The following is a 72,089-nucleotide window of genomic DNA, read 5'->3' on the forward strand; positions in this document are numbered from 1 at the left end:
CTATGTTACTTGCATTTTACTGAAAAAGAAAAAAAAAAGCTTTTAATGTATGCAAGCATGAAAAAACACCCACTAGAACATCTTCATATTGATTTCTACAATTATTTGTCATCTTGTTTTTCTTCAGTATTCCATGAATAATTCATAGTAATATTTCTGACATATAGAGATTTTTTATGACTGAAACAAATCAAAGCTTATATTTAAAAATCGTTTATTTCATATCAATATACAAGTTACTTTTAGTAATGCTCTGGCCCTTTGTATGGTTGCTCCTCTATCTGACTCCACCGCTGCCTCGCTCACTTTTCTTTGCTGCCAACCAACAATTGCAGCTAAAGGACAGATTTTGCAAGGGATCTACAATGGGATATTCAGCTTGCTCTCCTTTCACTGGGTAAAGTTTTTGTTTATCTTACTACAGCTAGAGGATAAATGATCGTAACAAGTAGCCTAGAGAAGACGTGGCAACCCCCTCCCTGGCGGTGCCCATGTCCAGGTCTTGGAGCAACCTGGACTGGTTGGAGGGGTCCCTGCCCATGGCAGGGGGGTTGGAACTAGATGGTTTTAACAACCCTTCCAACCAAAACCAGTCTATGATTCTATGATAAAGGCATATATTCTCATTTTCCTCATCAAAATTTATAGAATTTCATGGCTAACATTTCCATAAAAACTTCAAAAATCCACGAAGCTCTGCTACAGCAGTATTGTTCTTTTAAATTCAGTAAAGATCGCTACATCCTACACACACCAAAAGAAAAAAAGTATAGCATCCGTAAAATAAAGGTAAATCTACTTCCAGATAAACATGCGTAGTTATGGACATAAATTAATGATATACTCATAGCATTAGGTACGGAAGATACTCATGGAGGTTCCCTCTCTATTCACGAAGGCTTGAAACGTCTAGAGAGTCACCCAATCAGCAGCAGAGCCACTAACCCTGTGGGGTATCTGTTACTCGGACTGAGCACCTGCCCTGAATTATCCTCCAAACCTGCTTTGTTTCAAGAGGCCTTTGTAATAGCAGAACAATTAGCCTCAGTGTTTTCATACTGCAACACCGTCAGCCCAAGAGAGGGAGATACGCAATGCAAATGATGACCCGAGGACTCAGGAATTTAATAAGCAAAAACACCACATGCAAACTCTGGTGGGTAGAGATTCCTCTAATATGTATGAGTGTTGGTTTTAGAGCAAGATGGAGTGATCTCGTCGGAGTAATTTGTTGCATAAGCGTGAAACAACCCTCTTTTCACCTGCTGGATTCTGACAGCCCATCTCTGGGCTGGCATGTGACGCTCTGACCCCAAAGCTATTATGCGGGTACTCAGAAATAGTCTGGAAGAAAGGCAATGGTCTAGTTTTGGGCTGGAGTCAAGGCATTCAGGCTGCATGATATAAACATCTGCTTTGAATGATTAAAAGCATTTGTGGCATCTAACAAGCTCTTTGTCTGGTTCACGTAGCTACTCATTGATGTTATTGTGGTTAATAGCACAATAACATAGCTAATAATAGCTAATGTCAGAGTAGCAACTGCTACTGGACTGGGACTGGGCTTTGTGAAAAATATTAAAAGCCAGAATTGGTCTCAAAGAATTTCACTGGAAATAAAATTCTGAATTTTATTTAGCTGCAGCTGAAGGGTCATGAATCACCGTGAATCACCACCACACACTGTTATGTTTTAAGGAGGGCAACACAAACTAAAAGCAAAAGAGCAATTTGTGTGCATTTATCAGCCTATAACCTAGAGAAGCTGATACTCTGCCTCGTCGTTGCCCCAGTTGCAGGGCAATAACCACTGGCAGACAGGTGTGGCAGCCCATCATGCTGCTAATCTCTTCGATCAGCCCAGCATGAATGGGTAGAGCTCGTGAATCAGAGTCCAAAGGGTGAATGTAAGAGCATTATCTCGCTGCTACCTAGAGAAACAGAGGTAGCATTTCTCCTGCAAGCGGGAGCATTTCGTCGGTGTTGGTCCTTGTCTTCCAGAGCATGGCATCCTCCTTAGCTAGGAAATACAAGGAGCAGAATAAATTTGGTATTGCTAGGGCAGGAAGGAGCTTTGCACTTGGCAGGCAAAATGACTCTCACACTCTTCCCGTTAAAGGCCAGAAACCCAGTGCTGCAAGCTCACCAAGGGCTCAGTTAAAAAGGCAGCCTTCAGCCTGGGGTCTCCCAAGCGCCACCTGGTTTTGACACCCCAGCTTCCCCGCAGCAGTGAAGCTGCAATGCCCCGCTGGCAAATTAAATCTTGCAGTCCCCGGGGCCATTGAATTCCCTCACCTCACGCAGGCTGCTTAGTGGGGAGCAGCTTGTCCTAATTTATGTGCTCTGACACAGCATCAGAGGCCGTATGCGTCCAGTTCCCATCAGAGCTTCCTGGAGTGATTGCGTCCAAGTGCCAGCCCTTTGCAAAATGGACGAGATCTGCGTTTGCCATCATCCCACTCATTTCAGCAAAATCATGTGAATTTGGTCAAGTGTGGCAAAACACTGCATAGTTTCCGCTGGCTTGCATCACCCCAGCTCTCGAGACTTTACTGAAAATGCTCACTGGGAAACAGACTGGCTGCTGTAAAATTTCTCATCGATCTCTTCTCTAGTTCTGGTTAGATGTGCTTTCTGAAGGGCTTCCAGCTAAAAATTTTTGCTTTTTTATCATTATTGCTTTCCTTCAGCTTGAAATTAAAACTGACAATAAAGGTTTGCTTCTAGAAACAGATGAATGCATAATGCTTGAATGGGTAAAGAGAGAGAGAGGCTTTTTCCTCATAATCAACTTACCAAAATTCATTTTGCAGTGAAATTATTCTTCCTCTGATTCTGCCTTCCCTTCTTTCATTAAACTCACACTGAAATAACACTCTTAATCCCCAAGAAGCATCAATATTTTTGCTGCAAAGTGTTGCACAACTTGCGGTATGGACTAATGCCATGCATTAGCCATGAAGCAAGGTTTGACGTAGCTAAAGAACATCAAGTACAATACCACATTTTATCAAAACCAAACAGCAGAACAATGCACACAAGGCTCTTGCAAATATACCAGACCCATCAGATTTCAATCTGATAAAGTCAATACAGAGAAGAAATATAGGGTACAGTCTGTCTACATTAGCACAGAAACAGGCTCAGCAGTTCCACTCTCCCTCCGCACCATGCTCTAAATCCAGCAGAACTGGGGACCAGCCTCTAGGGCTGAAATATCAGGAGTTTGGAGTTCACAAAACTGGAGTTTTTCACCAGAGCACATGGCCCAAGGGACTTGCCCAACTTCTTCCCCAGGCAGAAGGATCACGCAGTGTCTTGGATTCTTGGGAGTGCCTCTTGGAGACCTTCAGCAGGTGACTGACCTCTGTCCCCAGCTCTGCCTGCGGCCAAAAGGGAGGCACTCGCACAAATAATCAGTTGGCTGGCAGAGGCTTAATGTCCGCTGCACAGCTTGCCGTGGTTTAATGTGCCCCTTCGTATGAGGAAAAAGTATGTTAAAGAAGAACATGGGGTGCACGGTAGGGAAAAGCTCAAGAACAGTTGTAGAAGGTCAGGCTGAGCTCTGGCCATCAGTGTTGAAGTGAGGTGGCTCAGCAGGCAGAGCCAGCCTTCATTTTCGTGCTGCGTGGGTCTGCACCGGGAGCACAGAGGACACCGGGGTGCATCCCACGGGCAGCGCAGTACAGACAGACCCCAGCTGCTTTCACCCAAAGCATGCAGGTATCACCCACAAAACCAGACAGGGCTGCTACACAAAAATCAAAATTTATTCTAACACACTCTGACAGACAAAGCACATTACAGATGCAAGTTAGGAATTATCACTACGTGATTCAGTTTAGAAATTCACGACTAGTCCTCTAGAAGCATGACCAAAAACGTGCACCCACTCACTCACAAAAAGGGGGAATCTTCTCCCTCGGGGGGACCCAGCAAGTCACCCATGGAGGGGCAAGGGCTCTTATATATTCAGAAGTCTCGCTCCTGAGAAGTTTCCTTGGACCATCCTGATCCGAGGGGAAGGGGGTCCCCATCTGCAGACCCATTGCTCCAAGGAGGACTTTACCTCTCCTGGGGGGCCCAGTTATATCTGAGTTGAGTCTGCCTGAGGTCAAGTTCTAATTAGTTGCTGCACGAGCAGCAGCTGAGGCTAATTGCTCAGGGGTTTGTCCCATTTCCCAGGCAGGTTTGGCTGTTGGTCACACACTCCCAGCTCAAATGCCACCAGGTTAAACGAAAGCTACCCTGGGTTCAACTGCATACCAGTCCAAACACCAGAAACAGCACAACTCTTAGAGCAGCGATCCACCTAATGATCTAAGAGGTGAACCCTGCTAATTAAGGAGCTGCAACAACCCTGGGCAGAAGTGTAGAACCAGCTGGGATGTACTCGTGCTGTGCTGGGCACCGGGCACAGGTGGTTTGGCAGAGGTGCTCTGTCAGTTTTGTGACCAGTCTGCTCCCAGCACCCAGCCCGGCTGCTCACGATGAGCCAGGGGACCCTGCCCTGAGCTGCACCCAAGCTGGACCTGCTGGCTCTGACATGGGGAGCCTCAGAGCACTATCTCATTTTTCTTAAGAACACATCTTTTACCAGCATCATCAGATTCCTTGGTCACTTTTTTTGCTCATTTTTTAGGGGAGATGTATGCATGTCACAGAGGGGTCTGACTGTGCTGCGTAACCCAGCACAGTCCAGGCTGGGCTTTGTTTCCCTTCAGCAGAAAGCCCAGGGTTTGGGTGTTTAAAAAAAAAGTAATCTAGCACTTGAGGCTATGGTGTAGTGGTTAGGTATGCTGGGATGAAGGTTGGACTAGATGATCTTCAGAGGTCCCTTCCAACCCCTAACGTTCTGTGATTCTGTGACATTCCCTGGAGCCCCACCTTTGTGGTTTGCTTTCTGGTTCTTGCCTCCACTGCAGGGTCTAGAAGAAAGAGAAATGGAAGGAAAAGCATTGACTTTCAAGGCTGGAGCCCAGATAACATAGCTCATCAACGAAGTGTTTGACAAAAAAGGATAAATCCTTAATTGGCATGTTAGGCACATGGCGATTGGAAAAGCTGAGCAAAGAGCAAAGCACTAAAGTAAAGATAAAAGAGTAAGTGTGCACTGTTGAAACTCATGCTGTGACTGGTTTACAGTGGAGTCAAGGTTTTGCTTAGTTTGGTAAATATCCTAATTTAGACACCAGTCCAAACCTCCTTTAATGAGACTCTTTTCAAAAAGAGCCTTCCAGTGCTCCTGACTTTGGGTAGTTTGTTTATCCTGCTGGAGTGTTTTTTCCCACTGTGTTATCTCTTCCAGTCACGACTGAAGCCAGATAACACAAAAGGTGAGTACAAATATTTATGAAAAGAAGAGTTTCTAAACCTTTATTTCATTTGTTACGGGTGAAGATTAGTCTTCCTGAACTGGTTTAATCTGTGCAGTAACGAAAATTATTTATGTTCTCAGATCTCACTGTAAAGGGGCCAGTAATGGACATTTTGTTACTTCATTACAGATGAAATGCACAAAGACCAAAGGTTGCACTGATTTCTGGTTGAGCTGTCTGGCGTATGTTACGGCTTGGATTTACATTAAACTATTGTGACTTAGAGTAAATTAAATAGAGACCATAAATGGAATATGTTTAAAAGACCATTACATAACTGAATAAATGGGCTGAAAATGTTGTCTGCATGCCTCTCCCACACACATTAGCTGAGGATGATGGCTTCATGTGAGATTGAATCTAATCTGTTGCCGCTATATGTATTGCCAAGATACAGCAAATATTACAAATCGCATATAATTATTTTTTTAAGAACGACAAAGCAAAACAAATGCAATCAGATAAACGGACTCCTTTTGCAACTTCACCATCTCCTCATTAAGCTTGCTCTAGCATCACCACATGTAACATAAAGATACAAGAAAATGACAGATATAAAGAAAATTACCTTTTTATATGCAGAAACTAGAAGGCTTTGTTACCAGGGGAAAAAGATTTACCTCCCAGGTTCTTGGTTTAGCATCCACATTCCAAGGTAACCATTGGGTTACCAGCCACCAAAATAGAAGCCAAACTTTTCATAGCTTACATGGAGGGAAACACAAGGTCTGAACACGAGGGACCAAGAAGGCAAAGCCAAAGCTACAGCCTCTGCACAAAGCTGGGTCCCGTCACTGCCAAGAACATGCGTGACTGCAGCCTGTAAACCCAGAGAAACTAAACCAAGAGAATCAAAGTCACCTCAGAAAGAAAAAAAACCTCCATCTGCTTTTGGCCACTTGATTCAAAAGCAAAGGTAGCATTGCTGAAAAAGCACCAGGGGCGGGAGACAAGTTTGTGTGACCTACAGGGACTCTGCAGCAAGAGCAGTAATACCAGCCTCCACCCAGCCTCCACCAGGCACTCATTCACTGCTGGAATTTTATTCAAAAGCATCTGACGGTGATTCTGCTCTGGCAGGGTCTTGGACTAGATGATCTCTCCAGGTCCCTTTGAACTCCAAACATTCTGTGATTCTGTGTTATTCCTGGGCAGCTCCCCAGTGGTCTGAGCTTGCTTTACCAAGTCTTTCCTCCTGGCGTTTAAAAATAATGGTTTGCTGATACTTTCTTGTGAAAACCTCTCAAAAGCTTGGTCACCTGTGTTTATTGATAAAATTCTTCCACTCTCAGTTTGAACTACCTCATAAATGTCACCCCTTTGCTAGTTCTTTTGTTTAGACCATATTTTTCAGTATGATGAACAGTATCAGATTAACAGAAAGAAGTCACAGGAACATCCTCACCCCAGTGTTGCCTGCATAGCCTGGGACATCCCCTGTGCAAAAATGCAAACATGCAGATCTGCCCTTGGTGAAATACATCGTTCTCTGCCAGATAAGGTTCAATGCGTGATGCATTTTGTGGTGATGGCCATGAGCTGCTCAGATTCCAACTAAAAGCCTAATTTCAGAGTGTTTTCTTTAAGTTCAAGTACCAAAGCGTACCACCTGCCAATTCCATGCACCCTTTCTTATCAGTTCCTGGGAAGGATTTAAGGTTTCTCAGTGTGCTGTGATGACTGATTCTCCACGTGCCTCTGTAACTTCATTTTACAAGAGCAAAGTAAATCTGTTACCAGCTCATAATTAAATAAATACTACTTTGAAGCACTTCATATGAATGCAAATAGTTGTTTGTGACCATTTCTCCCATAACCAACTTGAAATGCCTCTTAATTATAATTTTTCACGACGTATTCATTTCACTGACAATTCAACTGAAATCCACGCTTAAAACGTTTCATCACATCTTAAATTTTGGGTGACTTCCCTGTAAAAGGGAAAGCTCTCATCGGGAGAAGTTTCCAGTTTCTGTGCAACACAGAATTTACAAAGCTCTCAAAACACAGATCAACTATTTGGTGTGACAAGAGGCAATCCTATCAGCTCACCGTCAACAAATTGCAAAAGATCAAAATGTGTTTTTATTACAGATTGAAAACCCTGGGTGTGTTGGATAGCTGAGCAATGAGTAATTGGGATTCAGAGTCTTTCATCTGCAGCAGTCAACTCCAATTCACAGCCCGTGTTAGGAGTGACTAAAACTTCTTGCCAAATGGTGCCGGTGCAGTGCCAGCATCCCTGGTGCTCAAAGGTGGTGCCTGACAGACCTCCATCTCCAGCACGATCTTTCCAGCCCTCCTCCTGTCTCCTGTGGCTGAGGAGCTGTAAGGCAGGAGGTGATTTTAAAATGATAATGAATTCTACAGAAAATCACAAGCAAAATGTCACTGTAGCAGTTTCTAGAAGTAGAACATTTCACGCCCAAGTATCATGACTGCTTCTGGTCTGGAGCACGGGCAGACAGGGGTATTCATGAACTATGTTTTGGGGTTTTTTTTTCCAGAATGTCAGATGGCAAGTAACAGAGTCTTAAAGCTGTAAAGATCATCATTATAAGCAGATATTTCTGCCACCTTTCCCACATTGCTGAAATCAGTAGTCTACTTGTGAAGTGAAACTGCAGTGACGTGAGCAGTTCTGCTTTTATATATCTTTTAAATACTCTTCATTTACCATTCAGGGTTTCTGTAACATTTTTGGCAAGAGTAAGGATATGCAAATGGTTTTCCCACTCTATTCCATTCATTAATATCTACCTCTGCAGGCTTGTGTATCTAAATCCACATCCATAGCATAGCTTGTCGTCAAGATGCCAACTGTTCTTCCACACACATTTAATTTCCCTGAGTGAAGTGCTGATTCAAGTGGACGTAATAAAGAAATAAATCATTTAGACATGGAAATGAAGCTGTTGCATGTGAGAGATCTTCTCCAGTCATCTCATTACTGCATACTAATGGTGCAGTTTAATCTCTACATCTTTTGTTTGGTCTGATTAGGCATATCCTGGTTCCTATTAACCATCAGGAAGAGAGCAACTTATCCTTAGAAGACAGCAGCATGAGACTTAGTCTTTGCTTCCCGACACATCCAAATCCCACATCAATTCATGTGTCTGAGGATGACAGTACCAGGTGCCAAGTCATTTTAGGTACTCAAAACCCTTTTTGCCATGGTCTAGCAACTTCAGTAAGATGTTTCCATCTTGTTAATTCTTAGGCCATTCTCCCTCTTTTTACTTTGCCCCAAAATTCTTCAAACCTAAATGCAAACACAAAAAGCTTTCATTGACTACAGACAATCCTCAGATGATTAGTCTTAGCAGGCTGCAGCTAGCCTTTTATTATGACCTTCCTAAATACCAAGCATTACTCAGCTTAGAAGATTGATGTTAATGAATTTTCTTTGTATCAGCTGTATTCTGGATGGCTAAGACTCCTTTTCTTGTTGCTTTCCTGATAATGATATGGAAGTTCAGTGGTGGGTAAGAATTCCCATCTTCTTTTCTCTTTAGTTGCTGAATACTGAAACAAGGGAACGAGAGCAGATAGTGCAAGAGTGTTGCAAAAGAGATGATCGACACGTGGCATTTAAAACAAAATAAAATAAAATAGCATTAACTCATTTAACTCGTCCTGTTTCTCTTGAAACTTCTTCTTCCACATATCTGCCTTCCACTGGGACTCTTTTGTCTCCTACCGGTCAACAGGAAGAATTGGATTGGCTAATTAATTTTCCATGAAAAAACCCAGCTTGTCAGGCTGATTAACTGGATGGATGGGCTTTTCTGTCAACCAGATAGAAATGTCTATGGTACTTCGTTTGTTTTTTTTTTTAAATTTTACTATTATTATTTTGCTAAAATCTTGTAGTATTCATTTACCACAGTCTGTTTTGCACAGACAGGTAAGTGTTAATCAGATTATCCTTTTTTTAAACAAACAAGTAAAAACAATAAAACCTTATTTTTTAACACTTTCAGCAAAACCAATAGCATTTCACTAGAAATTAGTGTCTCCACTAGGCAGTTTAGTGCTTCGTGACAGCTAAATGAAAGGAAAGAACAATCCCAGTGCAGGGCAGCTGCCTGTACCTGGCAGCTGCATTTGCATTCAGGATCTCTCTGTGTGTATGACTTTGAGGAAGTTGCTTTAGCTCAAGCCTAAATAGGTACACAAGCATGTCGAAAATGTCAAATTGGTGTTGACTTCCTTTTCTGTGTTTAAATGGCATGGAAGAAGAGGTTGATTGTACTTCTATTTCCGACACCAGTACTCTGAGGACAAAGTGGAAAAGTGGTTTACACCAGGATGGGCTATACAGGTGTTATAGGTGCACAGGAAAAGTTTTCTCATATCTTTTCATACGTAGAGGGACAGTTATTTGCTGCACGTGATACTGCAGAATAGAAGTACAGACCAATCTGGATTAACACTCCCCACAATCTAATGAGAACAACAACCTCTCTTAACTTCTTTTAAAGCTTGAACTTACTTTATCTCTCACCTGCAGGGAAACAGTACACAGTACACAATTACCTAACAGGTTAGATAGGTGAGGCTCGAACATAACTCAGAGTAGGTCATTGTGATTTGTTCTCCTCTTTGCCCTCTGTGGCCAGTCTGACTTTTGCACATATTCTAATTTAAATATTATGTCCACGTGCTACTCTTCTATCCCAGAAATGCCTATAATTTCTTGCAGAATCTGGAAACATGTGACCAAATATAACACTGAAATCTTAGCAAAAGGCAACTTCATGAACTGCCAAGACAGGCAGATTGGCCAGAAGATTTTGAAAAAAATATTTTTCCACAGAAACATTCTTGTTTCATCAAAGCCTACATGACTCATGAAGACGTATTGCAGAATCATAAAAAGTCAGGCTGGAGGAGATCTAAGATCATGCCAGTCCATCTCTCACCCAAAGTAAAGATCAGCTGCACTTATGTAATTCCCCAAAGATGTTGTCTGACCTGTTCTTATAAATGTCTATTGTTGGGATTCTTATCCATACTATCACAAGTCTCTTGCATACATCTCACCTGAATTTCTTTAGCTGCAATTTAGGCTTGTTATTTCTCATTTTGTCTCGCTGGACATGGGGAAAGATTTATCTCCTTTCTGGCAACTTTTTACATCTTCGAAGACTGTTACTATCTTCCTGTAAAGTAACCCTTTTTTTCAAATCTTTCCTCTTAAAACATGTCTGCTATATCTCTAGCCTTTCTGGCTGCACTACCAAACTCCTGAGTTCATTTTATTGGGTTTTTTCTATGTTTTTTTTAAGTACAATGTCCAAAACTGGACATGATATCGCAGCTAAAGCTAGTCTCGCTGCTGCTGAGTAGGCTGAAAGGGCAGTGTTGTTATCTCACAGTTGTCACACCTATTTATATGTCCTCATCTATCTTTTCACAATAGCATGGCACTGCCAACTCATGTTTAACCTCTGACACGCTGCAACTTCACATTCCTCTTTTCTACAAAACAACCACCCAGCAAGTCGTTTGCCATCTTGTATTTGTACAACTGTTGCGTATTTGTGCAACTGTTGCGAATTTGTGCAACATACTGAGCTGTTGATCTTGCTTTTGTCTGTCTCGAATGGCCCTTTACTTACTTCAGATCGCTTTTGTAATGTGTCATCACTGTTTTGAATTTTCATCCTTTCTTTCAAAGGGCTTACTGCATCTCCCAGCTGGCATGACCTCAGAAAACTGACTCTATTTTTCTGAGCAAAGTCATTAATAAAAATATCGAATAGTACTTGGTCCGTGGCAGATCATAGCGGAGCCACATTAAATCCAACTTAGTTTTACAGTGAATCATTAATAAGCACTCTCAGAGCACAATTTTACAACCAGTTTGAAAGCAATTTAGAGTAATTTCATCAAGACCATGCTTCCATACCTTATTTATAAAAATATCCTATGGAGCAGTATCAAGTTGAGAGCCTAGCACATTGAACCTAGAACATTCTCTCTAAATACTAAAGAAATGTCAGGAAAAAAGAATGAAGCTATTGTCTTAAGACAACTGGAGAGAAAAAAATCAGATATTGCTGATGAGAAAATGAGAGGACGCATACTGGAGTGATTAACGAGTTTGGATATGTGCAGAACAGATGCCTGACCTGGGCATCACATCTGAAGCCAGACATGTAGTCACCGCTCAGCATTAGGTGGGAGATGCTTTACCCTGCTTTGCTCCTTTGGACAGACATGTAAACCCAGGGAATAATCTAGGGCAAATAAATTAATTGCCTGTAACCAAGCCTTTGCAGTGTTGTGATGATCCACTCCACTTGTGGTTTCTTTGTTGTTTTTTCAAGCAAATTCTCTGAATGGGTTGAGGAATGAAGATGTGGAGCTGTGTGCATTAACCACACTTTTTTTTAAAAAAAATTTTGTTATTTTAACTACCATATCAAGTGAAGATATATAGCCAGATCATAGAAGTTTGAGATGGAAAAAAACATAATAGTCACACTTGTCCTATCCCTCTGCTGGTACCAGCTTATTTTCCATCTTAGTTCTCCATGGGACAGGCAATTGCTCACTGCCTCTGAAATCGTTATCTGCAGCTTATTTTCCATCTTAGTTCTTCATGGGACAGGCAATTGCTCACTGCCTCTGAAAATCAGGCCTGGCTGGTGCTCAGTGATGGGTCCTCAACCACTTCCCTTAGGAGACATGAGGTAATTGTTCTCAGATATTAATACGCAAATGCAGCATCCAGAGTTCAAAAGGACTAGATGCATCACACTGCAATTTCAGTCATTACAGTTATAATGGTTTCTAATTCTGACCGTGCACTGCAGCGTGCTGAGCACAACACACCTCTGCAGCCCAAGCACCTACAGCCACACAACCAGCCCTTCTGTCTGAACAGTCAAGAAGTTATTCACAAAACTCGTCTTCAAGACTTCTCCTTTTCTTAATTATATTTCACCACTTAAAGCATATCTCTTAAGCTTGGTTATATACACTCTCATCCCTCTGAAAAGAACCCTAACCCAAACACCCGAATCCATTGAGCAGCAGTTCCGATCCCCTTTCTTCCCTTACTCCCGAGAAGCGTGAGCCATATATCCCCTCCCCGGTAGCACGGATGGCAGTTGCAGAGATTCCTGTGACTCATGTGACCTCCTTACCATTCTGTTAGGACACTCACTGGTGGGAGGTATCTTTCCCAAACTAACACCCTGTGCTACTACCTCCTCAACAAACTGTTGATTGCAGACGAGGCTTGCAATCATTCTGGACTCCCACACCTTGTGTTGAGTGGAGGGGCAGGGGAGATGTTCCCCAGTTTTACTCCCCAGTCTCTAGTTCCCTGGAGACCCGTGCTTTGCTTTTTGCTTCTGTGTGCACAAAAGCACTCTCAAGGCCAGAGAAACATCATGGCAAAAGCAAAACACAAAATTCTTTCTTTACCATACAAGATTTAAGTAAAGGTGTTGCTATGGGGCCACGAGGATGCTCAGAGGGCTGGAGAACCTCTCCTATGAAGACAGACAGAGAGTTCGGGCTGTTCAGTCTGCAGAAGAGAGGGCTCCGAGGAGACCTCATCGTGGCTTCCAGTATCTCAAGGGGGCTACAAGAAAGCTGGGGAGGGGCTTGCGAGGATGTCGAGCAGTGACAGGACTAGAGGGAATGGATTGAAGCTGGAGATGGGTCGATTCAGGTTGGACGTGAGGAAGTAGTTCTTCCCCATGAGGGTGGGGAGACCCTGGCACAGGTTGCCCAGAGAGGGGGTGGCAGCCCCATCCCTGGGAGTTTTTCAGGCCAGGCTGGATGGGGCTCTGGGCAGCCTGATCTAGTGGGGGATGTCCCTGCCCATGGCAGGGGGCTTGGAACTGGATGATCTTTAAGGTCCCTTCCAACCCTGACAATTCTATGATTTGACGATTCTATATTTATCAAAGCATAATACACCTTCTAGGTCATCCCTTGTCCCCTCTAAGAAGTGAGAAACCTTGAGGTTTCCCAAGGTGTTTTTTGCCCATCTGACTGGAAATGACTCCTAAAAGAGCAGGAAGCCATCTCCCTCTCCTGCTCCTCTGACTGGAAGTTTTGACCGTCCCCCTTGAGTTGTGACTGACGATCCTGTGACCTCAGGATGTGCAGATCCAACCTGAAGACTTACTCTTTTTCATTTCAGACTGATTTTGGGATCTATCAGTGAGTGGGGCCAGCCTGTGTAGCAGTGCTGGTGCCAACACCAGGCAACAAGCAACTAGACAGGGAGCTGGAGCCGCCCTTTCAGCAGGGATCTCAAGCCAGCTGAAACAGGCTGTGACTAAATGAATCTGCGGCCAAGCTCACCGGGTTTCACATGGTGGCTGAGCTGTGACAGACACTTCTGATAAGGTCCTGCTTCCTGCCTTGCCTTCATCCAAGCTGAAGAAAGGCTTGCTGGTGTTCATCTTTTCTGGGGCAGGGGAGCTGCTCAAAGTTTCTTTGCTCCTAGGACCTGTCACTTGTAACCTTGACCAAAATGTCGATTTTGTAGTATTTCTCCCAGTGTTGATGGCTGTTACAGGATGACTTTTCCTTGAAACATGAAGAGGCTTTAAAAATGCTGATGGCCCTTGGGCGTAGCTGCATGGCGTTATTATCTCGGGAGGCCACTTATTAAAGGTGACAGCAAAGCTTATTAGCTGGCTTTGTTCTTAACCTGCGTATAAACAAATGGGTTATCTATGCACAGTGAATTAAATTCTTTTTATGCACCAGAAAAAAAAAGGTTTAAACTAGGGCACATAACTTTTCTTTGCATGTGTACTGAAAAATTATATCTGATAGAAACAAGATAAAGGGCAGGTCTCATTACAGCTGTTCACAGAGCCCAAACTTCATGGCAACTGAACACGCTTGGGATGAGATGGTCCTTGCTCTGATCCTGCGACACCGACATTGGGTCTTTGTTTCCTGCCCCCTAAATTTGATAGCTCCTCACCAGGACAAGCACACAACTCATCATGTGAATTACTTTCCTTCATCGAAGTAGCAAGCTCAGATTTTGGGGAGCCGAAGGGTGATTGCCAGCCTCAAAACTTAATGCAGTCCTCTAATCCTTCACATACTCAGCACTGCCAATCCTGATCTCTGTTTTTACACCAAAACCAAAGCTCGGCTCTATCCGACATACTGCCAGGGCTCTGTGGCTGCTGACAGTGGCAGGAAAGAGGTGGTCTGACACAGTCAGGTGCTTTGCTCCCTCACCAGCACCTGCCTGACCAGAGCTCTGCAGAAGTGCATCAGCACTAGGCAGCCTCCCACTCGTGGAGACCAGCATGGCTGGGCAGGGGTCACAGCAGCAAGCAGGAACCAAGCTGTGCCAGGGATAAGTCTGGGGAGGTGCGACGGTAAAGCGTGTCCCTCTTCCAGTGGCAGCAAGATAACAGACTGGATTAGCTTTATTATTTAACTCTAAATTTCCTTGAAAGTAAGGATAACTTTAATTACCCCCTCACCCCCAAACTTACTGGAAAAGCAAAGAGTGTTTGTTGGCTGTATGTGGTTGCATGACAGCTGCTGAATATGTCATGCATCCCCACGCAGAATACCCTTCTCCTTTAGATGCCTTCTGGCATGTCAATGATTTCAGCCGGAACATGCTGAAATGTTCCACTCATGAAGTATAAAATACTGAAAAATATTGGTTTGGCATGAATAACTGGTGAATCATCACCATTTGTAATTGTTTGGGGGTATGGAGGTAGTCTTGGCTTATTTGTATCCTGGTTTCACATGAGAACATTGATATGAAACAGCAGTAATTGAATCTGATAAGCTCTGGTGAGCCTTCCCCCAGGAGAGGAAGTACGATTTAGACGTAGATATAAGAGTACAGAAGAAACTCTAGAAGGATGCATGGAGACTTGCAGGTTGCCTCACATTGCAACTCATAGATTTTATAGACTCCTAAAATGAGTGATCATCATCTCGGGCAAAGCTAATTACCTGACACTTTATGATTGCATCTGCTGTGCGAAGGATGAAATTCAAGGCGTTTCCCCCTCCCCCCTCCCCCTTTTTTTTTTTTGTTAATTAATTGTCTGGCTATTTAATCTTTCTTTGAAAATACAGGGATCTTAGACAGCATAAGACTGCAATCTGTGAGCCTTTGGTGGCAAATGTTGTTTCTTCTCCTGTCAGTGTTCAGGCTCAGTGTGGAGCAGAAGTGCCGCAGTTCACAGGAAACGGGGCAACCTCAGACCTGTTTTGTGATCGTCCATTCTCTGCAGTGACTCAGTAGGAGCCGCTGGTAGCAGATTTGAGTCGCACTTTTGTATTCCCCTGACGTGGCAACTGCACAGCCTGTAACTGTGTAAGTCAGAGCCAAAGGGCCAGTTTGCTCTTGAAAGACCAGGGACCTGAGGGACAAAGTCTTTGCAATCTCCACCAGGGAAAGCGCAGTTTCCATGGGTACAGCCAGCTCCTTTAGAACTGCCCCACTTGAGAAAAGGGGGTGGGAGAAAAGATTGAAGACAGGAGCTGACAAAGAGTGAGCGCAACAGTCAAGACTTGAAGGAGAAGGTGCCATCTGCTCTCCCAAAGCACTGGGTGATCTTCAGCAGGGGGCTGTGTCTCAGCATCCTCATGACAGCATCACCTCCGGGAGCCTCAGCAGTCCTCTCAATCTCCTGATCTTTCTGCAGTGCTGACATTTTGGGGTTTTCTCCAGGAATATTAAAAATCTGAACACTCTGGGTCTGAAGAAGGAAGATTTCAGAGAATCTTTAAGCTATGACGGTCTCTTCACCGCTCTTAAAGGAGAGGGCAGAGGCCTCTCTGCAAAATTCAGAAGATATGTCACGGGTACTGAAATAATTCTTTAAAAAGACATTCACTCCTCACTGAAACACCCACAGCCTGAAATGAGGAAACCCTAGCATGTGTCATGTACTTATAGAGAAATCTGGGATCAGTCAAAAAGCATCTGCCAATGGAATTAAAGTGATTTACACATGAGTGGTATTTGCAATAAGTCGTCCCCCTGCTAATCTCATTTTGTGATCTGATTAGCTTAATAAATCACTTGAATTAAACGACTGGAAGAAGAATCTATCTCAGCATCTACGGTAGCACAGAACTGCAGACTCAGATACAAATGAAAAATCAAGTACAAGATATACATAAAATGTATACCACCAGTGGACAAATATTTATGAAGCATTCCTACTTCCCCAGGGCAAAGAATTATTGCATATGCAGCAGATTCACTGCTGGTGCAATGACTGTAATGCGAAAGGCAGAAAGAAAATGATAAAAGGAAAGTTACTACATAACCTTTCCTCAAAATTTTAAAATTCAATGGCAAAAAAAATCTCCTGATTTATTTTGTGTTGTTTATTCTCCTGGTATGTTGGAAATCTGTTTGGTTTTCAGACACAAAATTTGCCAAAGAGAGATTTTGAACATGCAAATACTTCTGTAAGACGTATGTTGGTGTTAATCTTATACATTAGATAGTTTCTTAAATTAAAACATAAATACTAGATCATTTTTCAAATTTCTCAAAGAAATAGTCAGCCCTTTCAACCAGATTTAGTTTTTCAAGTTAACAGTCTTGTCTCAAGAAAAATAATACTACATGGTACAGTAACTGATTGGGGCAGATGCATCAGAAACTCATTTGAAGAAAAAGAAACATGTGCAATCTTAAAAATAATTTTATTTTTCCTTTCCATTTTATGGATGTCACTTATTTAGCCTAAACTTATCCCCAATCTCACACAAAGCACCTTGTTCTCAGGAACAGTATAAAATCTGAATAAGGAAGTAAAACTGGGTAGAAGCAAAGGAGAATATCACACCATGCTAAAGAAGGACTGGGGAAACTCTTTAGCAGAAATTGTTCTTCGGTAATTTTACTTTCATGATTAAATATTTTTTTCTAGTCTCACAAGATTATGCAGTGCATATAGGCATATTGCTTTAATTTCTTGTTCTCCTCACAGTTACAATTTGAATTGTAAACAGTAACTTACATTTAATTTTTGCAAGCAACTTCTGATGATAAGACTATAAATAGAGAGTCAGATGTCATAATTCTTTTCTGTGTTTCCATACAGAAATGTTCGGTGCAGTAAGACCTGGCCACTTACTCCTTCTCCTATGAGTTGGTTTGTTGGTTTTTTTTTTTTTTTAATTTTCTTTCCTTATTACTTTCTCTAACATTTTCATGTGCTGAAACAGAGTCAGGTGACTGAAGGAGCTAAACATTTGGGGAAAGGCAGCAAGAGTCTGAGGAAATTCTCGGCTGGTGCAAAGCTGAGGTCTTAGACAGTGTTGTGCAAAGTTCAGCAACAAGGGAGCAAGGGAGGAAATGCTGAAAATCCAGATAGATGATCTATCTTTCCAATAATTATCCTGCTTACAGGTTTTGGAAGTATTGGTAATTTAATCGGTTATCTTTCTGCAGCACCAGATTTCACTCACCCAAAGCAATTCTCACTCATCCTTGATGCAGACATGCCCACAAATTCATAATGGGTTTAGATGTAGCTTGGTAAGCTGTTTACAAAACTCTTACTTAGTCTCAATTTGCATAGGATTTGCAAACTCGGAATTTTATTTCACAGGGGAATTTTATTTCATAGAATTCAGACAAAAGCTGAAGTTTTGCTTGATTTTAAATCACAACCAAAGAAGAGTTTTGGGCTTTTTAAGTGTGCATTTATTTGCATGGTTCCAAACAATGTTCTCATTTGTCTTTGTCTCAAATATTTGCCTTAGCTTGCTTGAAACAAAAGGGCCAATCATTTACTGGAAAACCAGCTGTGTGCTCACTTAAAATTCAGTCTGAACTTGCTTGAAATCCGGTTCTAATTCCTTTTGAAACCTGGCTTGGGATTCCCAAACTACCAAACTATGACAAACCTTTTGGGGCACTGGCCTTGTTTTACATACTAAACATGGGGGTTGCACCTGTGTTTAAACATTCAGACATATTCTTCTACTTGCGTGGACATAATGTTTGAGTCCCTGGACATTCTGGGTTCAAATATAGGCTGATTCAATCCAGACTGACCACATTTAGAGCCACGGTCCTCAAACACATGATTTCAAACGCAGGGGAATCGCTCGCTTGCCTAAAGTTAAGCATGTGTGCAGATCATAGAGAGTGCTGACGTGATTCATCCCACTGCAATGAAGCTCCCAGTTTGAGATTGAAGCCCAGCTCCAGACACGCTGGCATAGCGACAAGCGCAGGTGGTGGCAGCAGCCGTGCTGCTCCACACCATTTGTAAGGGCATCTCAATTTTTTTCATCAAGACGCAGGCCAGATCAGGAGAGATGTTCTCTCTGTTCATTGAGTGCTTTTGCAGCCGCCGCCTAGATGGAAAAATAATACAAAGGGCAGGATTTCGTAGGTTTAGTTGCTTTGATTTAGCAAAGGAAATGCTCAGCATGAGTAATAGCATCCTTAATCATCCTAGCCCTTGCACACACTTCAAAACACCTTCCAGTTAAATCAGTGCTGAAGTAAGTCCTTTGTAGAGTTTAGCAGCCAAACAAGAAAGGCAGTCTTACTATGTCGACATAATCGGGTATTCCAGCATGGCCCGTGAGACATAAAGCAGGTTTGAAAATCCAGTATCTTCACAAGAGGATGGGCTATTCAGCATACTAGTAAAATTAAGCTACTGGATTTTGTGGTAGTTACATCGGTCCTTTCACCAGTGTTGAAATATCCTCCAATACTGGAAGAATTAATGTTAGTCGCTTCCAATCTCAAGACTTAGAAGATAAATATTAATCCAAAAATTTCTTTCATGAGTGTTTTATTTGAATTTGTAATATATCCACAAAAATAGAAACAGTCCTTAGAACCGTTTTGTGATACATAGTCTCCAAGCTGAGATTTACAATGGCAATAGTGAAATATCTGTTGTGGATTTGTTTCCACATGTATACATTGATGACGATGCTGTGAGATGCAAGCAGGAATTATGCAATGTGCTGCAGAAAGAAAAATGAAAATATAACTAAACATTTCAATGTCTGTGTAGTTCACCAGCCTACGTAGTTTCTCAGGATGTTTTTAGAGTAAGTTGCTCTAATTTTGTGCAGAAAATACAGTTTGAGAGTGCCCATGCCAACACCTTTGACACTGTGATTTGCAGGTAACTATATAAATATAATATACTTTCCTATCTAGAGCTTTATACATACGAAAAATTATGGTACAATAAAAATCTATACACATCGTGCTACCAGTTCAGCAGCTGCTAACTTAAAGGAAACATCTAAAAATATGGTTGCTCAGCCTCTAAAATATAAAATAAAAGAGCAATCAGAAATGCTTTTTGTTTAAATAGCAATTTACATAAACATTCATCTCTTCATTTTCTCCATTTGCTCAAGTCTGGTATAAAGACTCCTTTTGGTTGGTTGCATCTGTCCTTGGCAAGAACTGTAGTTTTAAACAGTCCTTTTGTGTTTGTCTTAGGTAAGGGTTAATATATTTGTAAAACGGAGTAACTCTTGGCTGATTTCTATTCCAACTTTGTGCCATTGTCATGCTGAATGACAAGTACGTAGTCTAGAAAGTTTTGCAGGGTGGAAATAGATAATTGCACGACTTCCACGTGTTGAAAGACACCACAGCGGAAGACTGGCGTTTATACTGCACCCTCGCGCAAATCACTCTCTAGACTTATACAGCACGCTTCCAAGGATAGCTTTATCTTTCAAAGCATTTAAAAGCAAGTTTAGCTGCTGCTCGGTAACCAAATGGTGACGTGTGTATCACAAGTTCCTTTTATCTTTGGTGAGACATCAGATATTAAACAGCTTTAGGAAGATATCGCAATCTTTTGCTGTAGGATGTATGCTAACCTGTGATAAGGTACGGCAGCACTGCGGACTTGTGACAGTACCACTAATTGCAGATTTTCACCCAAGGTATTGGAGGAGTGGGCAAGGGGGGAGGGTGAAGAGCATGGAGCAAAGGGCTGCCAATAACCAAGGGGTGGTGGGATGGAATGGTTTTCGGAGTAAAGTGAAGGTGATATCCTTGTCTGGTGGCCTGGTTCTTGCTATATGAACTGCAAAATGATGGTAAAGGAAGTGGAATGTAGCTAATCAAGCTAAAAAACATAAATTATTGAGTTGTGCAAAAGCATGGCTAGCACGATCAGTCGAAAACAAACAAACAAAAAGAGATAGATTAAGAGAAAAAAATGCTTTGAAGTACAGAGAGGACTTATTTGGTTTGTAAATAAGATGAACCTCTCTCCACCCAGGTTATGAAAAGTAAAAATTGCCATGTATGGGTAATTGATGGTGACAGCTCTGGCACACACAGGGTAGGCGGTGGTGTTATTGTTTGACATGTCCTACATGTGTAGATAACAAGTTAGGCTCATGTTTGCCTACAGACAGTTGCTAAGCACATTTGCTACCATTTATATTGATAATTCTGTCGCCTCTTGGTTTCATCTACATTTCCTTTTAGGACAAAAAAATGGAATATCCTACAACCTCCAGCTGCGTCTTGCTGCAATTCAAGCTGATATGGATTCAAATCCCTGGAGATTGGATATTGGATGGATTTAATGTTCTTAATTTTCTTGGGATTTTTTTTGTTTGCTTTGGTTTTTTTTTTGTCCTGGACTTCTTAAACCCTGTTATTGTTTTCCAGATTCCTCATCCCTGAAAAATTAAGATGTAATTGATCTTGGTTTCACCTCTGTTAACATCATCAAGAAAATCCTGTTTCTCAACTCCCACATCACGCACACTCATTGACCTGGTGAAGTGCTGCCTCCTCTAGTTTTTATCTCCCCACGTTCTGCATGTGCTTGGTGCCAGCCGGAAGCATTTGTGACTTGGAGAAAAAAAAAGCTGCCAGTGAATATTCAGTCTCCACAGAGCACTACAAGAGGTGAGCCCAAAACACCCAGATGCAAATGTTCCCAAAATCTCAGTGTCTTTGTGATGGTGGGTTTTCGCCAGCTAAGAATTCCAAGTACAGTTGACGAATAGAAGTACAATATAGGCTTGAGAAAAGCAAATCATAGAATCATAGAATGGAATACTCTTATTTTACATGCAATAGAACTTTGCATTTCTCAAAAATTTTCTGAAAGTACCTGTCCAAGTGACACTTGACCTGCCAGGAGGACCACACACCTGAAGGAACTGGGGAGACTGCTCTTTTATCCCATGGGATTAACACATATTCTGCTTGCCCACCTCCTCATTGCTTCATGTGACATGGATTTGAACGCTTTAGTTAGGAATATAAGGGAGTGGAAGGAGTATTAGTATTTCTGCTGGTGTCTCATAGTAAGTTTGCCCAGTCAGAAAACAAACATCTTCCTTCAATAGCTTTTGGTCCCTGAGATTGACTCTCTTCCTGCAGCTTGCCTCGAAGATGTTAGTTAAAAACAAATAGCCCTTTTCCAGGGATGACTTGAATGCTCTCTGGAGATCAGGGCGGATACTCAGTAGCAGGTAAGGTCAGGCCCTAAAATTCTGCCTACAAAAGCAGGTCCCAGTGGTGGAGGTAGTACACGTTCTTCAAATAAATGCTGACAGCTGCCTTGCAGAGTCCCAGTTCTCTGTGGCTGGAATAAGCTGACTGAAGAGGAATCCGCCGCCGGACTCAACAAAAGCAACTGGAAGCCAGCGAAGTGTTAAAACACTCCAAAATCAGAGGAGGGAAGGAACAAGCGATATTGGCCAATGAAAGCTCTAAATCAGCTGACTATAGAAGAAGACTACTTGGCTCAGAGATGCTTTACTGTCTCCTCCACTTACGGTTGCCTTCCAAAGCGGATTATCATACTCCCTAAATGCCCTAGTGTTTTGCTCCTTCCCTTTCTTTACATGACTCATATATCACATTATGCCTGTATGATTTTTTTTTTTAAAAAAGAAGAAGATAAAAACTTCACAAGAAGGGAAAAATAATCATAATTCTATAATGTTATCTTATATCACAGAAAACTGTGTACATTTTTTCCCCATACAGGACATACTTCAAATAAAGTAATTTTAACACCAATAATGATAATGTTCCTTCTTCCCAACAGAAGTAGAATTGGTTTTTCACCCCAGTTTGGTACATAAATATAAGAAAATAGTCTTTAAATATTTACATCCAGGTGGTTTAAATGTTATTTCTTGACAGATTTAATTCTCATTTTCTCTCCAGCCGCGGGCATTCTTTCCAAATTTATATACTAATCTCCGACCATCCACACGCTCCAGGATTTCTCTTTTATAATAGTATCTGTTAAAATAAAAAAATAGAAAAAATTTTAAGATTAAATTCACCTATGGTCCTAAAAGGTCACTGCTAAGCAGCCCATCGTTCAGTTAGCTGAAAAGACTTCATATCCTGTTGGCATATATAGATATAGTAATCAGGATTATTATAACTGAAAGAAAAGAAAAAAATTGATGCTTTTTTTTACTGTCTATTAATTAACTTCTGGGTTTGAATTTCACCATGTTTCAGGTCCTAGCATACTAGCATATTTACTACACAGTCTCATGAGATTTCATGGTCTTTTTTTCCAGGTAAGCCAGGATCTGAAATCAGACCAGGAAAGAATATCAGCTTCTATTTTAAAATACATTTTGAGCTTTCATAGATTATGGAAAAATGCCCAGGATGTTAAAGCAAAGAGTAAAGAAAATCCTCACAGAGAACTTGTAAACCTATTTTAAGGAGTGAAAGATATGTCTAGTTTCTGAATACTGTTGAAAAGAACTCATTTTTAAAAGTCAACCAGCTTCTCCATTGAGGTAGTCTCTTTCCACGCCTGAGTCTCAGCTCACCTCATAGCCCGGCTGAGTTTCTCGTAAGTCATGCTGCTGTTGTTTTTCTTCTTTCCCCAGAGCTGAGCCACAGCTTCTGATTTTAAAAATCTGAAGACACCTTCTGACCGGTCTTCCCACTTGATTAAACCCGGATTTTTCTCAGGATTTAGAAGAATATCTCGAATAAATTCCCAAAGATGAGTTCCTCGAGGGTCTGAAAGAGGAAAGGGGGTGGGAGGAAGGAGTATCTCAAGAGGTCTCCAGGCTATGCTTGCCAGTTTTATGTCACGTTCGTAGTGTGTCATCTACAGATGGTGACCACTCCGTAAGGAGAGGCCATAGTTACTAGAGCACAGGACTCTCACGTCAGAGATATACAGGAAAAAACAGCCGCTACACTAAGGCTGGAAGTGAGTGTCAGCCCTCAGAAGCCTGAGCCCCATGGCAGGCAGACAGGAGCCCCAGGAATCATGCGAAGCAAAGTCCAAACCACCCACTGCTTCCTTTCTGCCTTTGGCACTGTTTCTGCCCTGAAGACAACATGTTTAAGACTTCCCCTCATTTCATTTTCCTATTTTCCCTGATATTCTTCTACAGTGTGGCATGTAACCTGATATTATCATGCAGTACGTGAAAGATAACCCAGGTTTCTTACATAGGCTTAAAGATGTAAGACAGTTTAGGGCAGATAGAGGAATAATGACAAAACTGGCTAGCCAAAACTGTATGTGAAAAGGGTCTAAAAAGTTTGACCATGACATGAGAAAAGGCAAAAACCAGATCTCTAAGTTCAACAGGAAGATGTCCCAATTTAAGCACAAATCCATCCCACAGTTACTGTAGAGATGCTGCCAGAAAAATTCAGAAAGAAAAAAAAATAAATCCAACAAGTCTGATGCAGTACTTTATGAACGAAGTAATAGCAAATTTCAGTGAAATAATCCGATATTTTTCTTTGCTATTTTTGTTTTCTAGAACCAGCAAAATGTGGTGAACTTAGTCTATCTGGACATCAGTGACATACTCAATAGATCATGATACAGAGCAGTACTGAATAAACTGGAAATGCAGGGGATTAGCCCAGCATGGCAAAGTGCCCTTGTCTATATTCTTGGAATCCCAGAATACCTCAAGTTGGAAGGGATCCATAAGGATCATCAAGGCCATCTCCCTGCTTCTTGCAGGACTGCCTAAATGTAAACCTTATGACTAACAGCTTTGTCCAGGTGCTCTTTGAACTCCGAAAGGTTTGGTAGTCTGACTACTTCCCTGGGGAGCCTGTCCCAGCGTCTGACTACCCTCTCAGTGAAGAACGTTTTCCTAACATCTAGTCTGAACTTCTCCTGATGCAGCTTCACTCCATTTCCTTGTTTCCACTCACAGGTCACCAGGGAGAAGATATCAGCACCCACCACTCTGCTGCCCACCTTAAGGAAGTTTTCAACGGTGACGAGGTCACCCCTCGGCCTTCTCTAAGCTGAACAAACCAGGTGACCTCAGTTCTTCACAGGTATGTCTTCAGACAAGTCCTACCTAATCCTTTCATTAACAACCTTGATATACACACAAAAATGAAACAAAATATATGTGGACACATCAAAAGTTCAGGAATCACAGAACCACAGAATTGTTGAAGCTGGAAAAGACCTCTGAGATCATCAAGCCCAGCCTGTGACTCAACACCTATGACTCAACGTTCTGACTGGACAAAGTCACAGAAAGAGAACTCAGGAAGAGACAAAAAATCTGGAGACCATGTTGAAACAGGATGAAAACAAATACTACTAAATGCAGTGAAGGACCAATACTACGCTTTCCTGTTATAAATAGGGAATAACACAGGATTTTTTAGCATAAAAATCTCAGTAGAGAACATTAATGGAACTGTGTCCAGAAAATACAGTTATGGTAACATTTTCAGATTCAGGTTGAATCAAAACTAACAGAAAAAGCAGATGAAGGAAGCAGAAAGACTGTCATCAGTGGAGGAGAAGGTGGCAGGACTGAGGGGCAGGTGCTTGTTGATGACACTGTACATGGCAAGGAGATGCCGAACGAGGTCTCTGGTGCATGCTCCACCTAGCAGCCCACAGATTTTCCTGATTTAATATTGGGTCTCCTTCATTCTTCCTTTACTGCAGTCCACCAGCCCAACTCAACATAAGGCAGAGGCAACTGGTTTCTAGTTGCTCCCCCATAAGCCCTCACTGATCAACACGATTTGAAAAGTATGATAATACTGAGTCAAAAATAATGTAAGCAAACAGTATTGGAAATGGTCAGAACTTTAGAAGATTCAAAGACAAAAACAATCTAATCAGTTTGGCTTTCAACATACTTCCTCTTCCCTCCTGAAAGGCAATTGTTTTTAACATATTTCTTTTCCTTCAATCAACCAACTACTAAAAACATGGATGTCAACTTACTGTGCTTCTTGGTATGGGACTTTGGGGTATGATCTTGCGATTTTTTCACATCTGAAGAATCTACAGAGAAGGAAAATGAAGCCTATTTGTAAATTTGATTAAAGGCTTTCCATTGACTAGCAGGTTGAAAGAAATAAAACCACAAAAAAAGAATGAATATCTCTTTTAAAGATAATCACTTTTCAAAAGGTAATCTAAGTGAGGAGGAAGGGGGAGAGTTTTGCTTTCTGTACTGTATGCTGATCACTTCACAAAGGACCATTGATGAATAAAGAATGAATGCAGAGGTAAACATTTAGCTTTTGAAACCTAAATTTGACTAACAAATATCTCACCTCATGTTATGTGTGTGTGAGAGAGAAATAAGATGGTCATGTCTATAAAAGGAATCCTGAATTGTCCCATTATGTCTTAGTCTTTGCAGAAGCATGTATCTTTGGGGGCTTATTTGTTTCTGAAGAGATGATCTAATGTGAAATGTATGCGCTGGTACCACTGCACAGAACACCTACCTGGCTGAAACATAATGAACTGGCAAAGCGTTGTTGTTGGGGAGGGAGGCAGGGTGGAGGAGCGGGGCTGAGCTGGTAGGAGTTTTGGCAGCTGGACGTGCATATATTATTTTTCTGTGGCTTGGAGCCATAGAAATAAGCCATTTCTCATTGATGGCACTTTATCACCTGCAACCAGCCAGAGGAGGAACAGAGTTTCTGGCACAAGTGTTTCTTCAGAAATGAGGAGAAAGAAAAGTTTCGCCTGCTCATGACTTTAACCTACCTCACAGTCTGCACGTTCATCCCTCCCACCCTCAAACCACCACAGCTTGGCTCCACTCTTGTCATTAATGAATAGCTTTCATCTGATCACTTTCAGTCTCACAAAATCTGCAGCATAGTTCTGAGAGGGAGCCCCTTCTGTGTTTGCTTTTCAGCATACTTTGTGCTTGAATTCCATAAAACAAAGCTTAAGGTCCCACGCATGTTTTCCCAGCTTCTATGAATACACGATTATCATACTTTTCATGGAAACCGGGCATTTGCATGGGAAAATGACTCACAGGAAATATTCATTTACATAGAAACTTGTCAGATTTGCACAAGCAACTGCAATAACTGCATGTGAAAAGGAGGATGCAAAGCTATTCGCACACTGGCTTTATTCATACATAACTGGAAACATAAACTGAACAGGTCAGTGAGGATAAGCCTAACCTCCACTGCTCTGAGCCTGACATAACTATTGTCCCTGACCCCCAAGCAGCAAAGGCACTCTGAGTCATTTTGCCTTCCCCTTCACAAGGAGCAGGAACTAGTCTGAACCTCACTCAGCTTGGGGGGAAAAATATGAAATGAGGCTTATTTCACTGCCTTTCTTCAGATTATGATTCCCCTGATGTTATTAAAAATCTGTGGGAACTCCAGGCGAGGATAGCAAGGCCCAGTCCTTTATTTACCCTCCTATCTAAATTCTTCTCATTTCAAAGTCCCACAATTTGTGTGCAAATGTTTGTTATGCTCCACTTCGCTGGAGATTTATTCTTGGAAGTTCAGTTGCCTTCTGCCTAGCTGGTGATTTATTCTGGATTTCAGCTGTGTAAATAGCCTCCCGCTCTGCCTCCACTCCTATGTGGAGACCGGTTTCAAACATGCCACGTTGGGAGGCTGGGGCCTGACAGATGAAAAGAGTTACGATGCAGTTTCAGCAAAGCTGTCTTGCAAAACCTTTGACAAAAGGCTGCACAGTATTTGCATATGATTCAGGAATGAGCCATTTTTTTTTTACGGGATATACAAATTTAGACTTTACAGGAGGCTGTGCCCTTGGCGTGCCACCCTAGCTCTAGGCCTAAGCAGTCAGCAGGTAAACACACCATGCCAGGATCTTGCCAGGTCCCCAGTCCTGAACTCCTGGTAGCCATCTTGTGAGGGTGGGCGGAGGCAGCAGAGAAAGTTTGGTTGGGTTTTTTTTTGTCACCCCCAGTGCAGAGACGGGGCCTGTGAGGCTGCGTGTACAGCGGTGAGCTTTCTTTTCCTTTCCTCCCAGGACTTCCACTGCTTTCTCCCTTGGGTCTGTTTGCTTAACAGCCTCCTAAGAAGGATCCATCTTCCCGCCTTTCTCTCTCCTTCCCCTTCCCGCCTTTCTTGCTCCCCCACCATCTCTGCTCCCCTCTTTTCCTGCTGCCTCCCCCTCTTTTGCACCCTGCAGAGCTCCCCAGACACATGTGCCCAGCCTGCACTTTCACCAGGCACCGCAGTAAATGGCTTTGCTCTTTCTCCTGCCCTTGAGCAGGGGAGATTGTATCTCTGAAGCACCATGTAGGGGTGAAGAGGCGCGAGACACCTGCCTTGCTGTGGGCTGAGACGAGCTGCAAGGGGAAGCCACTCTGCCGGTGTAGTTTTGCAGAGGGTTTGGTGCCTGTCCTAAGTTTGCCCAGGCCGACCCCAAAACCTGGCCCCAAATTCAGCAACCTACTGGGCCTACAGGCTCCTGTGGAGGAACATGCACCTGTCTGCCCATGCCCAGACACACCACAGAAGACTGCTGGAACTCCGACATCTCATCTCCCTGACACTGCTATCTTCCCCTTTGACTCAGACACTTTAAAAGAGACGTGGAGGTTGCAGATTTATTTGATCTTCTTTATCCTCACGGAGAAAAGAGAGAAACATTTCTTTAAAGCAAACGATTGTAATAATGGTCATAGAATCATAGAATCATAGAACTGTCAGGGTTGGAAGGGACCTGAAGGATCATCTAGTTCCAACCCCCCTGCCATGGGCAGGGACATCTCCCACTAGATCAGGCTGCCCAGAGCCCCATCCAGCCTGGCCTGAAAAACTCCCAGGGATGGGGCTGCCACCCCCTCTCTGGGCAACCTGTGCCAGGGTCTGCCCACCCTCATGGGGAAGAACTTCTTCCTCACGTCCAACCTGAACCGATCTATCTCCAGCTTCAATCCATTCCCTCTAGTCCTGTCACTACCTAAAAGAGCTATCAGAATTAGTATTACTTAGTTTAAAATTACTGGAGGCTCTATTTCAATCCTACAAAAGACTATATGAGGTATGACGGTACCTCTGGGACAAGTGACAGACAATTAACAATAAAATTACATGTTCCTTACCGGGAGGCTGGTGACTAGGTGTCGTCATGGAAATCTGAGCACGACAGAATGTCTTACTGTCCAATAGCTCTGGGAATTAAAAAGAACACATGTATAGTAATAGCCTCAGAAAACAATAAAACCATCTCAGAAATTCTTGGAGTATTGGGATGTTAGTTACCTACTGTGCTACCATAGCCACTGTCATACAGGTAATTCTCTTCTTTCCAGGACACCATTAAGGATGGATCTGAACGTAAAGGACCAAAAGGAAAATCAGATCACTAAAAGAATATTTTTCAGCACAGAGGAGTAAGAAATGTGCAAAAAAAAAAAAAAAGAGCCATGAAGGTAATCAAGAAACGAAGGGGCTCTACACAATATTGTTTCACTCAGATTATGGCTGGGCTATGCATACTCTGGCAAATGTACTTACACAAAGCTCTGATTTCTAGAAATAATATAATAGGCTCTTCCTTTTCCTGGATAATATATCATTTATGTCTGCCCTTGAAGGAGACATAGGAAGCCAGTTCAACTCTAATTCTGCCCAACTCAGTCTTGCACTCTCAGGTCCTGGAGATTATGACAGTGCTTTGGTGCCATAGAGATGAAAGTGTTCTCAAATATTTAGTAAAACAGGAAGATGTTTATAATGAGTATTTATTTCTATAATGGTAGAACGTGAAAGTTCCCTCTGAAACAGAGCTTCATGTGTAAGCACGTAGTGAGAAACATCAAAGCCTAATCCTAGATGAAGGGCCATTTTATTTCAGGCAAGTCAAGTCCCCATCCTTAACCTAAAAAACACCTTCATGATTAAAGAGGAACAATTCTGGTCACCTTCCAATCAGATGGATCAATGTAAGCAGAAGAGAAGTATTGTCATTACGACCTGTCCATTCATCAGGAAATTACTCTCTTTCCAGCGCATTTTTGAGGTCAGAAACTTTCAAGCGTTCTCTTTTCTTTTGAATCCAGTCAGGGAGGATTAGATGTAAGGTTAAAATCTAAGTTTTACCTGGGTTTTTTTCATGTTCATATAAATGAAAGAAAAAAAACCCCAGAAGTGAGTTAAAGCTAAATCATCACGTTTGGCTGAGTTACCACTTATGACATAGGAATTTAGCAGGCATGCTAAGTAATAGTTACATGTTTGGGCACCCAGAGCTTGTGTTCCTACAACAGTACACACCCTTTGCTTGCTTGGACACCTGATCTGCCTAATGTTGCCTCTGAAAACAGGCCTTATGAGCCAGGATGTGGGGAGACAGCTTGTCTTCCCATTTTGGCCTTTTTCAGTACCCATGTCTTTGCGACTGTGACGGTCTACTAGGAGGAGGCAGGCTTCCTCTCCAAACCCCCAGCCCTGCCTCTGCTGAGCTCCCCCAGCAGCCCCAGTCCGCACCTCCTGCTCCTCCCCACACAGAAACTACACTCAGCCCCACTGCCAACAGTGGGCATCGCCAGAGCCCTACCACACCACTCCTGATTCAGCACAGGACTTAGTCCTGGGCTTCAATTTTTCCAGGATGTGCAGCCAAGGTATTATGCGCTGCACTGTGTATTTCTAGTGGGAGGAGAAAGCAATACTATACCAAGATCTTGTAAAGGACTTAAAGAATTACTGTAATTTCCTATATGGCAAGCATCGGGGCTGCTTCGTGCATGTCACCCGTGCTACACAGGCATAGGCAGGGAGCAGACGAAGGTGAATTGTGTCCTTGGCTGGCGAGGCAGGACTCCTCCAGGTTAGTTGAATAAAGAGCCTGGCAGCATTTGCCAGAGACATTGTACACTATGAATCTGTATTTGTTCTGCCAGGAGAGAATAAAATGTGGCCCACGAACACACCCACATACAGAGAGACTGGGACAAGTGGGATAGAAATCATTTGAATACGGACAGAGGTGCTCTGACAATGGAACCAGGAAAATAATTGTGCCTGAAGAGGAGGATCGAACCAGGCTGAAGTTCTTTTATCGGTGAAACAAAGTCCTAGGAGGAAAGACATCTAGCTATGAGCACGCTGCCAAAAGGAACAATGCAGATTAGGTCAAACAAAAAATACTACCTGAATTTCAGTTTAATTGAAACATGAAGAAATTGAAAGGAAAATATCTTTTTTGCTCAAAGTTTTTTTTAATTGGAAATTTCCTCATGTTTCAAACATTAACAGCATGTCACAATATAATATTTTTCCTTCTTTTAAACTGAAAATAGTTGTGAAAATAGTTGTTCTGAACTCTGTCGATGAAGTCCTCTACAAACCTGCACTTGCTCAGTGCTGCAAACTCTTCCAACTCCAAACATCAGTATAGACTGCCGAAACTGCAGAGGTCTGATATCTCCATTACTTCTTCTATTCTGCAGGATACACTTTCCATTTTATTTAATGTCATTCTGATATATCTTTCTTGGAATGGACAGTTTGCCCTCTTTGTCACCAGCAAAGGACAAGTTACCCAACTGTTACTCACCTGCTTGCTCTGTCTTCACAATGACGTTGTGGGATTGGTACATGTCGCTTCCGCACTGGCCTGCAAGAAAACATATGACAATGACCACAGAAGAATCAAAGGTATTAGCTCCATGCAACAAGAGCTGCAGCTGAGCCAGAGGGCTGATTTTGGAGCAGGAAACATACCCTTTCCCCTGGTCCTTCAGACTTCCGCCACATGGCACATGTAAGCAATTTAGCAGTATAAGCAATGTAGCAAACAGCAAATGAAATTTGCCTGGTAGGTTTCTGGGGAATGCAAGTGACTTCCAAAGCCCCCAGAGCTCAGAGCACTGTACATGCATCTCTGCCTAGTGTCTATTTACCATTCCATTTTAGGTGCTGAAGGTTGCTGTAAAGCAATTGCCCTGCTGTCCCAGCTGCCTGAGTGAACTCCTGCAAGCTCATACTGCACAGGTGTTCCCCGTTGATATCAAACTCCTGGAAGGGTATGCAGTTGGCATCCAGCTGGTTCGTGTCAAGGAGATGCTGCAGCCACTCCCAGACTTGAAACTTAGTCCAGTACTGTGGGTGTATTTCATGCCACTGGGTTCCATAGAAGCTGCTGGACACTGGAAAAGAAAACAGGTGTTTGCCATCACTGTTAGCACCACGAGATTTAGCTAGAGGTCTTTGTACTAAATTGCATGCCCTGGAAGTCTGTGGATCTGGATTCCTTTCTCAGTCATCAACGCTATCTCCGGAGCTGTTGCTGGAGAAGGTAATGTTAATGTTTTTTTACCTCAGTATTTCAGTTAAAAATTGGGAATTTTTAATTTACACCTCTATTGGCAGATTAAATATGTAGGAATTAATTTATTAATGCTGGTTAAATACACTAAGATTTGTTGATGGAAGATACCTCGCAGAAATACTTTTGAAAGGTTAAGTTGAATCTTGTGTGTGGGAAAATAATTTTAGGGCATCAGGAAATGGTGGAAAAGCCTTGCAGAATTCTCATAATGTGAGGTGGAAATTTTCTTCGGAAAAGTACTTTATAAAGACTGAATATGAATGGTGGGTTTCAGTCAAAGAACGGTAAAAGCCAAGGCACTCTCATATTGTTCTGCTTGTCATTATGGCCCATAGCTTCATGGTGGAGCTGGAGTTCTGATGAATGCACGTTATTTCTGTAGTCAGATAAAGTGATTCCTGAATGTAGTTTTCAAGCTCATTTTTAGTTACAGAAGCTGCTTGGTTTTCGTGTTAGAATGTTTGAATCTTTCCTTGGCAAGCTTCTAAACAGCTCTCAGTTGTGTGTCATTGCAATAATCTACGTGTGCAGATGAAAAGTTGCATGTGGGGGGAGGATAGTAACATAAGAGCAAAGGGAGGACTGCTTTGGTCTGGCCCCACAGAAGGGCTGGCAAAAGGAATTTAGTGCACATTATTCCTTGGGAAAGGACAGTGGAGTATACCAGGTGGTGCGATAAAATGCTCACAAGGTCACGAAGGGTTTAGGGTTAAGGGAATGTGAGATTGCAGGAGGAGGAATGACTGCTAAGGCCTAGCCCACACCGGAATGTGGCTGCAGTTCGTTCTCAGTCTCCCCCCCAAAAAAGATTAGCCACACAGCTATGAGAAGTACTGTCAAGCACAGATATTGCTAGAGGACTGCAAGCAACAGAGTTGGCACATTTTGGGAAATCCCTTTGCCTCAGGTCCCACTAGACTTTAGGTCTCTTCAGTGGAGACAGAGTGCATGAGGCCAGTTTTCAGGTAAACACAAAAAAGCTCCACAGTTACTTAGGTTTCTATACCAATATTGGCCAACAAGGGCCTTGTCAGTAATTTAGGCAGTTTGCAAGACTGTTCCTCATCCTCCTTGAATGAGGATTTGGAGAACAAATATGGAAATTGAGAGTGTGGTATTTCAGAGAACACAGGTTTGATGAAGCCATCAGGTATTCCCTGAAAAAAAGTTGATATGTATTCCCGTCACTTCAGAAGTATAAAAGAATTTCAGAGACCACTAGACTCCTTGTGTAAATGGAGAGCCTTTAGTGAGAGGAAGGAGTAGCTACGTGAAAGGAACTGAAGTGGTAAATGATTGTAGAGGCTGGTCTGAGCTTCCACCTTCCTGTCCCTCTAAAACCGAAGTGAATCCCGAGGAGTTTCACAGTGGAAACATGAAAACAGGCGCCGTTTCCCTTCATGAAATCCTGCGCAAGATGAAACTCACTCACGACTCTTTTTTTTCCTCAAGCATCTGTTACAGACAGGTCGGCACATTTACTGAGTGTGCACTTAACGTATTCCCGTGTATTTAGAAATTATGCATAGAAAAGAAAAAGAGTTTCACCAAGCGGGAACTTTCATTTTAAGTTTTGTTGCAGCTTTATTTGGATTAGAATGACAACTGCAGTATGTATTTGCTTAGTTTTTAAGGTTTATCTGTCAAGTGAGTGACAAAAAGAATTTAAAAATATATGTTTATGTCTCTATCTATAGTTTTATACTGGGAGAGAGAATATATATGAACAGATTTTCTAATATATACAGCCATATAATCAGAAAACCGTAAGAAAAAATGTTCTCTGAGCACAGATTATGTTGTGCTGTAATGCCAGCCTGATTAGAAACCTATCTAGAAACTTCAGCTGAAAAAGCAAATGCATTAAAGGAGTAAAAAGACCATTCCCCTGGAAAACCAAAGGGGTGACTAGCACTGAGGGGTAATGCTAGTTCAGAGAAAGCGTGAGCAGTAAAGGTAAGGGAGAAGGAATTCTGGACTGGGGAGAGGGAACTTTTGGCACTTTTGACACCACTAGATTCATTGTAAGAAAAAGAACCAGTAAGGATATGAACTATAAACTGGTTGCTTTCAAAAATTAATGTTGCAAGTTAAGATTTTTTACAAATAAAGTAACAAATGGATTTTTTTTTTCTTGCCAGAAGGGAAACTCCAGTAAATTAGCATTACTGAAAAATAATACTTGTGCACGCTTAAAGGTGTAGTAGCCCCTTCCCCCCCCTCCCCAAAACAAATGGCTCAGAGCTGTTGAATTCCTCCTACCATTGCATGTGGAATATCCGTCTGTCCAGGAAGGCTGCTGGTGGAGTAGATTGCTGCTGGAATTGATACTCATTCTGCCAGCTCCTTCCAAAATCATGATCTGTAAGTGGATTGAACAGCTTGCTTAGTGAATAGTGTCTAGTCCAAGAGGCAAATGGCAAAAAAAGAACCCCAAACAAAATCCATTAAGGTGAAATGAGGAAGCCAATTCCATTTATAGAAGATACAACTGAAATCAAGAACATGTTGCCACAACCCCTTTTCCACTGCCACAAAATCTGCTTATGATAAACATTACCATGATTGATTTGCATATGCAAGAAGCAAGTTTCTACAGCTGCCTATCCATAAATGAACAATCTGTAATCAGAAATGAAGTGAAATGAAAATAAAAGGCTCCTGACAGAGCAATATAGGAAAACTGCCAAGATTTGAGAAATAAAATACTAAATAGTTTTACTTTTCTAATTTAAAGAGAAATATGTTTTGACCATGCTTTTATTTTCTTTTGTTTCTTTTCTTTTTTTCCTTTTTTTTTTCTTAGGAGTGAAAAAAGGCTTTTCAGTAATTGCACATGAAACTATATGGTTCCCAAAAACCCACGTTCAGAAACTCCCTCACACAGAGGGACGCACATGTTAATGCTATAGCGAGGTAACATTGCAGAGAATATGTTGTCAGCTGATCTGGTTTCTTATCTGATCTGCGTCAGCACTGTCTATAGCACTTCTCAGTAACAAATATCACAGGACATACATTTCAAACAAACAAAAAAAATCACATGGTCAAAGATCTTGTAAATGAAACAGCCGTTGTAACAAAAAGAGCATTTTGGAGAGACACCACCCCCAAGACAGCATTTCTTCTCTTAAGTAGACGCAAAATCTCCTTTCTACTTATCTTAGCGTTAGCAGCATGAGTAAAATTGTACTTTATTTGATTTATGCTTAAAAACCACCCAAATTACTTATATGACATTTTAGAAAAACGTCATGTATTTATCATATACTTAGTCGTTCTAGTGAAGGTATACAAAATTCCCTAGTTATAGGTATTCTTGATATTTTACATTATCTTTCAGTTGTTTGAAGTTGCAAAGTTTAAAAATATTCATTATAGCTTTAGACATGCTTCAATAGTTTGGGAAAGTAATTTGTTAAATATTATAAAGGCTTCAGATTGCTATTCTTATATAAGAACACAGAAAAAAAACCCAAAACAAAAAAAAAAAAGAAAAGCACACATCATTGTTCAAAAATAGTCTAAATTAAAATCCAGAAAGTCTGCAAAATTGAAACGTTAGGCACCAGGATGTCATGTGCATGCAGGTAGACTTCACCTTGGAACTAAAAAGATGATGAAATACGAAGTGGACTTGTGAAAGTTTAAGTCACTGGTCTTGGCTGTTTAACCCCCGACACCAATGAGCAAGCTGCCACTGAGCCTGAGCCCCTACAAGCTCATACCAGCAACCTTTTTTGGAATCGATAGCCTTTATACTCACAGCCTTGATTTTAAAGAACAGCCTGAATGTTATCTGGGTTGGTATTTTCCTCTGTCATTTAAAATAAACTATGTCTCTCTCTCTTCTCTCCGTTCCCCTCCTCCCCCATTCCCACATTTAGAGAAGGAGAGGGACAGAGAGAGGTCGCTAAAAATTGCTTAAGATGCCCAAGCCTTAAAAAAATTGTCACAGGGAATGGTGCTTTACAGTATAAACCAGCTGAGAGCCTTTTTTGTAGCTGTGTGGAATAGCAAAATCAAACCAAGAGAGGTTCTCACCTCTTCATTCTTGCCAGTCTAAGACTCATTGACCACCAGCAAGGAGAACTTTATTTCTTGTGGTAGGTATGTGGAGATATAAAATATTAACAATGAAGAGAGATACCTATTGTCCTACTCCAGCCAAATAAAAGATGACTGCCATATCAGTCAGTAAATTTATGCAAGTTAGAAAAGAAGACAACTTCAGTCCCACATTCAAGTGATTTAGTATTGTGAGGGAGAAAGTGTAAGGAAGCATTTAAATTTGTTATACTGATTGTAAAGATGTTCAGCCTGCAATATGAACATAATTTATCTCATTCACTTGATATATAAAGAATGTTTGACAGGCAATGCATACACTTCTTAAATTGCACAGGTTTATGATGATACAATTATTTATTTAACTTGTTTTTTAATCATTTAAGACAATTAGGTATGAATGAAGTACTAACTCTAAAGAGCTTCCTACAGTATCAGCTAGACATAAGATAGAATGCCAGCTCTTCTGGGAAAACTATAAAGCTGGAGGATTAGCAAAACACGCTCAGAAACTTCGTTTGGTAAACTTCTTTTAAAAAAATTAAAGTATGCAGTTCATATTGAATTTCAATTATTGATTTGAAATCACATTTTTAGAAGCCATTTCAGAATGTTACGTGGGCTTGTCTTCTACAACTTCTGCAGTTTTTGGAATTCTGCATAATTTTCATGCATGATATTTGTGCAATTAAAAATGTGTCTGGGAAAATGTGTGCACACAAGCTGAAATAATTGCTGTGTTCAAACTCCTGTGTAGTTTTGCCCTGAAAATTCAGTTCAGGTAAACAGTCATTCTTTCTGCTTCATAACTGAGACAGTTGAATGCCCAAACTAAAGGGTCCTATGACGTTCTGATTCAACAACTGAAGCTATAGATAGTTAAATAAACCAAATAATTTCTCCTTCATAGATTTTCCATCCCAGCAGTAGCAAAAACCAATGCACGTTAGAGATCTGAGAAGAAGCACTCTGTTAGTCTCTTCCCCACATTCAGATTTCAGTTATTCTCCTTTAAAATATTCTCCTGTCATATTCAAGCAGACAATTGTTCTCCAGAGTATTTTCAGATAATGTGCATTGAACTTTATAAATTAATCATCCAGGTTTTGAAAGCTGTATAAGTTATCTCAACCAGAATAACTTAATTTATTTGCAGTACGGCCTGTGGGAACAGTCATGTAAGACAGGATGTATTTGCAATATGACAGGAACAGGGCTGGATTTAGCTTTAACCCAAAATCTCCCAAAGAATCATAGGGTTGGAAGCGACCTCCGGAGATCCCCCAGTGCCACCCCCTGCCAGAGCAGGGTCACCCAGGGCAGCCCCACAGGAACACGTCCAGGTGGGTTGGAAAGTCTCCAGAGCAGGAGACTCCACACCCTCTCTGGGCAGCCTGGGCCAGGGCTCCGGCACCCGCACAACCAACAAGTTTCTCCCCATGTTGAGCTGGAACTTCCTCTGTTCTAACTTAAACCCATTATTCCTTTTTCTGTTGCTGGGCACCACTGAGAAGAGATTGTCCCCTTCCTCTTGAACCCCACTCCTCAGATATTTCTCTACATCAATCAATCCCCTCTCAGCCGTCTCCTTTCAAGGCTGAACAGCCCCAGGTCTCTCAGTTTCTCTTCCCAGCAGAGATGTTCAGTCCCTTGATCATCCTCGTAACTCTCCCCTGGACTCTCTCCAGTAGGTTCCTGTCTCTCTTGAATCAGGGAGCTTTTTCTCAATGCAAGTGTGTTTCTCATTTGGAAATCGTTGTAGTACTTTGTTCAAGATGGGTATAAAGTCCTGCTAACGTAACTTCCACACCTTTTCTTGGAATTGTACAGCATCATGCTGAAAGTACTTTTCATATGAAAACTAGACTTTGATTTTCTCCATCTCATCCTGTATGTGCCTCTCTTTGATACAAGGTCGTGGCAGGTTTATTCTTATAGCAGTGTCTCATCTCATACTTGGAACGATTTTGAGTCAGGATATTGGAAGGGGTGTGCTCTTCATTAGTTTAGGGCCAAATCCTCAAATCTCCCTTGTGTACAGACAAACCTGGTTAAAGGTGTGAAGCCTCAAGGGGAAGGACACATAATATGTTCGGTTTTCTTTTAATCATATGCCATGTATCAAAGTGAACGGTGGAACTAATAAAGCCTGGTTTCCTATGAATGTGTATCTTGTGGTTGGATTCTCTAGTGTCTAGCAAGATGTGAGTGCTGATTGAAGTTTTTCCCACGGTTGGGGCATTCATAATATCTCATTGTCTCAAAGCAGTGAGCACAAGCTTCAGTCTTTCTTTCAGATAGAGTATTAATAGGTTTTCCTGCTGTACTTGGCAGCTGGTTTTCATTAATCCTGTAAGAACTACATATCTTTGAGACTTCTGCTCCATATCAAATTTAATTAAAATTAGCGATGAGACTCAGAGATTGTTACGGGCCAAACGCAAAAGCCAGCACACAGACAGGATAACCACAAAAGCCTTGTTTCCTCAGGAAACCATGTTAAAAAGGGATCTTAGCTGAGCTGAGATTTTGGAAAACAATATAAAGACCCTGGGATCTGTCTTTCTATTAAGACATAGAATCATAGAATTCCTTGGGTTGGAAGGGACCTACATGCTACATTATAAATGAAAGCACATGTGAAATAGCTTATGTGTATATACACGTGTTTATATTCACGTACATACATGCTTATGCCTCTGTGTGTGTGCATTGCAGGTTTCTGTACACCCATGTCCATACACACACTTCCTTTCTTTGCTACTGAAGAGGAGAGGTCTCTGGAGCATAATCCTACTATGCTACTGGGAACATTGCAAGGTTGTGAGAGGAAGCAAGTGCTGGTGTTCAGCAGCATTCCTTCTAGAAAGTCACATGACAAGGAATGAATGCATTACAAAAAAATTAAAATCTTTCACCTCTATTCAATATTTCAGATGGTATTCACAGTCAAAACCTTGAAGACCTCTCTCAGTGAAAGCTCTCACTGGAGTCAGCGGGAACTTTGTGTTACAACCCAGCAGCCTGGCAGTATCAGCAGGTCATTTGTCCAGTTCTTGTCTTCTTTGACTGCCTGACCACTCTGAGTACCATTATAGCAGAAGTGGAAAGAGCAAGGAGCCATGGCCTGCCCATGGAGCAAATCCAGCATTGCAGAAAAACATATTTACAAATCCTTGAACCTTGAACACTGTATAGTGCACTCTATACAAATCATTTTATTGCACTACAGTTCTGCTCTGAAAATAAATTACTTTGATCCCTATTTCCACACTCAGCCTGATGAGTCTTAACATCCAGATAATGAGTTTTCCTTTCTTTGAATCAGGCTCTTTCAATAACAGCTCATGTTAAATGACAGGAAAATGCTAAACACACTATGAAAGGTGAATAAGCAGTACAGAGAAAACGAGCAAGTCCTAAAGTACTACAAGCAGAGTGATTGTTCTGACATTGATTTGTGTGGTTGCTGATGTTACAACACTGAACTGAGCTGAAGGTATCATTAATTACAAATATGAGGGGGTGTGGGGCCCATAGGGGAAGAGGGCCTACAGCCTTCTGGTTTGTAAAGATATGTACCCTATGCAAAACACAAAAGAAGATGTCTAAGGCAAAACTGATTGAAACTATTAAACTATGACTCCACCCGTAAGCTATGCAAAGTCTAAGAGTGACTTCTAGCTGAGACAAGCTCAGTGCAGCTCCTTCTGGCATGTCCAAAAGGGTGGATCTCTTTTGGCGTATTTACCTATGGGATCCTTCCCCATTTTTCCCCTTTTACCATCATGGCTGAACTTCAAATGTAGATTTCACCTGGGCCTATTTTCTTTGAAGTATGTTATGTACACATTGAAGACACAATCCCTGCTTTTCAGGGCTCAGAGTTTATGGAACAAGTATCTACAGATTACATTAAATATTTTAGATCATTACTGCACCTTGGATTACAGCAAGCACTTAAACAACAATCTAAAATAAATAATACTGGGTAATAACTGCAGCTGCAGAGGAATAGAATCTGGATTTTAATCTTTATCTTGAAAAATCAAAAGACAACCAAGTGGGCCGAATTTTCAAGATGCCGGAAACAAAGGACATGTACAACAAAGCGGGTGGACCTGCTTTACGCATATGGTTACTTCAGAACCATAAAAGCATTGTACTTGTAATGTACAGGATCAATTAGCTGGTTTGCATTCCAAGCACCTATTTTACATCTCCGGTGGCAGTAAGGGCAGGCACAAACTGAATATATGAATGTTAAGAGTCTATTTGCCTGTTACCATGAGCTTTGGATCTTCTGTCTTTTGCTTTGTTTTTTTTTTTTTCTCCTGTCATTTAATGTGTATTGCTACCAGGGCTCCAGGGTCTTGTTCTGAGCCAATGTGCCTAATACTTACAGTTAAGGCTGACCCTAAGATTGCACTAGGATCTCTATCTGCCTGTTTTGCAAATATCTCAGGTTCATCCTGTGCCACGCTCCCAGATAACCTCTCTGCCACAACCCACTTTCAGATATGACCTGCTCTGCAGCATGTTAGGATCTCTTCTGGCCACGCACATCCACATGGAGCCACCACACACTTCTTTGTTTTCATCCTTTTCTTTTTTTAGTGTGTAAAAAGCAGAAAGACGCCTCGAAAGAAACAGCTCATCTGCAGGCTGATTCGCAGTAGGGATCCACTCCACAACAAAAAACTCAACTTTGAACAAGTTTGCTGTGACCTGCAAGGTAGCATTCAGGTGACAACCTGTGCAGCTTGGCATGAGTGATTACAGTTTCAAGACTCATAACTGATATTGCGAACATAAGCCATAAAAATTTGTTTCCAAACTCCTGGAATGTTTTGAATAAGGTTCATTTGTTCGATAATATACTGACCGTTTGATGCATTTCGTTTTTAGTCCATCATGTCTACCTTTGGGCCACAGTAACAAAACTGGTTTACTGAATCACATTGTGAGTGTGAGGTTCATGAAGTAACTTTTATAAGAAAGTTTTCTAAATAATCGCCAAAACTCTTTGTATTCGTGATTATGGTCTGAGGCTTTGAGGGGAATATTTTCCCTTTCTACACCTCTCTGAAATGCATATTCTTGTGTTTCTACATTTTTAGTGTGTGCAGCTGTGGTTCATACATGTAAAACCACCTTTCCATGTGCAAAACTGACTCTTGGTGAGCTTTCAGAGTCTACATTGAAACCTTGATCATTTACTGTTGTGGGCTTTTGGAAAGGAAGAGCTGGTTTTATTCCTTTGTTTTCTTTGAACATTATATATTAAACATATACATGAAGGTAATCCGAAAGACCAGAAAAAGGAAGATGAATAGAAAAAGAACATTTAACATTTACCTACATTACAGATAGGATCATGATAAACAAAATCAAATAAAGCTTGATTGGAATCTTCTATTACTAAAGATCTGACGTTCATGATGCACTACAAGGCAACTTTTGTAAGAGATATGTGGTGGTTGTTTTAACATGTTCATATGGATGCTTCAAAATCTTGTATATATATTTTAACTAAAGAGAAGCTTGGGTAGGAAAGTTAGGAGCTAGATCTGTATCTGAGCTATCCTCCTGCTCCAGGGTTTGGGTTTGGTTCTTATCTCTCTTTTAAAGATGTAATTTAAAGACAAAACCATAGTTCAGTTTCCTTTTTGAGAGAGAACAAAGTTCACTTTATGAATTCAAAATAAAAAAAAAGCAAATTTACTTGATGATACGCAAATTCTCATAGGCTGTTTTTTCTCTGACCCCTTTTTTTCACAATCAACAATCTTCATATGAACTGACTTCAATTTTAAAGGTACTCATTAGTATAATGAAAATAAAAGGGAGAATTTTAAAAGATGCTTGGCTTTGTTTGTTTGTTTGTTTTTCTAAATCAGGAGCAAACAGAAAGCCAAATGTGAACAGGGAGTCCTCAAGGCATAGATGTGTCTGGCAGTGCTAAACGCCAAAGGTTGGCACTTTTGCAATTTTTGCCCATATAGTTATGTTACCTTAGCAGAGGAAACAGTGAACCAGAACCTGCCACTTAAGGATACCGTGCTTGGGATCCATGCTTCCTCACCACATCACAAGCTAGATATTCCTCTTCTTGCCATGACACTAATTTCTGAATATGAATAAAAGAATATTATCATTTATTTAATGTGAAAAATCTCATTGTCCTCTTGCAGAAGACCTGTGCACAGATTTCTGTATTATTAGTGGAATTGCTAGTCATGGAGCTAAGACAAAAGCAAGTCAAAAAAAGATTTCCTGTCTTGTGATAAATGCTTGGAACAAGTAGACACATTTGGTAAGATCTGGCAGAAAAGCGGGCTTTGGGGTTTTTTATTTTTCAGAGCTGGTGCTGCAAAACCTGACTTTGTCCAGTATATGGCACTCCGTTCATCACTGACTGCACTACCTCAGCAAGTTCATGATAATTTGGGTCAGCCATTTTTTCCTGAATATTTAGAAGTCATTTGCCATAGATTCATCAGCCTAGCCTCAGGGATACAGAGTCTTGGAAAATACAATAATGGGAAAAACTGCCTTTGCTCTTTAGTCTTCTTTCAGCACGTAATGCCACACCTCATGGAACAACTCCACACCTCTTTCATGTCCTTCCTATCTCCCTGGTACATCCTTCCTCTAACCAGGAGCCAGCTCATCTCCCTAATCTCCTTTTGCTAAACACCTTTCTTTTGCTTACGATACACTAAATACACAAATGGCCAAAAAGCACTCTAGATGCCCCTGTAGCTTGACAAGCCACATGCCTATAATTAAGGAAGAACTTCAACAGCTAACAAAATATTACCATTATGTTCTAACGCCTTCACTTTTTCCCTTGGCTCTGGTTTCCCAACCACTTCCCAACCACCTTCCGTGACAGCTTCTCCTTGCATTGCACTGGAGACTGACAGCATGTTGAGGGAACTGCTTTCCATACTGCTAACGTAGCCTGTGTGCCTGTTCGGATATTAGTGAATAATGAAAACAATAACAATAATAAACGTGTTTGTGTTCATGTTTGGCTCTCACTAGGTGCTGAAGTGTTTCTGACACAACAGCCACTCAGATGCAGAGACTGACATATGCTGCTGCAACAGCCAATGTTTCACAGGGGAGTTTATTTTTAACCGCTGTTACCACCAGCATTTCTCTTTTGCTATGGGACTAGTCTGTTTTTTAACAGTAACTACCACTAATTTGCCTACTGCCAAAATAAAAATATCTTTTTTTTTTCTCTTTTCCTTTTCGTAAGCTCTGTTTCATATATTTCAGTTTTATAAAAAAGGCATCTGCTTGGAAACCGCTGGTTTCTTCCTTGGGGCTGGTTTCTGAGTGAGTGCTAAAGAGAATAAGGAAGATGGGATGGAGACCAGAACTGGGAAAGCATCTTGGGGAACATACAAATTTTCCTATTGGGACTACTGTTTTTCACAGTAACTGATTCATTCAGTCAACAGTCTCAGTGTTTTCTTCATTAAATACATGAGGGGCACAATATAACCTGGATAGAATGGGGAAGCTGGAAGTTGAGTGTAAAGTGTTTTATCCTAAACTAGGTAGCTTGCTGGAGGACAGCCCTCATCAGTAGTGGCGTTTGTACCTTATTACAACCCACTGCCTGACTATCCACAATCTGATGACACTCTTTTGCTGGCATGATAACAAAAGGATATTTCAAGGAGGTACAGCAGAGGCAGAGCAGGGCTAATGGTGGGAAGGTTCATTGTGTGCAGCCAACAAGGAGGGTTTATATGGGTATTAACTCCTCTGCCCAGGTCAGCCACAGTTCCCTAGTGCTGAGCCAGGTCTCACCAACCCCACCTGCATGGTAACTCCAGCCAGGATGCCTGCTCCCCCTGCACTCCTCTGCGGGTTACAAACACCCCGAGGTGGGCAAATTGTTTGCAAAGGAGTGTGTCCCCAGACGGCATCTACCCCTGGAGCTCACTGACCTTATCTCAGGAACTTGCTGTCGGACTGTTGTTTGACTGTTGTTCAGGCTTGCATGTTTGTGTGTGGCTAGTACGGATTTATTTGGAGCCCAGCTACATCTGTGCTCTTTCTTCGTGTTATATTTGCTGTGTAAAGAATAAGAGATCGCAAGACCACTGCCCTAGCATCCTGCTCTGCTGGCTGCACAAGAGCTGTCTGCCCTACCCCTGGTGTAGCGGCAGGGGTGCGCCGCCCGGCAGGCTTGCTTGCCCCACACACCCAGGACCTCAGGGAAGCCCTGAGTCCCCCAGAGCCACAGGGCACTGGGACAGGAGCTGATGTATATGCTGGGGCTCCCTGCCCTCCTTAAAAGCAACTGGAAGATGAGGGGAATGAAGTTTCCTTGCTCTGCAACCACCTAATATAGGGAAGGCAAGAAGCTGTGGGACACTGTCTCCCCACTTTTGTAAAAGCAGAAAACGGCTTCCTTTCTCTCTTCTGCCTGTGGTTAGAGAAGCAACACTTCCACGGTATTGCTCCTTCTCACCTGGCACTGTGAGAGCTGCCCATCCTGTTTTCATTGATTTCTCCAGTGGTTTCATTAAACAATACAATGGAGTATTTATGTGTCAGTGTTAGGAGCAGGTTATTAAGTAAAACCCACCGTAAATAAAGCCGTTAATTCAGTTGCTGGCATGGCTCTCTGTTATCTTCTCAATACCTCCCAGAGGGTATTAGTCCTACCCTTTCGTTTGAGTTGGCAGCAGAGTTATTTTTTTGCACCTGCTCCTCTACTCCGATAACAACACAGGTCAGCTTTGATTCGTTGGAATATAATAAACAAAAGAGCAAACCCAGGCATCTGCCTTAACAGCCTGGGCCGGTTTGACGATAGAGCTTTTCCAGCCGGGTTTTGTACAAATGTACTCTTTTGATTCTTAGATGAACTCTCTCCTGCTTCGTAACTACAGAATAGCCTGGTCTTGGAGGTGAGCTCAATACCGTACTTTTCCATCAGCTGAAACCTCAACAGGTCAAAGTAACAGACTGTTTTAAGACTTAAGTCAGAAGATGTGTCATACAGAATACATAAAGAAAAACCAGGTGAGACACAGCGGCTTGAAAATTAGCAGGAAAACTCAACAATTTAAGTGTAAGCAGTAAAGGAGAGCTACAGAAAACGTGAAGTGCTGGGAAGATTTTCTTCCCTATATGAACCTACACACACTCCAACCCTTAACTTACTATTTAAATTAAAAAAAAACTTACAAATTTAAGTCCATGAGTACTAAGTACTCAGCTGAGATCTGGATTAAATTTAGGTTCTTCTGCAATTAAGCCTGCAGCGATGGAAGAACTTCTGGAACACTACAGAGCAGGAGAGTCTTACAGAGACAGCAAAAGCAGCAAATAGCAAAAAGCACAGAAACGAAGGGAGGAACTAGCATTACCTCCTTATTACAAACAAGAAAATTGAGACACAGATCTGAAATTATTTGCTTAAGTCATATGACAAGTTAATGGACAAGTCAATCCTTCCGGCTCAAGCTCCATTGCTATCCATTGCATCATGTCTCCAGCAAAAATTTCAACATGCAGATGAGTTAGAACGATTGTGGAGTTTCTGAGGGCAAAGAGGAGGTATTAAATAAGGGAAAGAATTTTCTATAAAAAAAGAGACCTGTTCAGACTGAAACCAAGATTCTTCTGTGCATCATGGCTATTATGTGCCTAGTAGAGATGTGAATGTTAAGCTAGCCAATTAAGTCTATGCTTGAAGTGTTAAATCAGAAAAAGCTGCCCTTGACCTCTGTATGATCCTGAAAATGAGCTAGAAATTCCTAAGTAGAGCTGGCTGAAATTCAGAATTTCTCTTCTGTGGAACCACAGCTATTTCAAGGTGCTTTTTTTCTCCCTTTCTTTGCTATTTTTTTTTTTTAAACACAATGAAAGAAAAGAATTTTAAAAAGCAAATTCCCTGTCAAAAGAGGGAGGATCCTGATTCCACTCTACTGACATGTAAAAACGTCTATTCAATTTGTCTGGGTAAGAGAAGCGTAACCCAGCCTTTTATGTAGAATCATTGATAAAAGACAGAAAATGTCGCATACCAGACTGAAATATTACAGCAAACAGGTAGTAATGTCACCACAGAGCAGCTGTGCTGGAAGTAATAAACTTGCCTAACATGACTGTTGTGCACCTGGTCACCAGGGAACGCTCTGCAGAGCCTCGCCACTGTAATCACGAAACGAAGCCTCAGCGAACTACGCTTGGACTCCGTGATCTTAAAGGTCTTTCCCAACCCAAACAATTCTATGATTTGTCTCAAATGCTACCTAGGGTGTGAAGTTTGCTGTCCCATTACTTCTCTTTCATGGATCTCTGCTATTCCTTTTATCCCTCCTTCTTTCTTTTATTTAAAACTATATTTCATTTCTTTCCTCCCTCTTTTGTTTTGTGCCTTCTACTTAGTCAGACTGGCTGACCTGGCCTGTGAAGCTGCTTTCAAATGCCACCAACCTGTAACCAGTAAACCAGACAAAAACATCATCTCCAGTTACCTATCTCTATCTAGAGTGCTAGGTCTTACAGCTATGGCAGAGTTTGTGGTTGGTCTCTGGGATAGTGGCTGGAAGAGTCAGAAACAGGGAAGAAAGCTTGCTTCCCTCAGTTCTTTTTGCTGCCCTGTACAGGTATGTACCTCACTTAGTCCTCAAGGTAACTGGAACAGGTTCCACCAACAAAACCAACAGAAATATTTCCGGACTATTTCAAACAACTATTTTCTTCAAAGGAGATTTATTACCGTGTGAATTATACTAACTTTAACATTGTTTTCGGAAGGGAGTGTTAGCAGAGATCCTTGTAACAACTATTTTCAGGCACTGAGCACTTTTTTAATCTTTACTTTTTATCTTTAATGATTAAATCTTTGTAAGATTTTAAATATTGAGCATGTGTCATAGCATATGACATATGACGTTTGTTGATACCTTGGTTCTAAATGACCCAAAGCCCTCTTAGCTCTTCACATGTGTAGTAGCACTGATTATATTAACACCTCGGAGGCTGTGCATCCCTCAGTAGAAGAGCTTGGCTGGTGTTAGAGCTGCAGGCATGCTGCTCATACTCTGGGCTTTGGGGAAGGGCAGCCATGAGCACAGCAGCTCTCAGGCCATGCACATAGAATTATAGAATCTTTAAGCCTGGAAAAGACCTCTAAGATACATTCCTGACAGAAAAACTGCTGCAGCACAGGGCAAAACCAGCAGTTGTGGAGGTCAGAGACAGCTTGAGCCAGGATTCTTGGCATAAGCAGCCCCTCGCTAGCTGCTGAAAAAAACCGCCAGTCAGTGCAGAATGCTGGTCACTCCTTTGTATCTACCAAGGAAATACACATATCTACCAAATACCAAACACAAATAGATTTGCATTTTAAAGGATTAAGTGAATGAGTTATTCAGATTAGCAAACAAAATTGGCTGAAATGGAGGCAAAATGTTTGAATTACTGTTTTTAAAAGCAAAGCGGGAAAGCCTGTACAGGAGGTAAGGGATGTGCATGTGCACGTATGTTTGTGTGTTTATCAGGAGTGGCTACAGGCAGACTAAGAAAAATTTGCTGGATTGACTGCAATTTGACTATCATCCAGAAACATTTAATCATTTGAGATTTTAAAGGAGGAAGAGAAGTTTCTACCTGCTCTTACAAAGTATTACAGCTATCAGAAAAAAAATCTTGGGGAAGGTAGGGTTATCTACAAGCCACTAACTGAAGGAAAAACTATATCTATTGCATTTTGCATATCCTGCTTTTGATGAGTCTATAAGGATATCTTACTCATCTAATCACCTAATAATTCAGTCTTCCAAAACTTTTTCATCCTCCTCTGTCAGGGCAGCTGTCTGGGAGCACGGTCTGTTGTGTGTGAGCGGTGTGTTAGATCCCATTGCAAAAGAGATGAGAACAGTGTCCTCGAATGTATCCAAATTTTACTCACTGATAAAGCCCCTCCATAGCCATGCCAATCTATGAAACAATTGCTCAACAATGCATACTTTGAAAATGCATCATCGAGATGCAAGCTTCTAGATTGTTGTGTAATAATAATTACATGTTTCACTAAGAATCATTAAGAAAGTTTGGGGGTAATCATTATATCGTGGACTTAGTCTGATTCCTGACCATAGCATCTTGGTCAGTTATACATGGGTTTGTTAATTATATAGCAATATAAATTAGTTGCCTGTTCAAGGCTAGATGAAAGAAAACCCAGAGTGGTTTTTAAAAACAAAACCAAATCTGATGATGATGGCACTTGTAAGGGCTGAGAAGACTATTCTGGATACATCTGATAGTGAGCTGCAGAAATACCCCAAGTGGTTATGCCTGTATCCTTCCTTCATAACAGGCAGGAAATTTTATTTTATTCTTTGTGTTTGCAGATCCTTTAAGTAGAATGACTTTATTTTCACTATTGCAAAGCAATTCTCTTCTGTTGCACCATCTTATTGGTCTATAACCTGTGATTATCTAACCCCAGACAGCTCTTTTGTGTAGTAGTTCTCAGGCTCTTTCCTGGGGAGCGCATTTCACAAGATCAGCGAAGGAATAAGGTAATGATAAGCACGTGCAAAGCCAGCTTTGGGAAGAGGAGCCTTTAAGGGTTCTTCCTCAGAGGGAGACACATAAAATCCCAAATGCCAGTTGCTTGCTCTACTACTTACATGACTCCATGTTTATTCATTCTCACCAGTCTATAGACCAATGACCAAAAAATGTCCCAAGCATTTTAAGCATGCACTGAGGAAATAGGTGCAAGCTGCATCCCAGTAAAGCTCAAAACACCTCTCGTACTAAGAAAGGCTTGTGATGACTTCCACAGAAACCGAATTAATCCTTACTTTTCCATCTGCCAGCTGTGTGAACAAACCCTTCTCTGCTTACCCTTTCTATCAACAGTGTTAATTATGAATTTCACCCTTACTAAGTCTGCAACGGGCTCTTTTCTTGAAAACTGCCTGAAATAAATCCTTGGTTCATCAGGGCCCGAAATACATGTGAGCTGCAGAGCGTGCTGAAAGCAGGGACAGGAAGGTAGAGAGGCAGACATCTGTGGTTAGAGATCTTGAAGCGCCCTTGAGCTTTAGGCTGGCTGAGCGGCTGAGGGCAACACACTCTGCTAAAGATGGTATTGGACTTCAGTGGTGTTCACAAGATATTCATCTGGAAGAAAACTCTGTGAGCTTATGCTTGAAAGTTCAACAGTAACTAAGCTGTAAGACTAGGCAGAGGCTTCCCTGAACACCACAGACTAAGCAAGCTACAAAAATCGTTAGCATTTCTGTTCATTTCCTCACGTAGAGCAAAGCCTTTATATTTGGTTCTACCACAACATAACATCATGTGTCATTAGCGATGACAACTGACAATTAAGTTTGTGACCCTTTTCTTTTTATGTGCTGCTCCCCTCAGGAACGCCTAGTCCTCAGAAAGGATCTTCACAACTGTAGGAAGGGTAATTAGAAAGAGAGCACTGCAAGACCACGGAAAATCCTGTGAAGCGTGGTCGCATTGCCATCAGAGTAAGAAGGGCGTCGTTGATCTCTGTCCACCACTTGGTCTCAGCACACTGACCAATTTTTAAGTCCGATGGGTCTGTCCTATAGCACCCACTTCATAGCCTGCCTCTCTCCACAGTATTTCGTTGCTCCAGTTCACAGAGGTGGTGTTCGTTGTATTGCGGAGAGAAACACACATGTGGGGATTTAATCTAAGCAAGCAAACAGCAACAGAATGCAGGTAACTGTAGACTCCATAAAATAGTTCCAGGCTATGCTGTAATCAGTGATGAGTTTGCCTGGGAGAATACTGAATGGTTTGGTCCTGAGACTAAGTGAGACGTATTTATAAGCAGCGTGTAAGGGGGAAACAAGGGAGGGAAAATAAGCACCAGTTCTGGAAAGGTGTCATGGCTCATGGGCATGTCTGAATTCACTGAGACAATAAAACCATTAATCCTTTCCTGTGAGAATTGTACATAAATATTCTCTTTTTCAGAAGATGTAGAATTTCATCCTCACAGGTTTCTTTTTTGGTGCTGTGGGACATGTAACAGACTAACATGTCAGTCCTATCTCGACACAGACGCACCTACAGAAATCCTCCTTTTCTCTCTTTAATCTCTCTTCATCTGTGTCTCTGGATGACTTTTCTTTTTCAGCTTGATCTCTCTTCATTGTAATTTGTTCCTCTGCAACCACCAGCCAGGGTAAGTACTGATGTCGATAATAAAATTCATTTAGAATGAAAAAAAGAAAAAAAAGAAGTTTGGTGGGAGCTAAATGATTTAATTTTGTCTTTGTCCAATGGTCTTATTGTCTGTTTCCAGCACTGCTGAAAGCTCACAACACCCTGAGAATATCTGAAGTAACATGAAATTACTGTGGCAATATCACAGCTTATTGTCTCAGGTGGCAAGTGGCTAATAATACTGCATGTTAAACAGACCACATTCTGTTACCTGATCTCACCCCTACTGGGCTAATATATAGTATTGTTATCCTATAAATTGCTGTGAAGAGCTATCTGATTTGTGCCAGGGCAAACAGTGCATTGTTCTGGTCTGAGATGAGATTCTTTACTACGATGACTTGGGAAAAATATATTTTGTGACTGTCGTTACAGGCTTTGCAAATGACACCAAGGCTTGAAAAAATAAATTTAAAAAAAAAAAAAAGCAAGCAAACAACGTCAACTCTACAAATGACAACGTCATCTCTGCTTGTAGGACCAATGCTCAAAGTCAGGAATGGGGTCTGGAGGATGATGACCCCAAAATCCCCGTATATGGACTCATATTATCTCCATGTTCAGCACTGCCGGTCCTACAGTGTGTGCCCAGTCCTGACATACAAATTTCTCAGCAGATGTTGAAAAATTAGAAGGGAAAAAAGAAGTAATTATAGGATGGAAAAGCTTATAGTGGAGCAGGTTGAGGTCCTACAGGTTTTCACTGTAGTGTCAGTTTTTCCATGGGAACGAATAGACTCCGAAGCTGCAACTACCACAATTATCAAAGACGACTCTAGGGAAGAACTTGTCCCCAGCTATCTACACAAAACCCAGAAATTAACCACCCAGGAAAACTTCATACTAACCATCAAAAGACAAGAAAATCAGGTGGCTGAATGTTGAAGCTAGACCGCATCTGACTGAAAATGAGATAAAAAGTTTTTAGAGGAATTACTGGTGCGCTTTAAAAAGTTCTGATGAACTTCCCTTTGTTGGACTTCCGGACTTTTTTTTTTTTTTTCAGATTTGAAGTTTTCTAGAAGACAAGCTCTACTTCAAGACACCTAATTAAACTCAGAAAAATTCTGGGAAGTCCCACGTTGTTAACAAAACAGTCACTTCTGGTTTTGAAAACTGTAAGGGCCAGGAATTAAACTGTCATTATTCGTGACATTTGCTGGTGAAACACCCTAATCCTGTTGTTTTTCTAGTTTTAATTGCAACGGCGTTATTTGGTTTCTGCATTTGCTTTTGTTTTTGTAGTTTTAATTGCAGCTGTGTACTTTGGTTTCTGCATTTGCTTTAGAGATGAAAATGGTATGCTTTACAGCTCTGGTATTTTCTACAGTGCAAAACAGATGTCAGAAAACTGGCTTAAATTGCTACCTGCAAATTTGCTATCAAAACAAAACTTAAGGGAGTGCCTTTTTTTTTATTGCATGAAAATTTTCACAAATTACTGGTCCAGGATGGCTATATTTAACACAGTCCTGTGTGACACAAGTACAAATAAAATCACTAAATGAAACTTTTACCTCAAGGTTCATTATGAACTGTTTTCATTTTCTAAAGAATAGGGAAAAAAAAGGTAGTTGGAATACTTCAGAAGCAAAGGTGGCATTTGATATTTTAGGTGAAGTAATCCAAAAGCACATTTCTGATAAAATTCAATAACTTTATAACCATATACCCAAGAGCATGTGCCTAAAATATCTCATGTGGTGAAATGCAAACATTTGTCACTAATCCCATAACACTTATTTTGCAAAATCAACATAGATTTTGAGCAACTTTCTCTTTACATTCACTTCTACTGTTACTTAAACAGCTGTGTCTATACCTTAAGGGGCTAATTCAGGTTCTATTAAAATAAAATACCATTGGAAAAGATAAAAATCAAACAGGCAAGGCCTCAACTCACAACTATATTTACCCTAGCTGGGTTCTGTGCAGTGCTTTAGGGACTAAGATCGGCAGAACCCCCCTCACCACAGGAACTGCCAAAATATTGCCTTGAGAATGAAACCGAGCCAAATTATAAATGTACTTCAGGAATTATTTGGGTTTTTTTTATCAGCGGAATCACCATCCACATCCTCATCACTAAAAGAAACCGAAGCACCGTCACTGTAAAGTGTGTCTCCGTTTTGTGACACCAACACTCTCAACGGAATCGAGAAGGTCCGCTTTCTCACCCCTTGCCGTACTGAACCATGGACAGAAGCAGCAGATTTAGGACCCAGAGTATTATTAGATAGATCACAGTAAAAGGGATCTGCAGGAAACTTCAAGTAATCCTGGTGAAGCCACCAGCTTGATTCAACGCCTCAGTGACATTAGGGGTAAGTAAAGGCAGCAGATCTAACCCCAGCCAAACATAAAAGCAACAGAAATATTTAAACAGAAATAAAACACAAAGTCAAATAGAAGTCTTTACTGTAATCTTAAAAAGCCTTTTTTCAAAGGAGCTTAGCTGCTATTCCAAAGTGAGACGGGAGGGGCTCGCTAGGGTGGCAATGAGTCCAGTAGATGATTCTCTTTTTTTTCTTTTTTTTCCCCCCTCTGTTGTTCATTTAAAGGAAGTATTTAAAATACATATATAGATATATAGATATATAGATATATATATACCTAAGCACCTTACCTCATTTAGCTGCAGAGTCTGGAGTGGAAATCCTTAACTGAGGCAATGAGAAAACTGTCTACAGAACGGTAGGTTGGGTAAACACAGGTGCTAGGTTATGTCTCCTAAAGACTCCCGGGAGTGAAGATAAATGATGTGATATTAATTTTAAAACATTTTGCTGAACACTCAGGCAGCCAATAGGGAAATTCCTTAGGTCACTTCCTATTCGTCTGATTGGGTCTGCAACGACAACAACCAAGATGAGGTTGGGAGCATTTGCATAAGGCCAGCTCAGTCCTCAGTATTCAAAGAGAACAGGTCTAACCGGGTTACACGCGTGGCTCCAGAACAAAAGAAAACCTGGTAATGGATGAGGGATTGATTTCTTTGTAGTTGTTTTTTTAAGACCATCCCCTTTTTTTTTTTAATGAAGGTTATTTCAGGTAGATAGGGAGAGTATAATTGGAATGAGGAGAAGTGAAAAAAAATCCTAAATTAAAATTAGGCTGAAAATAACATTAGGAGATGCACAGTATGGAATAAGCTGGCAGGGAGGTGGACTGGATGAGCCAATATCATAGGCTCAATTCTTTCTTTTTGTACCTTGAGCATCCTGCAAAGTGCATAAGCATGAGGAAAGGGGAGTCTCTTGATGCTCCACCTTCTTTGCGTATCTAATAGAGAGTAAAAAATGAGGAAAAAAATCATTGGTTTGTGTGTATATGGGGTTGAGTATAAAAACTGGGCTACATGCAGGTTAGCAGGGCAGATGAATATGGATGAGTGCACAGTTCTTCATTTCTTTGCTTCTAAGCTTTCTAATTCTGAAGATTAAGACCAGCAAGAGAAAGCTAAAACTTTTCTTGAGGCACCTGCTTCACAGCCTGTGGAAGTCAGGCAAAATATTTTTGCTTATTCCACTGAGCCACAGCCTGGGCATTGCATTAGAGGCCTTCCCCTAATTCAGTCATCAGTTAAGCTCTCAGCTGGGGTCAAGAGCAAGGAAAATGTGTTTCCCTATGAAAGATCAGTGCTTGCAGGACAATTCTAAGAGCTGTGAATCCAAAGTTTTCCTTGACCATGAGTGAGTTACTCCTCCAGTTTGCGATCATGAACCTGAGCATGAAACAAGGTGTCTGAATGAAAATATGAAGCCTCATCCGTCTTTCATCATTTCAGTAGTCAGAAAAGGCATCTAATATGAAACCAGCAAAAATGCAGTAATGTAGCAAGGTTCTTGGGTTTCGCTAATTTTTATGTATAAAACACAAGAAGTGCTGTATATTATTTATTGTACAGTGACTGTTCAGTGGTCTATGTGAAGAGAATTTTCCGGTCTTTTCTGTTCAGTTTTGGTGCCAGGTCTCATCATAAATCTTCCTCCTGACAGAAGCTGACGAGTATTCTCAGTGCTAGATTCATCTCGCACAGCGAATGGTTGTCCTTTGACATCCAGAGATACTATTAATTATTAATCATAGAATCACAGAATGGTGTAGGCTGAAAGGGACCTTAGAGATCATCCAGTCCAACCTCCCTGTCATGGGCAGGGACGCCTCTCAACCAGATCAGGCTACTCAAGGCTCCGTCCAACCTGGCCTTGAACACTTCCAGGGAGGGGCCAGCCACAACATCTCTGGGCAATTTATTCCAAAGTCTTGCCACCCTCGTACTGAAGAACTTCTTCCTAAAATCTAATCTAAATCTATTCTCCTTCAACTTAAACCCATTTCCCCTTGTCCTATCAGTGGACACTCTTGTAAAAAGTCCCTCCCCAGCCTTCCTGTAGGTTCCCTTCAGGTATTGGAAGGCAGCTATTAGGTCCCCCCAAAGTCTTTTCCAGACTGAACAATCCCAGCTCCCTCAGCCTGTCCTCATAGCAGAGCTGCTCCAGCCCCTGGATCATCCTTGTGGCCTCCTCTGAACACGCTCCAGCAGATCCATGTGCCTCTTATGGTCATTGTCAGTGTAGGGAAGACATCTTGTACATGCTATTTAGGCTGAATCTGATTTCCGGATAAATAGTGGATCTCAGACTCAAGGAAAGTTACCTTTGTCCTTATCGTCCACACTAAGGCCAATTACATTAAAACCTCCGTTGCTTTTGTCCACAGAAGGTGCACCTGTGTACCAGTGGGTGCTAGGGAAGATACCACCATTTTTCACCTAGGCTATAGTCAAGTGCCATGGCTGTTCCCCTTGGTTCTTACCTGTCAAAGAAAGTTATTCTTGAGGAAAAGGAAAGGCCCTAAATGGTCATCTTGGAGAGCAGTACTGTCACTGAAAACAGCTAAGCAACTGTTTGGAGTTTTCATAGTAGGTCTAGAACCTATTAAGATTCCTGTAAGCATTCATGTCACCAAGTCCGACTATTTGTATACCAGTTCATGTCTTGATACCTATTTATACTAAAACTGTCATCAACAAAAGAAGCTTTCATCAGCAAAAACAAATAAATACATAATATCAGCATGAATGATCAACCCAGAGCAGGAGAAGGCGAAGAAGCTAAGAAGTGAGCAAAGAATGAGAAAGCAATGAAGAGCACTTCTCGTCCCAGTAAGGACATCTTTAACAAGGAATCCACCTCTTAACATCATCCCACTGGGCTAAACATGGGAGGTTAAAGCTTCAGCTTGAAATACATCTCATCCATACGCTGCATAAGCACGAGAGAAGGATGTGACCACTATGTGATCACAATATAGCTGGGGAAATCAGACTTTTCCTACTGCTAGAAAGGACATCAGCAAAAGCAGCAGCAATCTGGTTCAAATACGATACTTAGACCAGCGTGTAACTTTTGTGTTTGTGTGGCTGTAAGCCTTTTCTGTCTCAGCTCCCAAGGCCAGAGACAACTCTGGTTGCTAAGACCCAGAATACTTCCAGACAGACAAAAAAGCACACTGTACCAACAGGTCTGGGCAAGGTGAGGCTAACTTGGCCGGCACACCAGCATGCATTATTTAATAGTGTGCTATTTTCAAAGGCAGGGTGCCACACAGGGTGGTGGCTTCTTGAATTTACTGCCCTGCCTGGCCAGCTATGCTGCCCCCATGCTCCCAAGTATGCTTATTGACACTTACATGTGGTTCAGCACAGAGAGGATTATGGGTGCCTTTTGGAGACAGGCAGACCTTTCCCTCTGTGCACCCTTCTTCAGCACTGCAGCCACAGAATTAACATGATTTTGGTCCCCACACAATTCTAAGTGGCAGAGAAAACATGAAAACCTCTATAATTAGGAGCTAGGAGGCCACAGCAGGACAGAAGTGTCGGTGTAGATTCCCAGAATTAATTTAATTATAGCTATCAAGCATTGAGGAAATTATCTGAATCTGTCTAGATTCTTAAATTGGCGCCTGTTACTGTACTGTCTGACATCGGATGAAAACGGAGAACAAATGTATGGTAATTTCTACCTGTTCATTAATATTAATCTCTGCTTCATTTGTTAAATTCCAGTAGAATGTCAAAAGGAGAGTGAAAAGCTGATATGTAGGTTAGACATGTCAAGCAGTCAGAGAAGTAGGTTGTGATCTTCCTGCCTTCATTCTGTTGCAGCAAGGTCAGAAGTGATTCATAAAGCTTGCTGTAAAAAAATGTATTTTCTGTAAAAACATCACTGGGATGCTACTTCCGAACTGTGTTCGACGTTACAAACAAGCACCACTGAGGCTGCCCATGTCTCACAAGACACTGTAATTTTCCTTACAGTTTCCCAAATTCTAGTCCTTAGCTGTTTGGCTAAATAGAAATTTCCCATGATAGCGATTTGCTTTGCAACAAAATTTTGAATAATTGTCATCCACAATAGTGTATGTTTTTCTGGCAAGTTCAAAAAGACAGGGGAAAAATGCTGTTCCTTGTATTCATAGTGAAAAAGATTCCTGCCTTTTCTTTGGAAAGCAAGGATTGGTTAAAATAGGGTCTTAACACATACCCAATGCTGAAACACCGATATTTTCACACCACTTATTCAAAATGTAGAAACCATAAACAAGAAGCAGAGCTAGAAGAACATTATTAACACCGTGACAAGTTAGGAGGTGCTGTACTTAAGACAAGGTGATACTCATTCGAAGAGAAGCTAGCCAGTGCTATGCGTTCAGGGAGTGGCTCTGAGCTGTATTTGCTTCTTCACATGAATCAAACTTGCTCTGAAAGCTTCTATTCATTTCCTAATGAGCTTTCTTATGTTCATTCTCATGGTATTTGAGGTATTACAGTCACGCATTTATTTATAATGTAAATAAACATTTAATACATGTATATTAGTGTATTACATTATAGTAATGCACTAGCACTAATGTTACAATATTAGTACCAAAACATTTATTTATCTTTATGCTTCCCTAGTGAGGTGAGAAAGTAATAATTTATTGTACCTGTTTTAATGGAGAAACCTAAAAATATCAAGATAAAAGTGTTTAATAACTCAAGGCATCCATTTTGAGATGCCTAAGCACCTTGTATTTAGAGCACTTAGTGTTCTATAGCCATGTAAAGTACTGAAAGCGCAGCTCCCATTGCAGATGACTTTGCAGTTCTGTAAATCAGGTTCCTTTTCTCTGAGAGAAGAAGGGAAAAAAATATTTTCTTTTAAAAATTACAAACAAATAGTGACATCAGTCTAGCAAATAGCCTGAGCATTTTGTCTGGATTCTTCCAATCATATTCAACCTCAAGCAAAAGCCTGTTATAGGTGCGCTGGTCACCATTAGTATAAATTTTAAGTAAAGTTGAGGAGCTGAGCAACAGTGACAAGAGACCATCAGGTTTGCATGCAATTCTTTGAAGGTTCAATTTCTAAAGTACTACAGCTATCTACACATCCTACTCATCCGACAAAAGCTAACTCGCTGTAAACTGGAGCTGGTGAGCTGGAAGTAGTTGAGCGACACATCCCTTTGCTTCTGTCTGCTCTTCTGAAGAAAAGGTCCTAAAAATCCAGATATGCCTCAAGAGGGGAACTGGACAACCTGATGAATAAAAAAACCCACAAGTCCCCTCAAATTCCTTTTCCGGCAAAGCCAGCTGCCAGCCAGAAATTACCACTTATGCACCACTTCACCTGCCCCTGGGGAGCAGCCCCTCATGTTCCCTGCCTTGACCCTTGGGTCTTCTTTCCACACATCGCACCTCAAGGGATGGACATTTTCTAGGAAAGATCACAGCGGCTTCTCTCATCGTAGCAGCCTAAAGGTAAAGAAAAGGCAAAATCCAGTGTGCATCTCTTAATTTAAGGGGAAAAAACATGCAAGAATCTTTGCAAGGATCACTGTAATACTGTCTGTACTCTGAGAGATATTAATGGGGGAAAAAATCAGCAAAAAACTGCTCTGAGAAATAGAATGGGGATAGGGTAGAAGCCAAATAAAATGGAAAAGGATGAAATAGGGCTAGAATTAACCAGCAGGGTAAACACAGATTCCTTCCACAAACACTGAAAGAAAAAAAAAAGCAAATCCCAGAGATAATATAGGTTTATTACTAATTATCTATCTGTCTCCTCAGTGTGCAAGTCAAACCAACTCAACGTAACAGTGCAGTGGCATCCAGCCACTCCTTTGTGCAAGAACTTGCATTGTTGCCTGAACTGTCGGGATTAAATTTACAGGAGAAACGAGGAGAGAGAGGTTAACATTAACAAATAATGTCTGTGGCAAATAAAAAGAGATGTAGCACTGGGGAGTCCATTAAATGCAGTGCAAAAGCAGTTATGTTTTGCTTCTCATTTGAAAGAAAACTGTGAAAAAAATTCAAGGAGTGACATGACCAATTAGTAAGAATCTATTTATAAGACTATTTCCTTCCAATATGCACTGACATAGTTCCATGGATTTCTGTGAAGTTTTGGCAATGTATATTTACCAGCATTTTTTAATGTAGTTGTGTATATTGCCTTTTCAGGGGTAAAAAATTTATTATGAGGCTATTGCAGACTGTGCAATGATCTCTCAGAGAAAAAGCTTCATAACTGTGCAGCAGTAGTAGGTGTTAAACAACAGGAAGGGCAGAATGACCTAATGGGTCTTTTTTATCTGTTGTGGTTTGAATCTCTTAGCAAACACCTTGATGTTGCCAGGACCAAGGCAAACCAAAACCTTTGATTTTTTGAGAACATAAAACTTTCTTTCCCTGAATGCCAACAAAAAGTAATGCACAAATATAAGCAAAGGAGCACCAATATGGTGAGCTAAACTTTTAACAGGGCTCAAAAACTTTTCCTGTTACATTTATAAACCAGGACATGACAAAACCACAGGAGCCAGGAGAGGCACAGCCATTCCTATGAGTGTTGCTCCTCTTTGCTCCCAAAATTTCATGAGTATAGAAGTATGTTTGTGGTAGGACTATTTGTCACTACAAACCAATGTGTAATCCCCCAGGTGCCACTGATTCACAGAAGTATGGAGCTGGAGCACAGCTATAGAGCTTAGAAGAGGTGTATCATGTTGATACCTTGCTATTGAGCAACAGATATAAAAAAAAAAGTGGGGATAAACACTGCAGATTGGCTGGAAAAGAGTTCAAGTTCATTCTTGCGCTTAAGTCCTCACCAGTGACTCTGTATTTCACTATGGCATTTTCAGCATATCATGCCAAACCTTTTAGGAAAAAGTAATAAGGTTTGAGTCCAGCAGGGTTTTTTGGTAGCAGGGCAGGGCGGGTGCTGTGAGGGATGACCCTTGTGAAACTCTCAGAGTTTCCCCCAGCCCCAGGTAAAAGTCAGACCCACCTCTTGCCAAGGCCAGGCCCATCAGCACCTCTGCAATGGATGGATTTAAGAGGGGACCCTATTGGGCCACCTCCTCTTTTCTTTTTGTTTCTCTCGTTACCTTTGTCTTTCTGTACTGTCTTTGTCTTGGGGAGCTTTTTTCTGTTTGGAGGAGGGAGAGGTGAGGTGAAAGCAAAGGAACATGGTTGGTGAGGAGAAGAAAGCCGCTGGAACAAAGCGTTTCCCCAGAGTTCAAGGAAAGGATGGCACAACACTGGTCCTAGCTGAGAGTACAGAGACAGACAGGTCGGGGTGCAGAACATCTGATTGGGAGATGATAAGTTTGATTAGTTATGAGGAATCCAGAGCTGCTCCCCTGGATTGCTCAAGTAGGAATACGCCCAGTAGAGACCCATGGCAGCATGAATATGCGGGTGACCGAGTTCTTCACCGTGAGCTTCTCGGTCTTTGTGTCATTGAAGAGTAATGATATTCTGTATGAGCGCATTTTCATGCACGTCTGCGTGCATGTGGGTGAACATTGCATGATTGAATGACTGAGGAGGGGATAAAGTAAGAAACTCATTATGCATATGTCTGTCTTGGTGCATAAATGTGAGCTGAGTGCATTCAAATGGGTACATTCATATATTTGGGAAAGGCTATTAAGGGATCCTCCAAGATTTCAGCATTTAGAGTCAGGGAGTGGACCAGCTGCCATAAGGCAAAGTTGGAATAGGTTCACAGAAATTAATGAAGAGGTCTAAGAACTGCATGGGTACGAAGGACATTAAAAACCTAACCCTTCACGGTTCGTGTTAGCCTTAGGACTCATACCAGGATAGATATTTTGGGGACATCTCAAAGCAAGCAACTACCTGCAAGATGGCATGAGGTGTGAACAATTCACAGGCTAACTTCCAATCTTTGTGATTATGAGAGGGTTTCTTTTGCCAGCATCTAAGGGAGGGAGGGAGAGCTAACCCTTGAACATAGCTATATCAGGCAAACCTTTCCAAACCAGTTTATCCCAACTCCAGTATCTACACAATGCTCAGTGCCCGTGAGATGCAAATATCAGGTTTATGATTAACTGTGTTAAAATTCCATGGAACTGCAAGTACTTTTATTTGTTTGTGTAATGAAATTGAAACAATGCACCCTTTCCTTACTATACTTTCACTTCGCTTGCAAGGAAATCTTTCAGTAGATATATGTGCCATATCCTTAGGTGTCTCAAGAGCTGTCTTCACATCCCTTAGTTGGACATACCGGTACACTATCTGCCAGGGAATATGCATGTTCGATGCACGTGTCACCCAGGCAAGTATTTTTCTACTGGAGACAGAGGATAGACTAAGCGAATATTTCACACTGACCTCAGACAACATCAGTTGTTTTCCACTACAAAACTTGCACTATGGAGCAGATAGTTTTGCTAAGCAGGACGCAGATAGGACTTCAGAGACCTACGTTATTCCTATGGTTTGGCACAGCCTTTTAGAAATTCGTCTCTCTAGGTCCTTCTGGTCTATGATGCTAATGAGGTAACTCTCCTTGGAATGATGTAACACTACAAAGATGAATGCGTTCCTGTTTGTGAGATATTCTAAGTTTCAGTGGATATGTCTAGATATGAAGACTCTACCGAAGTAAGGAGGGACTCCATAAATGAAGGGTTTGCATATAATAGATTATTGTACTAGCACTTATCACACTAATTAAACTTGAGGGGCAGAGAAGTTCAGTCTTTGTTCTAAGACTTCTGCTGCATTAGTCTCTGAGATGCGCTGTCTGTCTGACAACTATAAAGTTATCCAGATGCCTTGTACTCCACAAAGATTTCATTTGGCACACTGTTCCCAGCTGAACGCATGTGTATATCCTTTTTGCCAGGAGAAGGGGCCCATATTATTCAGCTACATGGTTATTTGGTCAGTGAACACTGAAGAGCTGCATTTGCCTTTTACTAACTGGGCTATTAAATCACGGAATGTGGCCATGTGAACAGTGTCACAGGTACTGCATGAGGCACACTGGCATGAAGCTGGCATCTCATCACCCCTGTACAGGGTTACTATGTAACATTGCATTACTCAGAATTAATTACCTGATTTATTTAGAAAGAAAAAAATTTCTCCCAGGTTTCTTCCATGCTCTTTCTGAAATGGCTTTTAGCAACTGGCATGGGGCATCTGTGGGAGGAAAGAATGAGAAAAATTGCAGTGACTTTACTAGAACCCATTCTGTGGCTTGCAAACCAGACTTGGCGACCCACAGCAACTCATCCCTGAATTTCAAAGGAGTGAGTCTCTCCTTAAGCTACTCCCTTTTCTTCCAGTAAGCCAATGAAAGCCTTGGAGCTGGAATTGTGATCTTGGGGAAACTCCATCACTGGTCTCATGTCCTGCAGGCAATCCTTCTACTTACATGCAGTTTCCATAGAAGAACTCTACAAGTCTCTTTTGTGTGAAAGTAATTCTATTGAAGCTCCAGGGCACATTAACAGGCAGCAATGCCTGCTACAATCACCATAGTAGTGAGATTCAGTCCCCACAAAAGAGTGAACTGCTGATTAAGCAGACAGGTGGCTTTACCCCTGCGCTTCAGCACACATACACACATTGCAGGAACACCTCTCAGGAGCATGGCTGAAGGAAGAACCTACGGAATAGCCACACCTGGAAAGAGAAGACACAGTCTGTAAGTTGATTTCTCTACTAGGAGACAGCACCATTGCTACTAAAATGTATTGGCTGTTCTGCTGTTATTTGCAATCACATAATTTAGTGCCCGTTGGAGGGGAGGGTGGGTCAGGTGACCCAAATGGGCCAATCACAGCATCCCTTCCCATGGCACTCAGTATAAAAGGGCCCCTAAGAGACAGGTAGGTGTTGCCTTGAAGGACATGGTTTGATGGTGTTGGTAGGGCTAGGAAAAGGTCAGACTTGATCTTGAAGGTCTTTTCCAGCCAAACTGTTCTATGATTCTACAATTCAAAGGTAAGTAGCCGGCTCAGCCCTCAGCTTTGATGATACCTGCAATAATGCTGTATGTAGAGGTACTGAGGCAGCATGAAATCCAGTGTCCATAAGGGTATGAGTTAAAAGAAAGCAGCCATCTGTTCATGTGCAAGTGTGTATAGTAAAAAAATAATAGAAGCAAATTCTCCTGGGAATTATGGTTAATTATATGTGAGCCCAACCATTGCTACATATCACCTTCAGCAGTTTTCTCCATCTACCATAGTTGCATAGAATGAGTTTTGTTCCCAGTACTAGCTCTCATCCCCAAAAAAGTCAATGGCAGTCAAGGCAGGTAAACAATGATCTGCTCAAATATAGATTCATCACTCATTGAAATATACAATGAGAAAGAAATGATACTAGAACTTGCGGGCGTTTCATCAGTCTGACCACCCCAAACATTCATCACCTTAACACCGTGACATACGAATTTAATATTTCTAATGACATGATTCTTCATGAAATGTTTTGTAATGAGAAACACAGGGTGTATGTCATAACACCCTAGCATAAAGTATTTGTTATATAAGTTCTAAGTCAGCATTTTAATCATAGAAGGCCACCAAATTTGTCAGTTACAATTTACCATTAGTGAAGCCATGTTGACTGTTGCCAATCATGTCCTTATTTTCTGTGCGTCCTAGTATAGTTTCTGGGAGGATCTGCTCCATGATCTTACTAGGCACAGGTGAGACTGACTGGACTGTAGTTCCCTGGGTCTTCCTTTTTTCCCTTTTTAAAAATGCGTATTACTTTTCCCCTTTTCCAGTTAGCAGGAACTTCACCAATCTGCCATGACTTCTCAAATATGATGGATAGTGACTTAGCAACTTCATCTCCCAGTTCCCTCAGGAACTGCATATGCATCCCATCAAGTCCTAGGGACCTGTGTACCTTCAGGTTCCTTAGGTATTCTTGAGTCTGATCATCTCCTACAGTGGGCAGTCGTTCATTCTCTCAGTCTTTGCCTTCTGTGACTTGGGCCATGTGGCTGGAGCATTTGCTGGTGAAGACTGAGGCAAAAAAGTACCTAAACCTTCTCCATATCCCAGGTAACCGGGATACTTGTTTCCTTCTGGAGAGGGCCTAGGTTATCCTTAGTCTTTTTTTTTAATCACTGATTTACCTGTAGAAGCTTTTCTTGTTGCTCTTGATATCCCTGGCCAGGCTTTATTCTACCAGGGCTTTGGCTTTCCTAACCTGATCCCTTGCTGCTCAGGCGGTTTGTCTGTTTTCTTCCAAGGTTACACGTCCTTGCTTTCACCCTCTATAGGCCTCCTTTATGACTCTGAGTTTGTCCAGGAGCAGCTTGTTCATCCACGGATGACTCCTGATTTTTTAGAATTATTCTTTGTTGGGTTGCACTGGTCACGAGCTTGGAGAAGGTGGTCTTTGAGTACTGGTCAGCTTTCTTGGGTCCCTCTTCCCTGCAGGACTTTATCCCATTATACTTTACCGAACCAGGTCTCTGAAGAGGTCAATTATATACATATGAATATTACATATGTGTGTATATACATAATTTTGACTGAAACTGTTCTGAATAGAAGCGATGGTGTGCATGCAGTATTTGGAATTGAATCAAACAACACAGTGTCCTTATGTAGAGATCCTAGAAATGATAGGAAGCTTTAAACTGATACAGTTCTCCAAGAAGAAATTATTTGCTGTTCACTCCTGACAGCATACTCTAACAGCCAGTCTAGCAGAATAAAGAATTTAACTTTATTGGTTTTAAAAGTTCTCAACATCAATAACAATGTTATTTGCAGTTATGGGTTTCCTATCCTGATCAACTGGAAGCAGAGGAAGAAATCTAAATTTTCCTGCTTAAAATTAGCTCCTAATTAATATCCAGTGGTCTCACTGCAAATAGCTACATTATCTGTTACTTTTCAAAATTTTTCAACTGCACATCTTACAGACAGAATCCGTTGGACAGAGCTGTGAAAATAACAATCTCTTATATGAAAGGACAATAAATCATGACTCTGGAGACTCACTCCCTGTACAGAAGATGGAAAATGAAAGGGTAAGTCCTTGAATAAGAACTGACTGAGACCTGAGTGAGACCAGTTACTGAAATAATTAGCCGATGAATGTTAGATGAAAGCTAAAGTCTTTTCATTTATACATTAATGAACCAGAAGATCAAAGACCTTGGCTAGGCCTATAACCACGACTGCAACATTGGCTTGCTATGCAATAATGAACTCATTATTAGCTGCTTTCATAAATTACCTGTGGTAGACTATTTTATTTTTAATACTGTACGTACAGCACAAAAACAACTACAATGTTGTTTTAGAATATTTTAATTGCAAAATATACGCTTTTGTGTAGTAAGAGCATTCATCCTCTCAGTTGATTGCTGCTACCAGCTCTGCTCTTCCTCAGAAATTTCCTGACAAGTGGCAAACCTCTTCGGTTTTTTTGTGGAAAAAAAGGGGAAATAAGAGACTGAAAGATGAAACTGAACTTCAAGTGAGGTGCATCACTTCAGAAAAAATCTGAAAATCTAACTCGGAGGGAGGAAAACCAGATCAACATGCCAGGACTTCGTAAGACTGAGAAAAGTAAATATTCTCAGCCTCACCCTATCACATATTGTGCCAGTATATTTCTGCCATTTGTCATATGAAGGACAGATATGCCTAGGCCCATGCTCGCAGGGATGATGTTTAGCTTGAAGATTGTCTATTTAAGGCTCTGGAATTGATCTTGGGAAGTCTGGACTGTATTTGTCTCTCCACCATAGACTTTCTGCAAGACTATAGACAGGTTATATGATATCTGTCTCCCAGGTTTAGACCTATAAAAGATTTTATCATTTTATACAGATGCTGGGAGAAAAAAAAAAGTATAGATAGTCACAATCTGTATTGGAAAAAAGCTTATAAATGCATGTCTGATTGAAACTTCCTGGTAAAATTCCAGCAGTTCATGAAGGTAGTTGTGAATCAACAGTAAAATGTGATATGGAGAAAAGATTTTGTCACAAAGTGGACAAGTTATTATGTGGATGTGTTAGTATATGCCCTCTTTAAAAGGGCATAGGAAAGAAAGGTATTTTACCTATTATCAACATTTCTGATTGAAAGAAGATATATTCCCGTTTATTTATGACCTGCTCAGAAGATCTCACATTGCTGGTGAGAAGCTTAAGTTTAGGGGTTTAAGCCATCAGTCGCTACAGCAACACAAAAAACTATTCACTGCTTTGGGACATAGGGTAAACCTGGCACATCGATTCCAACCCCTCTCTAAACTTTCACTTAATGGTTTACCTTCAAAACAATGACCAGATGATTCACAGCCTAGATGAAAACAAAGGTGAGTGAAATCCCCACGCTGAATTTATGTAGAAATTGTTTTTGCCTGGAAATTATCCACAAGCTAACATTTTTCCACATGCTTCACTGTTTTGAATAGCTCTGCAAACTTTTGTCAACCCCCACAGTTCTCACCAAGTATTCACCAAAGCTTTTGTTTCCAGCATGACTATTCATAATGTCTCATTCACCCTGTAACCTCCGTACATGTTATGGTTGTTTTTCTCCCCTACCTGGGGAGAACCCACAAAGATCTAAGATGGCTGCAGGAACACTTCCACTGAAAATGCTCGTGCGTGTCAGAGCATGTCATTGCAGAGGTGCAACTAGATGGATGTTTATGGCTTGTCTCTATTTCACAAACACCATAGTAAGAAAAAAATGTCAAGCCAAATGCAAAGACCAGCAAGTACAGTCCAGGGTTATTATTAAAACGTACATTCCCAGAGCTCTTTGAATCACTCTTCCAGGTTCCCTTGAGAAAGACACTAATTGTTTTGCTAATAGGCAGGATCTATATAGCACAGCTTTGTTGGCTCCTCTTACGCACTAGAGAGAAAAAGAGATGTGGCTGAGAGACCTTCAGCCAGATGCGTTTCCCCAGGAAATGCTCACAGCCTCTGAAGAGCGTGCCTCAGCCACGTGAGCTACGGTGGATGCCGAGGGGTGCTGCAGAGTGCCTCGTGCTCCTCACTCTACCCTTGGAAATCTTTCCTGAGGGCTTCAGTGGTGGATGCGAGCTTGGTCGAGACATCGATTTCTTTTTGGTAGTTAAGCAGCACGCAGAATTAAGTTCAGAGGGCAAAGTCAGAAGGCATGTGCTATCAGCTTCAAGGGTTCCCGGTAGTGGCAGCCCTGCAATCAACACCCCAGCTCCGTGCCAGCAGTGCCCATTGGAGCTGCGTAGCTCAAGGCTTTCTGGAAGGCATGTTCTCGTTTTGTCACTTCAGCTCTGCTAATGCTCTGAATCATGGCAGTTCTTTGGGAGGCAGAGCCTGCCCCTTAGAGAGTCCTGCTTCACCTCATCTGAGCCCTAGCACTTGCCTCCTGTTAATTTTGAAGTTGAGCTAGAACTGAGACATTAGATCAGCCTAGCACTCTGTCAGTGCAAGACTGTCTTCCTTATATTATGTGAGTCTATGACTCCTCCAAAGCAGTTCTCTCAGTAACTCTTGACCCATTAACTACTGCTAGTGCTACTGCTAAACGTCAAGAGTCCAAACAGACTGCATCAGCCCCAGTAAAGGAACCACCCTTACACTGCCTCCAGTTGGCTGCTGGAGGGAGGAAGCAGGATCTCTAGACCCTTCCCAAATCTTAGCATTACCTTTTCTTTTGCCTGCCTACACCTGAGATTGGTAATGAGAATGCTGTTAATTCCTTTGGTCTCTCCACAGAGTATTACATCAGTGTGCTGGCATTTTGTGTGCTAGCTTATCTCTGTCCACTTGTCACTAAAATATCTAAGGAAGGGTAGCGCAGTTTCAAGCCATATGCCTGCCTTGAGATAAAAATACTTCTTGTTGGATCTTTCCTGCACACACACATTTGCAGTTTTGCATCATAAGCAAGTATTTCCTGCAGCTTTATGGTCTCATCCTCATCAGAATTATGATTGTTTCCAAATTAATTTTCACCCTTCGGTGTAGTGTTGGGTCATCTGGCAAAAGTCATTCCCAGAGACATGTCAGTCAAGCAGCACTGAGTGGGAAAGGAGGCATCCATTCACTCACAAATGCTCTGAAGATTTTTCTCTTGAGTAGTAGATCAAATGAGAGCTTAAATTCTTACAATTTTCCTTCTGTAAATGTATCCTACTATTCAGGTTGCAAGAGAGTGAAGTCCGTCCCTATGATTTGGTTATAAAGCAAAGTCAAAGCTTTTAAGTAGGAAAAGTCCAAACTGCAACAGACTTTCCAATCCATGCTAACGAGCAGATCTTGAGCCATAGAATTTGCTCTCATTAATCCTTGAAGTATTTGGCACAGATACATGCAATGGCTCTTCCACTATAATCATCACATCCATGGGAGTATATTTTTGCCCCTTTCTGCTTAACAGCGGATGTGTGCATGAAGGTTAGAGCACCCAGGTATTGGAAAAAGCAGGACACACAGTCCTCAACGTGGAACACAGTCTGATGCAACACAAAAACATTAAAGAAAATTAAGCTCAGGACAGCTCTCAAGGTCCGTGCGACTGGTCACCATTCTGACACATGGGCAGTCTATGAAGAAGCTATTTATATGATTCAGATTCTTGTCAGTGGGAAAAATATAAGGCATTTTTAGTGTTTAACTAAATTAAATATTCACAGTGGTACTTAAGTAAGACAAACAGGCCATGAAAAACTTGTAATCTAAAAAAACATTTAAAATGGCACTTTATTTATGGATGAAAGGACCTATATGAGTTAAAAGCCTCCAACAGGATGGGATAGGACTTGAGTTACAAGTCATAGGTTTATTATGATCATCTGGTCTAAGTTTTTCTTAATCCTTTTCTTAATCCTTTCTTTCCATTTTAAAAATCTACTGTTGTTACAGAGCCCCCCAAATGCATAGTAAAATTGCAAGCTAAAGCCCAGGCGTATTTATTCAACACTGACTCACTGTGTGCCTTGCCAAGTGCCTGTCTTGTTTCATGATGAGGTGAATGGGAGAGTGATAATTCTCAGTCTCATTAAGTAATTTAAGAAGTTCCTGTGAAAGGCCCAACTCCGTAAGTACAGTCTCTTAACTGCCTCCTTCCTAGCCCAGTGACATCATGAGGGCAAAGTACAGGAGTCCTGTAGAAAAGCAACTCTTACTGCCCACCATCTCTTTATATCAGGTGTTGGAGCCCCCACCCATGCCTTCCTGTCACTGAGTAAGTCATGGAGCCATCCGAGAGGTGCGTCTCCTCAACATCATCAGGAATGTGCTGTCATGACGGGGAGATGGGGTGCAGGCTGGCAGTAGGCTGAGTATCTGTAGCAGGAGAAAGAAATAAAGGAGAAACCTTAGTTATTTCAGGAGTTTTCTTAAAAGGACATCCGTGCAAAAGGCGAAGGTGATGGTCCTGGAGAGCTGTGAGCAAACTGAGGGTGCCGACAGCTGAAGGACAAGGCTGCCGCTGGATCTGGAGACCCTGCTAAGCAGCCAGTGACTGGAGGCTCCTCCGGCCCCCGGGGCGGTTTTTTTTTTGTGGGGCCTGCCGCTGGATCGGGAGCCCCTGCTAAGCAGCCAGTGACTGGAGGCTCGTCCGGCCCCAGGGACGTTTTTTTATCTGTGGGTCAATACCTTTACTGTACTGGGCAGCATGGCTTGATACCTCCAAAATGACGGGGAACATGTTGTGGGACACTGTGCTAAATCTTTATACTTTTTGGAGCTTTTAGTAGAGATAATGAAGCCTTTACAATATCCCTTGCTGGCTGTGTTCCTGGTACCAGATAAAACTGGAAGTTACAAGAGCTCTTTGGTGAGCTGCTCAGGGTGAGCCAAAGTGCCTCGGCTCTAGCCGATGCAAGTTCAGAGCTTGCCCCCAGCGGGGAGCAGGCAGCTTAGTGTCTGCTCAAGGCAAGTGCAGCAAGTACTCTGGAAATCACAGGATACAAAGGCTGCAAAATCAGATTTGTTTCCTGCTTGACTCAGCCTTTGTTTTCAGTTTGGCATGTCATCCACCTGTTTACAGTGATACAGACCTAGTCTGGAGAAATCAATATGTAATTTCCAAAGAGCTAACACATTCCGTTGCAGGTCATAATCCTGCGCTTGATCAATACAACATGACCTCCAGCAGGTGTGCGGAGCTGCACAGAGGACACCTCGTTTCTTGGTTTGCTTGTCTCGGAGAGTGCCATAGCGGTGAGTATCTGCGGCGGTAACAAAGCCCTGGGACACAGTGGGATTGGGCTCAGGCGCACTATCTGTTTCGCAACGAAGCGTAAGGTTTCGAAGAGCCCACCGGGGTGCCCAGTGTGGGCAGAGACAGGGCAAGAGATGCAGAGGGGCTGATGGGGCTGGGGATTAGTTGGCCGGGATTGAACCACCACCTCCTCAGCACAAGTGAAAGAGCACCATCTGCCGGAGGCCAAGCAAAATTAAAAGCAGTGATTCTGACTTTGTTGTTGTTGTACAGAATGAGTTACTATTGGCTCTAACTCACTTTGCACAGCTCCGGGAACCCCTGACTTTACTCTTCACAGACGATCAGGTCTGTCTTCCCTGATGTATGTAATCTGTACAACTCACCACATAAAATAAAAATAGTTTCGTGCATTTGGGGAAACTTGGAGTTTAAGAATGGTTGTGATTCCTCAGCAGAATCAGATCCAGGCATTGCATGCCTTTTAAAAAAGTCAGGGCTTTAATCCTAAAAATTCAAATTATCTAGATTCAACTTGTTGCAACTTTATACCATACATGTTCAGTGTTTCCTCTGAAGACTTTATCTTTGTACATTTCTAACCATTCCTTCTCTCTCCAGTCAGCAGAGTCCCTCATCTTTATTTGCTAAAGCACTAGATTTCTCGAAAAGGGGAAAATCAGAAAGAGCAACGCTATAAGCAGTGAGACCAAGAAATCATGGCTGCCTGTGGATTTGGGGCTTCTGGCACAGTTCTCAAAAGCCATGAGAGCAGTGCCTGGGAGCTTCCCACAGCAAGACAATTAATCATAGTTGTGTCTCATCTGGATTCTCTCCTAACCTACTCCCACGCTTACCAGACAGAGGTGTTGCAGCACTTTCTAGATATCGTCTTTTACTGAGGCATCTGAAGGGTCTTCTCGTTTTCCTCACCTGAGCATTTCCACTGAACCTGTGGCATCCTTGTGATTGTTACTCATGTGCGAAATGTAGTTAAAGCTGGCCAATAGCTTCAAAAAACACAAGTAGGAGGACAGGAAGGATGCACATGAACTTACCCAAGATTTCCTAGGAAATAAAACTGCAGAGATGAGAAGCCAAATGTGAGCCATTAGCTCATCCATTTTGCAATGAATAGATCTCAGTCTAGTGCTTGCAGAGTATTTCCGTAACACCAGCATAGCAACAGAGGGATGCCAAGCATCTGAGCCTATTTGGTACACAAGTCCTTCATTAGAATTCAGAAGAATTAAGTGCGACATTCAGCAGAATTACGCTGGTGAGTTACAGTTCTGATGATCCTGTAATTTGGAAATGAGAAAACATCTAGCAATAGTTTGAGAGTTTAATATTGAGTCAGGAATCATAATTCAATGATTCTACAGCAGAGAAGTTCCAAGGGGCACCTGAAAAAAAGCTCCAAAATCAGCAGCTCCAAGAATTACGTAAGCAGCAGACTGTGCTGAGTCCTTAAGCTGTTTCCTCAGATGGGGTTGCAGCTTATTTTCCTCTCTTTGATTTTAACAGTATTTGTCTTGTACCAAAGGAGCATCTAAGAAGTTTAGTACAGTATTGTGTAATTCAGTGGGAGGTGAGTGCCAGGTTTGTGTAAAGTGGTTTCTTCCAGGCTGTGTTATTTTTGCTCCATTTGCTAAAACAGTAAGAAAAAAGTTATCAAGGAGACAACAGATGACAGCAATGTATCCTATAGCCCCTGCACAGCAGTTGCTGGGAGAGGATTAATGCTTGCGATGGTTTAATCCCAGCCAGCAGCTCAGCCCTGCGCAGCCACTTGCTCACTCCTCCCTATGGGATGGGGAGAGGATCAAAAAAGTGAGAAAACTTGTGACTTCTGTAAAGACAGTTTAATAGGTAAAGCAGAAGCCACACACATAAGCAACTGGCATTCTTTCATCATTTCCCATTGACAAATAAATATGTTTGCCCAAGCTATTTATCCCACTGTCTCGCCTTTGCTCTTTACCATGCTGGGAACCACTGCATTCTTTTAAAATCTACCTTCAATCCATTGTAGTGATGTTTCTTTTGTACTTGTGTATTCCTTCATTAAGACATAAAGACCTCTGTTTTGTGGGATTTTTTTTAAGTGGCATATCACAATTCAATGGATGGAGCATTCTCTTAACTTGAGTATAATCTTGGTCATCTTTTGCTGTAAAAACCCAAATATCCGTCCTACTGTTGCCACATAGCTTCACCTACTTTAACCAAGATGAATTCCTCACTATCTTATTTGCCCAAGAAT

The 72,089-nt window shown here is 41.6% G+C and overlaps 1 protein-coding gene across 2 annotated transcripts; it reads right to left on the minus strand.

The window, feature by feature from the left end:
• Window positions 1–22,307: 22,307 nt before the first annotated feature.
• On the minus strand, window positions 22,308–52,996 carry EHF (ets homologous factor). 2 transcript variants are annotated; one of them, XM_009876579.1, is made up of 9 exons: window positions 52,914–52,996; window positions 34,217–34,316; window positions 31,527–31,772; window positions 31,181–31,240; window positions 28,882–28,950; window positions 28,722–28,790; window positions 25,598–25,657; window positions 23,190–23,385; window positions 22,308–22,638 (listed from the first exon to the last, which is right to left on the minus strand). In XM_009876579.1, the coding sequence occupies exons 2-9, from the start codon at window positions 34,311–34,313 to the stop codon at window positions 22,539–22,541; spliced, it is 897 nt and encodes a 298-aa protein (XP_009874881.1). In that variant the 5' UTR covers window positions 34,314–34,316; window positions 52,914–52,996; the 3' UTR covers window positions 22,308–22,538. The 2 variants fall into 2 exon arrangements, with proteins under 2 accessions (XP_009874881.1, XP_009874956.1); XM_009876654.1 differs by lacking the exons at window positions 28,722–28,790; window positions 52,914–52,996 and having other exon boundaries at window positions 22,539–22,638; window positions 34,217–34,313.
• Window positions 52,997–72,089: the final 19,093 nt, after the last annotated feature.

Source organism: Apaloderma vittatum, unplaced genomic scaffold (genome assembly GCF_000703405.1).
Source record: "Apaloderma vittatum isolate BGI_N311 unplaced genomic scaffold, ASM70340v1 scaffold14230, whole genome shotgun sequence".
In the NCBI taxonomy this organism is placed as follows: domain Eukaryota; kingdom Metazoa; phylum Chordata; class Aves; order Trogoniformes; family Trogonidae; genus Apaloderma; species Apaloderma vittatum.

Bases quoted from the DNA above. Each gene is read 5' to 3' on its own strand.
- EHF (XM_009876579.1), bottom strand. From the start codon at position 34,313: ATGATTTTGGAAGGAGCTGGCAGAATGAGTATCAATTCCAGCAGCAAT. The intron at 28,951-31,180 runs GTGAGTAACAGT...CTTTACGTTCAG, and splicing joins TGTGAAGACAGAGCAAGCAG to ATCCATCCTTAATGGTGTCC. The intron at 22,639-23,189 runs GTGAGCTGAGAC...TTATTTTAACAG, and splicing joins AAACTCAGCCGGGCTATGAG to ATACTATTATAAAAGAGAAA.